Source organism: Cupressus sempervirens, chromosome 7, assembly GCF_028749045.1.
Source record: "Cupressus sempervirens isolate cs-2001-9-10 chromosome 7, ASM2874904v1, whole genome shotgun sequence".
In the NCBI taxonomy this organism is placed as follows: domain Eukaryota; kingdom Viridiplantae; phylum Streptophyta; class Pinopsida; order Cupressales; family Cupressaceae; genus Cupressus; species Cupressus sempervirens.
In genome coordinates this window covers 181,277,303-181,349,391 of record NC_143124.1, presented here as the reverse complement: position 1 = coordinate 181,349,391, position 72,089 = coordinate 181,277,303, and positions in this window count along the sequence as shown.

Below are 72,089 nucleotides of genomic sequence, written 5' to 3'. Positions count from 1 at the left end.
GCACTTTCTGACATCACTAATAGACTATCCTCTATCACTATTTGGCCATACATTTTCTTATTACATCTTAGATGAAAGATATAATACAAACATCATAAACTTCTTTCTAAGCACTATGTCTCTAAACTTCTCTTAGTAAATTAGGTACAACCTCCATACATCTTCAACTTACATGATGCATAATGAACCACATCATTAGGACATAGTACTAAACATGTCCATGAAAATGCATCACCAAAAAATCAAACCATTGTCCATACAAATATAATCTCTCTTTGTTAGTTTTCTAGTCTTCACAAACTTACTCCTATGTTGACATCAATGATAAACATAGTCATGAATGCAACATGTGAATACTCTCCAATGCTTAGGATATTCCCCCAATGTAGTATCATCAACATTCATGCTAATAATCTCCCCCTTTGGAATTGATGGGAACATAGATGAAAAATATCTTAGTTGAACATGAATACCAAAATCATACTATGTTGCTACTACTGTTGTTCTCATCTTCTCAATTCCTCTTCATCAATCAAATCTAAAATCCACTAGAACACTTCTTTGTTCTTCTTCTCTATAAAAAAATCACAATGATATATCTCCCCCATTCATGTATATATCTTCCCTATTCGTACTTAGGAGATATTTTTCATGCATATTCTCTCCCACATTGGCATTAATGACAAAGTCATCATTATGTCAATTTACTGCTCCAAGTCTTTAACTAGCTCAAGTTTCCAAAGACACTATTCAAGACCAAATATCAAGTGTCCTTAATGACTCAGCTCATCATAGATACTCCCTCATATGGAAAGCATCAACATTCAATCAAGTCTAACAATAGTGCTATGTACCACTAGACAGATATACTTACTACATCATCTATGAAGAAGTAGGCACGGGCATAACCCAAAGCATACCTCTCAAGTGCTCAAATGTATCTTTAGGTAAAGGCTTCATAAAGATATTTTCAATCTGATCTTTAGTACTCAAATGCACTCTAATTTGATCTCTTTTTCTACTGCTTTCTATCTCAACACATAATACTTAATAGATATATGCTTAGTTTTAGAATGCAATATAAGATCCTTAGACATATTTGTTGTACTTGCATTATCATAGTAATGATAATAGGTTCAACAAACTCAATCCTAAAATCCTTTAGCATTTTTTTCATCCACATAACTTGAGTACATCTATCTACTACTACAACATACTCTACTTCAATTGTACTCTAAGAAATACAATATTGTTTCTTGCTTAGACAAGAAACTCCTTCAAGAAAAAATGCTCTACCACTAGTGCTCTTTCTGTCATCCATATTACTTGCCTAATTTTGATTAGTATATGCACATAGAGTGAAATCACTTGATTTATCATAAAAAATTCCACAATAAGATGTTGCTTTCATATATCTGAATATCCTCTTTACTTATGCAAAATGATACTCTTTAGGATTATCTTGAAATCTAGCTAAAATTCCAATTTCATTCATTATATTTGGTCTTGTGTGTGTCAGATACTAAAAACCTCCAATCATGGATCTATACTTCTTCTTCTCAACTATAGGTGTTTCATCCTTGCTAGATAACTTGTGACAAGTTATCATAGGTGTGCCAATAGGCTTACAAATTTCTAATCCAAATCCCTTCAACAAATCTAATCCTCATTGTTCAACATCATTTTGTAAATCATTGTTAGTTTCAAAGAAAACTTTTCTATTCATTCTAACAATTCTAGAATTATCTTCTTCTTCATTAGAATTCTAATCTAACATCTTTTCCTTAGTTCCAAACTTTTCATCAATCTTTACATTTGTGTACTCAACTATTGTCTTAGTTCTATGATTAAAATATTTGTATGCTTTTCTTTTCAATGAATAGTCAAGAAACATACCTTCATCACTTCTTAGATCAAACTTACCAACATCATCATCTCTCTTAATATAACACTTGCTTCCAAATATTTTGAAATACTTAACTAATGGTGAATGACCAAAACATAGTTCATAACTAATGGTAAATGACCAAACCATAGTTCATAAGGTGTCTTGCTCATACCTTTTTTGAGCTATATTCTATCCATAGTGTACACTATTGTATTGACTACTTCTCTCCAAAATGTCTTGGAAATATCATTCTCAAACAACATTGCTCTAGATGGCTCTACTTCTGATCTATTTCTTCTTTCAACAATTCCATTTTGTTCGAACGTTCTAGGTGAAGATAATTGTCTCTTGATTCCATTATCTTCATGAAAAATGTTAAACTCTCTAGAGGTGAACTCTCCTCCTCTATCTGATCTCAACCATTTTATCTTAACACCAGATTCATTCTCAACTCTATTCTTAAATATCTTAAACTTCTCAAAAGCTTTAGACTTCTCTTTAAGAAATGCTTCCCACATCATTCTGGTCAAATCATCAAAAAACTCATAAAATACCTTTCACCATAGAATCCTCTTGTTCTAGAAGGGACCACTCAAATTGGTGCGAACAATCCCCAACTTCTCTATAATTGTCAACTTCTTGTTGGGAAAAGATACTTTCTTCTACTTAGCCAAAATAAAGTTTTTGCAAACAACATTAGTAAGCTTGATAATCTTAGTAAAATCTCTAACTATAAACATGCTACTAACCTTAACAATATTATCAAAGTTGATATGAAAAAATCTCCTATTTCATAACCAACTATTATCCATTTTAGCAACCAAACAAGTTATTTTAGTGGGATTCAATTGAAATAAAATACCTCTAGACCTAGTTCTAGTTCCAATCATCTTACCATCCTTATCCTTGATAGTGCAACTCTTTTTTGTGAATTTTAATTGATACCCTTTGTCCACCAACTATCCAAAACTCAATGAATCATGCTTCAATCCATCAAAAAAATAAACATAGTCAGTGTTAGTTCTTTCATCCAAAGTAATGGATCCAATTCCTATAATATGATAGGCTACATTGTTACCAACTCTAACAATACATCCTCTTGAAATCAACAAACTTATTAATATCACTAGTCATGTGATGTGAACAACCACTATCTATTATCCAATAAGATTTGTTTTCAACTTGGGAAACTAGAGCCTTTTCTTCTCTAATTTCTTTATCAAGATCATCTTCCTTAATAGGTACATATCCTAGCTCATAATCCATTTCACTCTGATATTTTTCATTAGATTCCTCATCTTCATTAGCATATAAAAAATTTCTATCTCTTCTAGGCTTGAAATTTCCTTTATACTTTTTCTCTCTTTTAGAACATTTAGATGCATAATGACCAAACTGATTACAAGTTCAACACTTAAAGTATTCTTATCATAATTTTCTCTTCTAACAAGAAGTTTTATACCTTCTTCAATCTTCTTGTCTTCATCAAATCTAGTTCTACTACTACCAAAAAAATCTCCACATGTGCTTTGCACTTCTAGACACACTTGGCCAAACATTTAAGACACTAAAAAATGTCTCAACACTTGTCAGTTCTCTTGATTACCTCAAGTCTACTTATGCTACTTTCAATCTTCCAAGCAATGTTTCCCTGGTAAACATTTTAGTGTAGGGTATTAGTAGCTTAATCATCTGAGAAACTTGCTTGAATGGTGTTGTCAAGATTTTCAAGATCTTCTAGACAACCTCATCTTCTTTCTTGTTTGAACCATGTGACTTGATTCCTATAACAATCTCTAATATCCTACCAATATAGTTTCTTACATATTCATCTTCGATCATTTTAGCATCTTGAAATACATATATCCAATTCTGCAATCTTACTCTCTTTTTATGTGTATCACCTTCAAAAATAGATTCTAATGCCTTCCAAAATTCATGAGTTGTTTGAAGTGATTTTACCTAACTATATTCATTCTTTGGAAGAGATGATAGGAAGGCTATGTTTCCCATAAAAATATTCTCTCTACTTCACTACATTCTTCAATTGTCTCTTCTTTCATAATCATCTTCTTACTCTTTGTTAAGATCCAGTGGCCCAGACCCATACACAATATACGAGTCTTCATTTTCTCCTTCCAACTATCATCGTTGGCCCCATCAAATCTAGGAATATCCTTTTTGAAAAGTTTCTCCATCAATGTCCCAAAGCTGCTAAGCTTATCCTTCAATGACTTGATGCTCTAATACCAATTGTTATAATATATAGTCCACCAATATAACTAAGAGGGGGGATAATTAGTTATCCAACTAATATCACAATTACCAACTTTGCTAGACTTGAACCATATGAGAAATATAATAAAAAACCATAACAAGATACTTATACACAATAACACCAGATATCTTAACCACGGAAACCTTGATTAGAGGGAGAACCCTAATGGGGATGGTATCCACAAGATGATGTACTAATATACATATTTTTTGTTAGAGGATGAACCCTATTAGGAGTCTATGAATAAATTAAGTACATATCAGTCCCTATTAGGAGACTTTGAATCCTTGTTACAAGTTGTCACAACCCTATAAGGAGTTATGGAAGATAGTTGGACCCACTAACCAAAGAACTTCAAGGTTAAGACCATTGAACCCACTGTCCAAATCCTTTTTGTATTATTCCTTGCAGAATAATAGAAATGAATAGTACTTTTTTCCATTGTTCTCTCAACCAAACCTCTGCTCCTGATCTTGTAACTAGATCACAAAACTCACATCCAATAATCCCTTGGATTGCTTACTCACACTCAGTAAGCACTCCGCTCCTTTGCACACTTTGCACTTCATACAATGATCACAACACCATATTGGATCTTAAAAACAAGGAAAACATCTTTCCTTTATACCATATCTTCAAAATAATTATTTGTTTCAGCCTTGAGGCTTTCCCAATTAATTATAATAAGATAATTAATTAATCACAATTACAATAACATTGTTGTCTCATAGTCTATACAAATCTTCACATGTGCAATACTAGAACCTCTGCACTTGTTGACATCACCAATGAACTATCCTCTGTCATTGTCTAATTACACATCTTTTTATTATATGTTAGATGAAAGATATAATACAAACATCAAAAACTTCTTTCAGAGCACTCTATCTCTAAACTTTTCTCAATAAATTAGGTACAACTTTCATATGTCTTCAACTTGTGTGTTGTGAAATGAACCATGTCCTTAGGATATAATACTGAACATGTCCATGACTACGCATCACTAGAAAATCAAACCATTTCACATACAACTATAATTTCTCTTTGTTACTTTTCCAATCTTCACAGACATATTACTATGTTGGCATCAATGACAAACATAGTCATGAATGCAACATGTCAATACTCTCATGCTTAGGATACTCCTCCATTGTAGTATCATCATTATTCATGCTAATAATGTCTCCCTTTGGCATTGATAGAAATATAGATGAAAGATATCTAAGTTTCATGAATATCAAAACGTTACTCTACTACTATTGTTGCTGCTCTCATCTTCTCAAATCCTCTTCATCAATCAAATCTAAAATCCTGTGGAACACTTCTATTTTTGTATTCTTCTTTGTGATTGACAATAGTTATTCACAATTACATATCTCCCCCATTCATTCATATATCTCCCCTATTCATACTTAGGAGATGTTTTCATGCATATTCTCTCCCCCATTGACATCAATGACAAAGCCCTCATTATGTCAATTTATTGTTCCAAATCTTTAACCAACTCAAGTTTACAAAGACATTATTCAAGATCAAATACCAAGTGTCCTCAATGACTTAGATGATCATAGATACCCCCCATATGGGAAGCATCGACATTCAGTCTAGTCTAACAATGGTGATTTGTACCACTAGACATATGCACTTACTACATATCTACTAAAAAGTAGGTAATGGCATAACCCTAAGCATACCTCTCAAGTACTCAAATGTATCTTTAGGTAAAAGCTTCATAAAGATATCTACAATATGATCTTTAGTACTTAAATAATCGTATCTGATCTCTTTTTCTACTACTTTCTCTCTCAACGCATGATATGTGCTTAGTCCTAGAATGCAATACAAGATTCTTTGACATACTTACTATACTTGTGTTATTACAATAAATGATAAGAAGTTCATAAAATTAAATCCTTCAGCATTTTCTTCATCCACATAACTTGATTACAATTATCTGTTGCTGCAACATACTCTTCCTCAGCTATACTCTGAGAAATACATTGTTTAGATTGCTTAGCCAAGTAACCTATTTTCCTCCAAGAAATAACACTCCACAACTGGTGCTCTTTTTATCATCCACACTGCATCAGTATATGTACATAGAGTGAAATCACTTGATCTATCATACCAAATTCCACAGTTAGATGTTCCTTTCAAAAATCTAAATATCCTCTTTACTATTGCAAAATGATACTCTTTACGATTAGTTTGAAATCTAGCTACAACCCAATTGCATTTTCTATATCTTGTCTAGTGTGAGTCAAATACTAGAAACCTCCAATCATGGATCTATACCTCTTCTACTTATTGTATGTGTCTTATCCTTGCTAGATAACTCATGACCAGTTCTCATAAGTGTACTAGTAGGCTTAAAACTTTCTAGTCTAAAACTTAGATTTTGAAATGAAACTCTTGATCAAAGGGACAACCCTTGTGGGGATGGTACCCACAAGATGATGTACAAATATAAATATATTTCTTGTTAGAGGATGGAACCTATTAGGAGTCTATGAATACATTTAGTACATATGAGTCCCTATTAAGAGACTTTGAATCCTTTTTAGGAGATTTCTACCCTATTAAGAGTTGTCTCAACCCTGTTAGGAGTTGTGGAAGACAACTGGACCCACTTCCCAAATAGCTTCAAGGTTAAGACCAATGAACCCATTGTCCAAATGATATTTGTATTATTCTTTGTAGAATAGTAGAAATGAATAGGACTTCCTTCCTTTGTCCTATCAACCAAACCTTTGCTCCTTCTAATCTTGTAACCAGATCACAAAACTCATATCCAATAATCCCTTGGATCACTTACATGCACTCAATAAGCACTTTGCTCCTTTTTACACTTCTCACTTCATACAATGATCACAACACCATATTGCATCTTACAAACAAGGAAAAAATCTTTCCTTTATACCATATCTTCAAAATAAGTCTTTGAGTCAGCTTTGAGGCTTTTCCAATTAATTATATTAAGATAATTAATTACAATTACAATAGCATTATTGGCTCACAGTCTATAAAAAAACTTCATACATGCAATAGCAAGGTTTGCACACTTGTTGATGTCACCAACAGACTATCCTTTGTTACTATCTCACTACGGATCTTCTTATTACATCTCAGATGAAAGATACGATACAAACATCAAAAATTACTTTCTAGGCACTCTATCTCTAAATTGCTCTCAATAAATTAGGTACAAATTTTGTACGTCTTTGACTTACATGCTGCATAATGAACCACATCATCAAGACACAATACTAAATATGTCCATGACCTTGCATTACCAAAAAAAAAAACCATAGTCCATACAACTATAATATCTCTTTGTTACTTTGCTAGTCTTAATAGAATTACTACTATATTGACATCAATGAAAAATCCATTCATGAATGCAACATAAAGACCTGATCAAGACCTCACTCTCAAATTAACCTATTCATAGAACACCATGATGTAGAAGATTGTGGCAACCTTGAGGGAATAACCAAATTTCTTGGAAAAGATACTTGTAAAAACCAAAATTTCAAATTTCTAAAATATAAAAGAAATTGAAAGAAAGATTAAATTCATAAAAAATAGCCTTTTGCTAAAGAGATTGGTAGGAATGGACTAGTGGGGTTATACACTTCCTTGCAGTATGTACACAATGCCATGAGCCAACCATTATGGGACATACATCTAGAGAGGGACCACCTCAAAGATGAGTGAAACTAGTTCTAGAGGGAGCGAGATGCTACCCAGGGATAGCTGTGTAGAGCAGAGATTGAGTTGGGGAGACTTTTGATGTAGGGGGCTCCCCTTAATACCATAAGCTCATAACAAAACAAAGAAACAATAGCAAATGCAAGAAAAAAAATATGGACTTCTTATTATCACCACAAATTTGGAATTATAGAATTCTCAATTACAATATGCTAACCAAAATTGGCGCCTTCATTATAGTAATTTGCAAGACAGTGCCACGAACTATCACCCAGAGCTATCCTCAACAATGTTCGGGCCTTTCTTAAATAGGTAGTTTTATGCCACCTAGTAAGGCTCTAGATGCTCAAACTTAATATCTAGGGCCAACAAACCCTAACAATAAACATAGAGTCAGCCAAATACATCTTTGACAAATTATTTTAGAAATTTTGGTAGCCAAACTTCTAAAGGCCATAACTCATGAACCGTTGCTCTGATTGGCTATTATAACCACTTTTTAGAAATGTGAGCTCTTGATCTACCTAATTAGAACCATGTTAGCACCCTTTTGTCGAGTTTTCAGACCTCATCCGAGCACTCTAAGGCCTCCAATGGTGAGCCTGAAGATTTTTCTACAAAATTTTCCATCAAAAATCTATAATAACTTCTCTAATACTCAAGCTAGAGCAATGAGATTTTTACGGTAGGCTTATATCTCTAAAATGAACCTTCCTATAGAAAATGAGAACAATTTGAGCTTGTTTGACAAACTTACTAAAAATAGAAAGTTCCCAAAAATAGTAACCACCTATCTACTAGTCCTTATTAAAATAGAAAATGCTGAAAATAAAATATTTTTGGGTGATGCAAGATTGCCCTTACACCCAGGATGCTCCTGCATTAACTTTGGCTAGAGTTGGGGCATTTGGAGTTGAGGTTGGGGGTGTGGAGTTAGAGAGGGATAGACTCTAGGGTAGGGTAGATGTGCTGCAAAAGGAGAGAGACATGATGGTGATGGAGGTGGTGACTCTAAGGGCACAAATGGTAGTGGGGGGAGGGTTGGAGGAGTCGAGGTGACAAAGGGGGGAGGTGGAGGATTTGTGGGAGAGGGCAAGTTTTTATAGGGGGAGATACCATGTAGCCATGCTAGTGGATCAGATTAACCAGTACAAGCATCTGACATGATTAGGTACAACTGGCACACACAGGCATGCCTAGGGTGATGGGGAGAGTAGGTTGAGCACTAGGGGATCTTGGAGGATTGGTTGGTCTTAGTGGAAAGGGTAGAGATATAGATCAGGATAGAGCCAAAGATGGGAGAGGGGGACAACTATGAGGAGGGATGAGGGGGAGAGCTTAGTGATAGGAGGAGTAGGAGAGAGGATGAGGTCACCACCATCACCACCAGTGGTGGAGGGTGCAAAGAGAGATCCCTATGAGTCCCATAGAGAGGAGGCTATGGATGAGGATATAGATGAGCAATGCTATGGTGCAAGTTTTTAATTTTTTGGATAGAGATGTATTTTTCTGATCGTGGACCCAAATATATTTCTATTGATATATCTACTATATGGATACTATATTGGACCATGATGAATAATCTTGTATTCTTTCAAGGGTGGGTGATGTATTCTTTATTCTTTGGAGAATATGATATATATATATATATATATATATATATATATATATATATACATACATACATATATATACATATATATACATACATATATATACATATATATACATACATATATATAGATACATATATATATACATACATATGTATATACATATATATATGTATCTATATATATATATGTATGTATATGTATATATGTATGTATATATATGTATATATATGTATGTATATATATATGTATGTATATATATATATATATATGTATATATATGTATATATATATATATGTATATATATATATATGTATATATATGTGTGTGTGTGTGTGTGTGTGTGTGTGTGTGTGTATATATATATATATGATGAGCATTCTTTGGGGTGAGATATGGGTGTAATGAGTATGATGCATGTGTGTTTGTATGGTATTGTGTGCTTTTATGAGATGCATTTTGATATATGTATGAGATGGACTAATATGTGTTATGCAAGATGAGATTCTTTATATGAGATGGATGATATGCATGATGTTACAAATGTTTATGATGTAGGATGTGATATTGGTCGTAAGATATATGAGATGCATGATGGTACTGACATGTTTGATGGAGGATGTAATGATTTTATGATATATATGAGATGCATGATGTTACTGATATGTTTTATTAAGGATGTGATGTTGTTAATTAGATATATGAGATGCATGATATTACCAATGTTTATGATGCATGATGTGATATTGGTTATGAGATATAAAATGAAAATAATGATAATGAAAGATAGATCCAAAAATAATGCAAAGGACACCTAAAATGTACTATAAATAACAAATACATTGGAAAATTTTTAAAAATGAATCAAAACATACTATGATGGTGCAAATGATAACTTGAGAAGAAATCTAAAACTATGATGATGCAAAAAGATAACTAAAATGAACCTGAGAAGACTATGATAATGCAAGTGAACCTAAAATGAATCTAAAAACTATGATGATGCAAATGATAACATAAAATGGATCTAAAAAGAACATGATACTGGAAATGAACCTAAAAGGACTATGATAAAGTAAAATGATAACAAAAATAAACCTAAAAGAACTATGATGATTCAAAGGAATAACTAAAATGAAATGAAAAATTTATGATGATGCAAAGGATAACTAAAAGGAATCTAAAAACTATGATGATGCAAGATGAGAACTCAACCTAAAGAGATGGTGATAATGAGGTAAGTGATAAATAGATGTGATTTGAACATAAGTATAATGATAGGGAAGAAATGGGGGAGTAGGGAGATGGGTGAAATGGACCTATAACATATCATTGACCAATCATAGCCTCGGGTGGTGGGATAAAATAATGTGCACAACTATGAATGTAGGTGATTTAAGAGATTTAGGGAGAATTGATAGTTGTAGGGATGTGAGATAAAGGAAAGGGTGATAGGTGTTAGATTGGATCCTTGTGTTGGGATGAAATGGGGGGGGGGGTGGTAGAAAATTAGGATTCATGGAACCTTCAGTGATAAGATTGGTAAGAGAGGTAAGAGAAATATGGTAAGGTGAGATGAGGGAGATGTTCTTTCATGAAAATGAAGATAGTGGGGAGAACTTTTGTTTGACACTTGAGGATGGGGTACTTTGTAAAGAACCGCCATGTAGTTTGAGAACTTAGTTTGATATAGGAATATTGGGCATATGCCAAGGTTACCAACAACATCAAGGCTTTCTTCACAAATACTACATAGGGATGACTCGAAACAAAACACAAGGATTACCCCAAGATTATAGATAAATCCCAGAGGAATAAGGGTGGAAATGATATTGGGTAATCCACAAAAAATGACATTTCCCAATTGCACTATGTGATCATAAATGATCATATGTTTGGAACATGAAAGGATCACATCCAACTAACTCACAAGAAGAAAATACTTGATTAAGACCTCGCTCTTGAATTACCCCATTCACAACACACCATGATATAGAAGATCATGGAGACCTTGAGGAGGGAATGAGCAAATTGATTGGAAAAGATACTTGTAAGAACCAAAGTTTTAAATTCTAAAAATATAAAAGAAATTGAAAGAAAGAACAAATCCATAAAAGTAACCTTTTTCCAAAGAGATAGGTAGAACTAGATATTGACGAACTAATATCATACATGAGGAAGGATGCATCTAGCAAGGATCTATTAGTAGTATTCAAGATTATGATGGATATTGGCAAACATAACTTTTGAGGACCACTCTTTGATGAAAATGAATTTCATTACAGGATTTGAAAAAGGATCTTCTAAAGAGAACCATGGTTGATGACCAGATACAAACTGACCTAAAAGATAACATGGGGTATGGACAAAGAGATTAGACTAGCAAGGATTTAATTTTTGATATACAACAAACTGACCAAGATATTTACAAGGACTATTTACAAAAAAGCTCAGAGGGATGGGACAGTTAGTATGATATATCATCAATTATATTTACCATAGAAAAAGCTCAGGATGAGGGGATAGTGTGATGTGATATGATATAGTACAATGTGAAAAATAAAGGATGAGGAGATAACATGAATCAATATATGGTATACTATTTTTACAATAAAAGGGGTATGATCTATGGATATAATACAGGGGATATGATAGCAATGATACGATACATGGATATGATATACATAGGTAGTGCCATGATATAATACATTGCCTTCATGTGACTTCCAAGCTTAGGGATGGGGATAGTGATAGTGATAGTGCGGTGGTGAGTGTGGTGAAATACCTTGGGAAAATGGCGAGATTGATGGGAAGATGCAAGGAGAGATAGTGGGTAGATGTAGATTAGTGATAGATAATTGGAAGGTTAAGTACACATGGCACCTATTTTCTAGGTTTTCACCAAGGTACCTATCCAAGGTGCTTCAATTGCCAAGTTTTCACCATTGGATGTTTATGTTTATTTACTATTTTCTTTTTCATTTTTGGATATTTTGATTTTTAAACAAGGTTTGAGACTTTCTAACCCAAGCCAACGTCAAACTCTCATCCCATCCTTCTTACGCCCCTATCCAAAGCATTAAAAGCTCTTTAAGGCCCTCTTACATCCCTCTTCCACACTCATTCTCCCTCATAACTCCATTTGACCCTTCATTTTAACCCTCTTCCCCCACCCAATCCCCTTGTGACACTTGTCAAAAGGATATGGATTTGAAGAAGCAAAATCCATGTGCTTCCCCTTCCTTGCATCCTAGCCCTCCCTCATACTTTTTCCATTGTTGCATCCTATCCATCTATCTCACTACCTCTTAGCCTATAAATTTGACCCTTTCCCTCTCACAAAATAACACATTTTTATGCTAATGTTATAATGCTATTTTGAGGGCCTAAACACTACCAAAATACTCTTATAATGGAAAAATGAATCCATAATTGCACTTCCATTCACCATCCATTTAAGGCTTGAGGTGCACTTGAACATACATCTCTATCACTTGGACAAATCCTCTTCAACTCGTAGCTACTTGGACAAGTGAGGTTTGCATTCCTTCTGTCACTTTTTTTCTTATTGAAGGTCTTCTCATAGGTGTTAAACTTGGTTGTTTTTTTGAATGCTTTGTTTAATTCTTGGTATTACATTGACAATAACAATCTTGGGTTCTACACCAAGTATCTTCCTTCAACTAGGTTATTACATATTTATAATTGTTCACTAATCAAAGGCCATGGACAAGGTCATACTTAGTGAAATTATTTGAAAATTTTACTTATAGTAGGTATGATTTCCAAATTTTTGTACCACTTGGTGAGATCAGACACATACCTAATCTAACTCTTTGCATGTACATAGTGTTGTAAAAAAATAGTTTACATAGGTTGGTCTTCCTCATCTATTGGTGTTTTCAGATGATTACTAGGTCCTCATCATGGATATTGTAGGTCCTCATTGTCATATTCTCAAATACATCCTAATTATTGAACTCCAAATGTTCATCTATAAGTTGGTCCATATAAGATAATAGAACTAGAATTCAAGTCAAAGTAAACAAACATAGATTTATAAGTAGGAGATAATTTCCACAACAAGTCAAATTATGATATTGCTATCAGGATTTAACTCTATGATTTTGAGTCAAACTCATTTACCCATGTTTCATGAGTCATGATTCAACATGAATCCATATCTCATGAGAATAAATGGAACACTTATCACTCAATGGATCTAGGTGATGCTTATAGGAGTGAAGCACTGGGACTTCCTGGGAGGTCACCCATCCTAGTACTAATTGAGCCTAAGCACACTTAACTATGGAGTTTCCTCCATGGTTAAAAAAAAAGCTTACAACCCCATTTGAAAAACCTTCACCAAGTGTTGTGCCTTATGAACCATTCATTAGAAAGCCCCTTAAGCTCATCAATTGATAAGTGGGAGATAATTTCTACAACAAGTCAAACTGTGATATTGCTATTAGGATTTAACTGTGTGATTTTGAGTCAAACTTAGTGGCCCATGTTTCATGCATCATGATTCAATAGGAATCCATATCTCATGAGAATAAATGGAACACTTAACACTCATTAGATCTAGGTGATGCTCATAGGGTGAAGTGCTAGGACCTCCTAGGAGGTCACCCATTGCAGTACTACACCATCTTGAGCATGCTTAATTATGAAGTTTCCTCCATGGTTAAACCCAAAGATGAAAACCCTGTTGGCAAAATCTTCACCAAGTGTTGTGCCTTATGAACCATTCATTAGAAAGCCACTTAATCTCATCAATTGATAACTAGGAGATAATTTCCACAAGTAGTCAAATTGTGATATTGCTATCAAGATTTAACTATGTTATTTTGAGTCAAAATCATTGACCCATGTTTCATGAGTCATGATTGAAAATGAATCCATCTCTCATGAGAATAAATGGAACACTTAGCACTCATTGGAAGAATGTTCTCAACTCTACAAACCAATATTTTTCCAAGAATATTATAAGTCACATTCAATATGATGATAGGTCTCTAGTTCTTGATAAAGGTTTTGCCCCCTCCTTTAGGGATCAATTTGATGAGACTGACATTAATGGCTTGCCCCAATGATCCATTCTCTATTTCAAAATCATATGATTCCTTCATCTCTATGTAGATCTAGCTAAGGGTAGCCTTGAAGACTTTAACTGGCGATCCATCTAGTTTGAGAGATTTCTCATTGTCCATTCTCTAAACAACAAATCTAATTTCCTCCTCTAAGATAGAAGAATCTAGGATGTGGGTATCTCCTTTTGATACCTTTGTTGGGATAATTGATCTAAGTTTATTTTTTCCTCCAAACTCCCCATCATCATCCTTTGATTAAAATAGTTGTTTGTAGAATGAAGAAAAAGAATTAATTATACCATTAGGGGATGTAATAGTAGCCCCATTCTTAGATAGAGACTCAATATTTTATTTAGTTTATTTTCTTTTAAGAACTTGAAAGAATAATTTTGACACATTATCCCCCAAATTCATCCAATTCCCTCTTGCTCTTAGTTGGGCACTTTGAATTTTTCTTAATTCTATTTTCCTAAGGTCATTCCAAGTCTTAGTAAGTGCAATAGTTGTAGCATAGTTACAAGGTTCATCTTGAGTAGAGTCTTCTTCCTTCAAAAGGGAGCAAGGAAGGAAGATTTCTTAAGCCTTGACATCTTTTTCCTTCTTTCTATCTACTATTTTGATCACTCTCTTCCATGACCATAAGTTTTGGTTCTATTTATTCATTGGATCTTTATGGTCAAAAATATAGTCTAGTTGTATGATTGAATAATCTTGACAATAGCTAGGCCATCCAAATATTATTCTATAACTATAATAAAATCCTCAAAACATATAACAAATATATAACTTTAAGAAAATTAAAATGAGTATTTATGAATGCCTTAGAAGGTTTGTAAGATAGATATTTATTTGAATTTTAAAACGATTTTATTTTTTTAATTTTTCTTTTTGAAAATGATGGAAGCTCACATATTTAAAAAGAGGCAACACAAAGTGATACCTCTTTTATTTAAACAAAAATTACACATTTTTTTTTAGCTTGGTTTTAAAATGTTAACTTATATTTTGTATTTGAAAAATAGGTTGGGTGAGTAATTAGGGAACACCATGTAGTCTATAGTTTATGCATATCTACGATTCTTAAATTATTCTTTTTTAGTATCTAAAATATTATTGGTAAGAATTAGCTAATACCATATAGTTTATAGCTTACAGAGATCTAATATTTTATTGATAACTAATAAAAAAGTATCAATATAATATATGTATATATTAAAAAAAAATCTGCAATGAAAGACAAAATGAAATAAAAAAATATTTGCATGTGTACAAAACTAAAGATCTCAACTTTGTTCTATATTTTTCTCAACAATGTGTAAACCTGATGAAAGTCCTAGAACACCATCATAAGTTTTCTTACCAATCAATTATATCCTAACACTAAAAACTTAAAGCCAAATCTAAGATGGTGCCATCAAAAATTTCATAAGGTTTAAATTATAGTATCAGTTAGCTCATGTGACATACAAATTAATCCCTCTATTAGACTAAGAATGGTTTTGACACTTGAGTGCCAACATAATTAACCACTTTCTACATTAAATCCAAGTACACTATGTATGCCGAGCCACAGGTTGTGCCAAGTTAGGAAAACCATTAGGTGTCGAGTGATCTTCAAGTGCCGAGTAGCCTTCAGGTGCCGAGTGAAGATCAAGCGTCGAGTAACTATAGGTACCAAGTATGATACAAGTGTTGAGCAATATTTAGGTGCTGAGTTATAAACAATGCTGAGCAATATAGGAATGATATAGGAGCCGAGTTACAGAAGGTGCCAAGCATTAGGAAGCAGTAAGTGCCGAGTAACTCAGAATTAGCATATGAGTTTGTAACTTCACAAAATTAGATGTAAACTATTTTCATGTCTGACATATGATGAATCTCGAAGGATTTAAGTGATAAGATCAAATCATTTATATTTCCTATGCATTCTACATGCAACCAATAAGAAAAATGGAGAAGGCATGCAACCAATGATAGAAGTATAAGGAATTAGCAGAAACAGAGATTCAATATGGATCGTAAATTGACATCTAACCCTGTGTCTTCAAATGTCTTTATAAGGAAGACTAAGTCTCATTGTATGGAGAGGGACGAAGGTGTGGAAGGTAAACTATTTTCAGAGTGAAGTATAAAAAGACTTAGAGGAAGAGATCGGCAGGAAAATATTCAGTTAATCAGAACAAAAGTAGGGGATACAAATGAATATCATATCTCAAAGGATCAAGATCAAAAGAAAGTAGATCAAGTGCTTGTATTCAGCAATCAAGGATTGTAAGATATCAGGTTTATTATATCTAATACTCTTTAGCCATTGTATTAGAAAGGAAATCCTATGATGATAGGTTAACTTAACAACTATTTTGTAGATCCTTTAAACAGGTGATTAAATCCTTTGATAGGGTAGGACTTCATGTAAAGTATTTGTAAATCCTCTAACTAGGTCACTATTGATACAGTGTAAAGCCTTTAATAGGGAAGACCATCAGAAGTGGTTAAACATTATTGCTACAGTAATTTTTGTGGGTATCATCCCCACCACAGTTTTACCTTCTTATTCTTGGAGGGTTTCTGGGTTACCAAAATCTCAAGTGTTATGTGGTGATGCATACTTGTTTCTCATGATTTCTTAATGTTTATATGCATGCATGTTCATTTCAAAGATATGTTATTAAGGATTTAAAATAGGTCAAAAGCTAGTACTTTTGATTCACACCCCCCGCCCCCTCTCAGAAGCATTCTTTCCAATAAGATATTACAACAATTGGTATTAGAGCTCAAGTTCTCTCAAGAAGGAGCCTAACAGCTTGGAGGAAAAAATCTAAAGATGAAAGTTTTCAAACTTGGAAAGATCATTGAGAACTAGGTGATAGATGTGCATCTCGCTCTACAAAAAGTGGAGGAAGCTAGACTGGAATTAAGAAAATCTTTGAAAATAAGAAAGGAGGCTATAGCTGAAAATGATATACACTACAAGGAGATTGATACCACACAAGTGTTTTCCAATGGAGACACTAAAGAATTTGATACAGCAATATCAGAACTGATGGAGAAAAACAAAGTTCAAGCAAAAGAGATAAGATCAATCAAGATGGAACATGAATGAAAGGCCATAATGTTATGTGAAATCATTGAACAAAAGAAAATAACAGTCGAGGATAGAGTCATGATGGAAGATGACAAAAGGAATCTTGCAAACAAACTGGAAGAAAAATGTACTGAATTAACAAGGATCTCAAAAATGCAAATGGATACACTTGCCCAAATAATGAACCTTCATCATGAACTTAATATGAAAGATATTGAGATCTCTACTTTGAGGATGCAGAATGAACAACTATAGAATGAATTGAACAAAGAAAAAGAAATGGTAGAGAATCTCAACAAGTCAAGCAAAGTCATAAAGTACTTTGAACATCTGTTGAAATCCAAAAGATCCACCCATGATACATCAGGACTTGGATGCAATAGCACTGAAGTTGGTGAATCATAAAAGAGTGTTGAGCAAAGAGGTGACAAAGGTAAGTATTCTAAACCCATTTGTCATTACTGTAATAAAAAGGGACATACTGCTAATATTTGCAGGAGTAGAAGATTCAATCAACAAAACACACCCAAGAACAAGAATTACTGTCACAAGTGCAACATGCAAGGACATATGACACAAGATTGCAGATCCAAAGTCCCAAGGACACAAAGATTCAATGGACATTGTCATAATTGCAAGAAATATGGACATAGGGTATTTGAATGCAGATCAAAGCGTATGTGGATAATCAACCAAGAAAAGAGAATGAAGGTCACTATCATTGGGATTATAACACCAGGTACAATTGTCACTATTGTCAAGAGTATGGACATATACCCTAGAATTGCATAAGAACACATTTCAAGGGTAACTATAAAAGATGGTTGAACTAGACTACTTGCTTCAGTTGCTTGAAAACTGGACATGTCAGCAAAAATTGTCCAAAAAAGGCCAAGGCACCCAAGACTAAAGTAAATGAGGGCAAAGAAAAGATTGATGTGGAACACATAAGAACAAACATGAAGAAGACATGGCAGAAAAAGGATGGATCAAGTACATCCTATGAAAGGGTCACTTCACCCATGAGGTCAAGTGATCATTTCTCATCTAACTAATCACAAGATAAGCCTATAGGGCTGATACATAAGGAAGTATGAAACATCATCCCTAAACCATGAAGAAGCATTGCAAAGTATAAATTTGCATGAGAAAAGATGCTAAGACTAAACTTGAAAGATGATGCCGAGTTGTCTTTGGATGCCAAGTGAAACTGCTTTGGATGTCGAGTTATTAACAAAATAAGTAGATGCCGAGTAAGCATAGCTACCGAGTGGATGTTTAGTTGAAAAAAATTTGGAAGCCAAGTGAAAGGTGCAGGTACTAAAATGAATTTAATGCAAAGTTTCTTATGTTGCTTAAAAGTAAAAATTGATTCATTTTTGAGACATTCAAACAAAGAGTGATTACCTTGAACACAACTGAGTGATTTTCAAGCTTTCAACCAGTGATTCAACATCTACACAAGTGACCTAAGCATTTATCCAGGTATTTTCCTCAGGTTTCAAGTTTTACAAAGTTCATTTTAATCATTAAACCCTAGTTCAGATATAAATGGCGTCTAGTTCTAAGACAACCCAAGGGATAGTGAGTCATGAGATTCAACTTATCAGCAATGACATTAAGCAACTTGAGTTTAGACCTATACCAGAAGTTGTATACAAAAATGATCCCACTGGTGCCCTATTCGCCATCCCTAAAAAAGTTGTTATGGTTCAGGATGTGCGAAAGTGCTATAATTGTAAAATAGGAGCCCATAGGAGATATGGAAATCTTTAATGCCTATGACAAACTCTATGAAAATGGTATCTTGAAAGATGAGTTTTCTGTTATAGAAAAGAAGGGTTTAACTAAAGCCCTAGTTTTTCCAATCGTATTAAAAAATGAGTGGATACGCATAATACTCAGTAGAATCCATGATGGATCATTCTGGTTAGAACAAGGACTAGTCAAAATTATTAAGAAAATGGTTCATAGGGTTATAGGTTTTCCAACCCTAGATCGGCCAAAGACATTAAGAAGTGAAAAGAAGGAGACAATTGAGAAAAACACAGGCGCAAAATGGAACAATAGAGGTATGACCATAGATACCATAACTGATCCCCTTCTAGAATTTCCTATAAGGATCATATCACATAAGTTTTACCAATCCAGTAGGTTAAATAGAGTACCCTACATAGTAGTGGATGTGGCATATAAGCTTGTAAAGAAAGACCACACCTATGACCTTACAGAGCTCTTGTTGCAACAGATCAATGAAAATATTGGAGCTATTAGAAATTTCAAGGGAGCATAGTGTAAATTTGGTTCATTATTGGTTTGCATGTTCTTCTATACAATGAAGGAATTCCTTTCATGTGGAAAAATTAACTGGAGTCAGAATAGAACCATTATTGATCAAATTAATGATTTCATTGCACAAATGGGAGATAGATTTGATGATCAAATGTCTATCTATTTTGAGGATTTCAAAAATGCAATGAAGAAAAGAATGAGAATACCAGTTTCACTAGTAGAAAAGCATGTAAATGACATATGTTTTCTTGTTGATATTGATTATACTTGCATTCAAGCAGTCCTTCCAAGAACAAGATGGCTTAGACCATTGGAATATGAGCTTGATGTTGACCAAGATTTTGCAACCATCATAGCATTACTTACAGAGGAAATGGACAAAGTTGCCAAGGCATTTGGAACATTTGACACTATCAAATCAAGAGTTGTTATAGAACTCAAGACAACCACTGTAGTCAAGAAGAAGGACAAGCTGGTAACACAGATAAAGAAGAAATTTGGTGTTGAAGAATCTAGTACAGTAGGAAAAGCAGAAGAGATTAGAGCAGGAGAAGAAGAAGGTGAGCCAGAGCAAGAGCCACTTGAAGAGAAAGATGAGAGTGCCGAGGAAGTAAAAACCAAGAAGGCACTCATCAAAGGTAGAGTCATCAAAAGAAAGACAAAGACACCTCCTACTTCTCAGCCTTCACCAAAGAAATTTGTAGTACAAATGCCCAAGATGCCAACGACCAGAGCTACAACAAGGGCCTCTATCCAAAAGGCCAAAGAGGAAGCCACAAAGAAGAAGAACATAAAGGCACAAGAAGAGCCAAAGAACTAGAAAAGATATGTGGTCCAACTTGATACTGATGTAGAAGATCAAACTGAAAGGGTAAGTCATCCTCCTAAATCTTCATGTTGGTGTTTTTCTAAGGACTAAAACTTCTAAGAAAAAAAATGCTTAATACCAAGATGATAAAACTCATACAATCCAAAGGTCAGCCAATTCTTGTTAACAATTGCATGTGTAAAGCATTTGGACCCAACTTCGACAAAACCAAAGGTGGTTTTCTACTCTTTCAGTACTGCAAAACCAGGGTGGGTATAACTAGGGATGATTCAAGATAGGGAAAACTGTATGAGGATTATTTTTAGTTTCATTCTAATTCTCGTTTCAAAATCCTCAAACACATACATAATTCTTATTAACTTGATAAACGCATCCAATATAACAGATATGGCAAAAATTTCTTCTATAGATCTATAGATGTTCTTAACAATAGTGGCTAATTGAAGCTAAAACATTCCATGCAGACAAGTGCTGGCCATCTTTGAAGATCTAAAGGAAACAAAAGTAAAATTGATTTAATTCTTCATTTTTTACAACCATTTGTGACATACTTCTCGTTCAGCTGAATCAATTTAATCAGTGCCTAATCCATTGGGATTTAGAGTCTCTAGCAAATTCTTAGATCTAACTTCTTGCCTTACAACAAATTCTATCAGCAATTCTTATCAGAATTTATCATTCAAAACCCTTTCCATTACTAAATAAACCTTATCACATTCATCAAAGCTTTTATTTAATCCATTGAATTAACAGTAGCGATAAACAGATATACAACCACACTAGATTGCATTCAATTGCACAAGCCTTTACTTATACAATATCAATACAACCAAGTAATTGGAAGGAGACAAGATTCAGAATGAACTGATATGGGGATAGTTCACAATTTGTATTCATTTTCTTTGAAAATGGTATATCATTTACAATAGACTCAGAATGACCTTCAGAAAGAAACACAACTCATTCTATATTCATGTATTCGTAAAGAATTGATAGAGAAAATACATCATAAACTTGCTTTCAAAAATTTGGACCAAAGACAGACTAAGCATATCACTTAGAAAATTAGAATTCAGACCATTCTTTAGCCTTGGAATCTCACTTAAATAGTGTCAGACGCAACAAGCTTTAGGCTAAAAGAAAGTAAAATGTGTCTTCTAAAAGATACTGACAAATATATGTCATAAAAGACAAAAGAAAATAACAGAAAGGCTATTACATCGAACATTCCTTGGTGGGTCCCTTTCTGTTATGTTTCTCAACTGTTGAGACAAGAAAATATGATCTAATTCTTCATTTATTGTTCATCCTCAGAGTAAGTGGCCATGAGATTAAAAAGTGACGTATCATCTTCAACTACCTGCAAACTTACTTTAATCTGGGGATTTTCAAGGTCTTCATTACTAACTATGAGGGTAACTTTTACTTTTGCATCTTCCTCCTCATCATCTTCTGACATTTGTCCTACAAACTGATTTTACCATTTATTATAAACAGCATCATCTGGACAATCAAAATTTAGAGCCTCTCTTTGTATAATCACTAAAGAATTTGCAAATTCCTCTAAATCATCAAACTCTTTTCTCATGGCATTATAAAATAATTGTATCTTTACTAACTCTTCATTTGTCCTTGCCTAGAACTAGTGGCCAGTTTCACTCATGATGTTCTTGATCCTTTCATAAAATATTTCATCCAACTCTTTTTTCCACTTTTCCTTTTCCTTTATTGTATCAACTGATTCTAAAGCACAAGGAAATAAAGTGAATTTTTCGGCAATATACTCGGAAAAACAAAGTGCTAACCTTTCTGCAAAGAATCCAGTTTATCATCAAAATCTTCTAGTTTATTTAACAAATCAAAAATTTTCTCTACTTGATGATAAGGCATTTGGACAAAAGATATACACATAATTGTGATATCATTATTCCTCTCCCTCCACTTCTATGCAAGGGGAGTCAATTTATCCTTATCTCTATTTAACTCATCCATGAGGGTTGCAATTCTTGTCAACTGATCAAAGAAGGTTGACCATTTTATTTTATCCCTTAAATACATCACACCCTGCTTCAATTTTCCTTCATATAGATTTTTTAATTCTACCTGCAACTCATGTAATTTGGTTTTTTCTTCTTCAAAGTCCTCTGTAGTATAGAATTGGGGCCTTTTAGGGGTGTCTGGTAATTCAACAATAGGGGTTGTTCTATCAAATGACTGTGGAGGGTATGCAATTCTAGGTGCACTGGGTTCTCCCACCTTTCTTTTCCCAAGTATTTTCTCCATTTGAGACACTTTGTTTTCCAGTGACTGTATCTATATACCTCTTTCCTCATATTCTTTTAAAACTTCTTCAAACCTAGTATTGAGTTGGGTAAACTTATCTTCTTCCTAGCCAGATACAACACCACCCAATTTCAGCAATTCTGAGGCCATTCTAGTCCTGTATACTGTCAATGTACCAGTATGCTCTGCAGTGGGAAACTCATGTAGCCTGGTATTTTCCCTCTTTTCCATAGACCATATAACAAGGGCTTTGTGGTCATCACTAAATTTGACTCCTCTATGAACTTGTATTATTTCCTCAACAGTTGTTAGTTGAACATCTTTCTACTTCCTTACTGAATCAAAAATAATTGCATTTTCTATATCCCATTCTGGCAAAAAGGAGGACTCTTGACTGTCTAACTATTTGCCTCCCAACTTCAGGAGTAAACTAGGCAAAGTCATTCAAAATTTTTGACTTCACCTCTCTCTTAATAACTGAGTCAGGTTTATCTAGTTGCTCAGCTTTGATCTTCTCACAGGCTTTCTCAAAATTTCCCATATTCAATCTCCACAAAAACTAAGCAAAATCCCTAGATCTTACAAAATTTTCATCATTAATAAATATTTTAGAAGCCTGTGCAACTATTGGGTCAATTTCCTTACCTTGATAATCAGCAATGGTTAGGTCCAAGGAAGGTGTAGGAGGTTCTTGTGGCTCTTCAACATCCAAGTCTATAGAAGTGACAATCACATCCCCTTCTCCACCCATTTATCTAAGCTATTCCCTTAGAGATGCTTCATCATCTATATGGATTGGGTATTAGGTTGGGGAGTATTGTTCGTTTTGAGAAGAAGAAGACCCCAGCTCTAATTTTTTCCTTTTTGGAGAGCGGGTTACAGATGGGCTTCTTGACCTTTGCTTCTGATGAGAGGGTGCTTGTTACACATTTCAAATCATAACATAACCTACCCTCTTTTGCAATGTATATTGGCCAAGAACTACCACATTTCTATTGCTTATTCTTCTTTGTACTTCTGTAGCCTTGTTTGGATGTGTCTCAACATACATAGCTTTCTTTTCATTCATGGTTTGAATTATTATGGCAAAATTATTCATTAATTCTTGTATTTTAGCTCCCCCGTATTTCTTATCTTTCAATGGGTCATACTAGGGGTCAAAAGCATTAATAAATTCCAGGGTCTTACTAAAAACTATCCATTTCTCTTTTCTCAATTCTTGTTCCTGTAGTGTGAAGATATTTTTGATTATATCTTCTAGATAATAAACCTGATGTACCATATAAGAAGCTCTTACCCTTTGTTTTAAAAGGTCATAGAATCCTTCAGGGTCAGTGAATCTGGCGTGAGACTCTTCCATGTTATATCTATCCAAAAAAAAATTCAGGTGCTTCCACCCTTTTTTGACAAAGACAAAATCATGCACTACAGTAAAAATTGGAACGAAAGTGCCCTTCTTAATCAATTCTGTCTCATCTATAGTGCCTATTTGCCATAAGAGCTTAGCAATCCCAATCTTCAAAGGCACATGAAAAGGAAACACATGTGGCTTTCCCATAAAACCATATACCCTTATCACAGTTGAAACATTATAAGGGATTATAACCCCCCAATTATGACTAACCAACAGCCCTTGTGCATTATCTCTAGGTCTAACCAATTCCAACAATGCTTGTGGAATTCTGGGGCTGTCCCCTCTCAAAAGCAATCTCAGCTTGCATGTGAAAAATTTGTCAAACCTTACATAACTAGCATCTATGGCCTCTGAAGTCATATCCACACTCCATAACTACACTGGATTCCTTTCACCATTCTTGGTTGTTTCCAACTCCATACTCTTGGAGAAGAAAGTGTATCCCTTGTATAAGCATACATGCATTAGCAATGAATACCAATAGAATGGTTTTTTTACTTTTCCCCTTACTATTCCAACCAAACCATTGTGAATCTCTTTTGATAGAAAAATGACATAATCCAGAATGGTACTCATTCCAAATTGATGGGTTTGAGCTATTATAAGGACAATAGAACCTCTAATTTGATCACCTTCATCTATCGCCAAAATCTTGCAAAGAGAAAAATACAGTGCTTGAGCTCTCAATTTGAAATGTCTTCTCAACAATGGCTCTAGGTACTGGCTGTAATCACAGGCAAATTACCAACCTTGGCAGCATGCTCCTATAGTGGCCCTGTTCTTAGGTAAATTCATTGTGCATCATATCTGGCTTGTAGATCATCCATATCAATGATTTCATGCACAGCGTGGTTAGGGTTAAGGTTCAAAACCTCACTGAATAGCTCAGGGACAACCATAAAAAGATTGATTCCAGAATGATTTTTTACCCATTCCGTATTAGGATCATATTTCTTTGCCAAGTCCATCAATAAATCACTATCAAAGAAAATAGTGGTGACTGTTAATTTACCAATATCAAACTCCCAAATATTGCTCATAGGAGTGTCCAGTTTTCACTCTGAAAACCATTTCTTAAATAACTCTAGACCTCCCATGGAAACCTGGGCATCTCTTACCCAATTAGCTTTGTCGTAAAAACCCTTTGGTACAACTATTCTGTGATGTTTCGAGATGAGTTCCCTCCCCTTAGTTATTTCATGCACTGATAAGGGGAATTGTTCAAGAAAATCATCATGCATAGAATGTTTCAAATAATTTTTTTGCTTAGTAAACTCTTTTTGGGAAGGCATTTTGAATGAACCATAGAAATTTAACAACAACAGATACTTTAAATTTACTTAGAAAACCACAGAGTACTTACCCACCAAAATTTGCACTTCTGCACTATGTGATAACTTCTGTAATTTTACTAGATTGTTAACCGAGAATTTTCTTACCCTAGCTCTAAAATTTTTGTATACCCTAATATTCTCTCTGTTTTTTAGTGGTTCATTAATGGTGAAATCATGGGTTCTTACCATGCAATAAAATCGCACACATAAGGTCTGAATCATATTTACTCTTAGTAACCATTACCCGCAATTTGCATCCAAGTTTGAAACCTATCCATAGATTTTCACCAGATTGGATGGTCTTGATTTAAAAGTAACAAGAATTACCACTTTTAAAACAATGCTACGTGTCACAATTCTACTTCCTCGCATTATTTAAAATGCTTTCATCTTAGAATTGTGGGGAAGTTTCGTTCGTCGATCAAGACAAGATCGATGATCTGACTAATCCACTTTCTAATAAAAAATAGTCAGCTGCACTAACCAATAAGAAATTGCCACATGAACTCATGCCGTCTAACCAAATTCTATGCCAGTAGATCCTATATCTTCTTCTAGGTGAGCAAGTAGTTGGCATCATTTAATACATGTATCATGCTAGCGCATTCTCACTTTCATTATTTAACAACCATTTTCAAATTGTGCTCTTGCACCAGTCGTTGATCTTTGAAAAATCAACGGTGATACTGATCTTACCTTGCAGAGCATTTAAATAGAATTTCTGATGTCACCACGAACACATGTCTACAGGATGCATTCCCTCTTTTTTTAAACATTGCTCAAATTCAAAATGCGGGGAAGCGCCTTTTGTTGATTAGGATAAAGATCAATGATCAGAAACAACTCTTTATTTTATGCTTACGTTATCCACTTGGGCCAATGACATGACTTCTTTTAACCTGCATGTTCTGACTATTATGTTTGTTTATGTCACCTCTCTAGCCCAGATCATAAATAGCTCCAGCTAAGCACATTTGGCAAAACCTATAGTGTGACTCCTACATTCTTCATGGTCTAGTCCCACTGTGACACGCATCGCAAAGGTGCATTCCCACCTTTCTTATCTAACTTGCAGCTTCATAATGCAGGATTGCACTAACCATAGATCTTCGAAAGATCTACAATTGATAAGACTTCATTTCCATCCAGTAGTCAAAACTCCTCCATGTGGCATATCTAGCAGTACATGTCATCAATCATTTATAGAGTGGCATAGTGCTTTGCAAATACCTGACCCCACCTTGCCACATGTCAAAAATCCACTTGCCCGCACTACTTATTTCTTGTGCAGTTTCAAATTGTGGGCATGCACTGGCCTTTGATCTCTGATAGATCAATGGTTACATAAACTTCACCATTTGAGTAGCATATTGGCTAATAGTGAGGAATGATGTTCCTCCACCTATTCCAACTCATTTGACACACACCACGAAGGACATCTCACCATTATTCTTTTAACAGTGGGCCCATCTCATCAGACTGTGCCACTTGTCCAACTTTTTCTTCCTCGCATTATTTATCTGTCGAGCATATTCTTCTTGTAGGAAAGCGCTAGCCCTTGATTGAGCTGAAATCAATGGCTGATGCTTCTTGGTGATAAACTGCATATCTCTATAGGTGAAACCACCAATGCCATCGTGGAAAAATTAGGACATGCGCAAAAGTACTGACAAACCTGCAGAAGTTCCTGACAATTTATGATTCACCAAAATTTAGGAATGTAAAGGCTACGTGTCACCAAGTCACATGCCCGATTTACTTAAATGCCTTGCATCTTGAAATTGTAGGTATGTGATACTTGTTAATCTGAACAAGATCAATGGTTAGAAAGACTTTGTGTCATCAGAGGTAATTGCTAACAGAATGACTAATCAATTTGTATGCTAAGCGCAGTCACGTAAGATTAAGCAAAAATATAATGACCTCATGCTTATGCAAGCCCTCCCTTGGGGAAAAATGTCATTGAAATTTTTTTTTCTAAAAATAATTTTGAGGGTATTCTAAAGCTAGGGCAATCTGATGACTTTGAAAAAACATAAGGAATAAATCCCTAATTTTCAAAATTTCAAGATTTAAATAATTTTCACAAGATATTCCTTTAACCTCTGCATAGTGAAAAATCAAGCCAATAGTGGCTCTGTCTGGGGATGACAAAATACTTGAGTCTATACAAGAATTTAGGATCTATGGGAGAGCAGACCACATACTTGGTGCAAAATGACAACTTCTTCAGAGAGCATAGAGAAACACGCAGAAAGAAAAAACTAGATTGCACAGGGATATTTACAAGGATTTACAGAATATACAGAATGTATAAAACACCAGGAAACCCTAACACTACTGTTCATGGAGAAAATAAGTATCTTTCAAGAAAAATACCTCTTCAAGAATTGTCCATGAACTGGTAGTTCAAGAATATTGTCCAATAAATCTTTGAGTATATAGGAATCCTCACCCCAAGTAGTTTCAATCAAATAAGGGCCTAACCAGATAGGATCAAATTTTCCATGTTTCCCCTTTTCTTCAATTTTGGCATTCCACATTAAGACTAGATCTCCATCTTCAAACTTTCTGCTTACCGTTCTTTTATCATAGAGTGTCTTAACTTGCAGTTGCAACTTTTGGTTCTTAAGAGATGCTTCTCTTCTGGTTTTTGTCAGTCCTACCAATTCATCCATCCTTTCTTGCATTTCATCTATAGTATCTTCATCATACAACTGAATGTAATTTTAGAGTCCTATCAAGTTGTTCTGAGGCATTCTGGCTTGAATTCCATATACCATGTCAAATGGAGCTACACCAATGGCCTTTTTCAAAGTTATGCTATCAGCCCATACTGCTAATTGTAACTTGGAATCCCATGCCTTTTTATTTATCATCCAAAGTTCTCTTAATAACCTTCAACAAGCTCTTATTTGTGGATTCAGCTTGTCCATTCCCTTGTGGATGATAAGGAGAAGATGATGACCTTGTTATTCCATATTTATCACAAAATTTAATAAATTCCTCAGACCTGAAGCACATAGCATTGTTTGTTACAATTTTCTAAGGACAACCAAATCTAGAGATAATATTATTTAGTAAGAAATTATTGACAACTCCACTTGTTTCATTTCTTGTGGGGATAGCCTCTACCCACTTTGTAGAGTAATCAGTAGCCACTAGAATCCAAGAGTAGCTAGTGCTAGACTTGGGGAAAATTTCTCCTATGAAATCCAGACCCCATTATTGAAAGGGTGCTTGAACCTCTACTGGCTTCAATGGAGTATTACCTGAGAACTTCAATTTTCCAGAAAATCTTTGACAAGGGTCACATTTTCTAACCATAATTTGAGCGTCCTTGAAAAGGAAAGGCCACCAAAATCTAGCCCTCATTACTTTATGTGCAATAGTTTTGGCCATATAGTGTCCCCCGCACACTCTAGCATGCATTTCCTTCAAGACTTCTTTTTCCTTTTCTTGATCAATACATTTCAACAATATTCCCTCAAAATTTCTCCACCATAGATTGCCTTGGACAATTATATACCTGATGGCTTGCAATTTAGTACATCTCTTTTCATTTTCAGGCAAGTGAGGGAGAGCTTCCATTTTTTGTAGGTAATATATAACATTGGTGTAACAATCACACTGATCCATGTCACATAAGTCAGTTTTGAGATCATCACTTACCAGATTTATCTGATTAGCCTCTAGATTAGCTTTAGCCATGAGTTTGGCCAAACCTTGACCTCTTACCAACTTAGTTATCTGTATGTCAATATTGAACTCTTGGATCCTATAGATCCATCTAAACCTTTTGCCTGATACTTCCTACTGAGAAAATATATCTTTCACTACAGCACTAGGTACAAAGGCAATGATAGTAGCACCTACTAGGTAGCATCTAAAAGCTTTTACAGCCTTTACTAAAGCATATGCCTGCTTTTCATTTATCTCATATTTTAATTCAGCCGGCTGCAATGACTTACTGAAAAAGGCAATGGGCTACTCATATCCTTCTTGATTTTTCTACAATAAAACTGCAACTACAGTATGAAAAGATGCAAAAGAAAAGATATGCATAGGCTTTGTGTAATCTGGAGTTCTCAGTACTGGAGCATTTTTTGTTGTAGTTTTAATATCCTGAAATGCTTGTGAAGGTTCACCATTCCAATCTATAGTGGCTCCCTTCTTGAGCATCTTTGAGATAGGTCTACTGATCTCAACAAAATTAGTAACAAATCTTCTAAGGAAATTGACTTGACCAAAGAAGGATTGAATTCCTTTTATATTTTTTGGCTTGGGGACTTTATCAATAGCTGCTACTCTTTCAGGGTCTATTTTCACCCCATCCTTAGACACTATATGTCCTAGTAATTTGCCTTCTATCACCCCAAATGTGCATTTCTTTGGGTTCAAGGATACTCCATATTCTAGAGCTTTGATAAAGATTTTCTCCAAGTTTTTACAATGCTCCTCAGCCTTCTTAGAATATTTTGTAAGGTCATCCTGGTATACAACCATAAATTTGTCAATATAATCATGAAATGCCACATCCATGGCTCTTTGGAAAGTAGATCCTACATTAATCAAGCCAAATGGCATCCTTACATATACATATGTTCCCCATGGGGTTGTGAAGGCTGTCTTGAATTGTTCACTTTCCTTTACTAGAACTTGATTATATCTAGCTAAACTGTCCATCATTGACATTAACTTAGAACTAGTCACTTGCTGCAACATGGCTTCCATATTAGGCAATCCATAATTGTCTTTTAAAGATGCAATGTTTAAGTTCCTGAAATCGACACACAATCTTATATCTCCATTCTTCTTTCTGACAGGGACCAAATTTGAAACCCAGGTGGAATGCCTAATTGGTTTAATTATTCCCCCATCCCTTAGTTTCATCAACTCTTCTAGCATTTTGGGAGCTAGGCTGGGGTTTACTGGTCTCTATTTCTATCTGAAAGGTTTTACATTATCTTTTAAGGGTATGAAATGCTAGAAAAAATATTCCCTATAAGCCTTAAGGTCATCATATGACCATGCAAAAACATGTCTATACTTTCTAAGCAGGTCAATCAATGTTTTTCTGATTTTAATAGGCAGATTTTGGCCAATATAAACCTTTTTGGGGGCTTCATTAGTGCCTAGGTTTATCTCTTCTAACTCCTAAGGTTTAAGATCCTTAACTCTAGGTTTTGCTCTGTCCTAGTTATCAAAAATGTTTTCCAAGACCACTAGCCCCTTAGGCACTTTATTGGTTTTCAATTGCATAATCTCTTGGCCAAAAATGGTTTCCTTACCATCTATGGTTTCAACCAATTCACTACAATCCATTTCCTGACCATGGTACTTATCTTCATTTAACAAAAAAATTGTAATGTCTTTGTCATCTTCAAAGACTTGCCAGTTTTCAATGTTATCAGGTATAGAAGGCCTATTTTGTACCTCAATCTGAGATATTCCTGCAAATGATATTTCCTTAGGCTTGATTGATACATTTGCTAACAAATCAGCCATCTTATTTTGAGTCCTATCTCTCCATGAGATACCAAATGCATCCAAGGATTCTATCTGATCCCAAACTACATTTCTATACTGCTTTAGTCTCCTATTCTTGGATGCATAAGTTTCTTTTATTTGGGAGATGACTAACTCAAAATCCCCTATAACATGTAACTTTTTAATCCCATGATGTGTGGCAACTTTCAATCCTAGCAACAATGCCTCATATTCTACATTATTATTTGTGCAGAAAAACTTCTGTGTGAATGAATATCTAAAGGTATTATTCTCAGGGGAGACAAAAACTACACCTGCCCCTGCACCCTCTTTAGAACTAGCCCCATCAAAGAACATTGTCCATAATTTTGGTGAGTTCGTACAACATTCAACTTCATGTTCAATTATAGTAGGTAAATTCTTAACTTCTTGAATAATCAATTCGGCTCTGAAAGCATTGACCCCAGTATCTAAGAAACAAGTGGCATCTTTTTCAATTTCTTCCCCTAAAATGTGATTAAACCTTGGTTCTCTATTTAGCCTGACAGCTTTATCCCCAATGTGGAAAGTAACATAGGTTAAGTCACACTGCAGGCTTCCCCCCATGGCAGCACTCCATTTTCTAGATAGTAGCATTCCATAGTGTGGAGGTATATCCACCACCAAGACAAACATGGTTAACTCTATGTCAGGATATGCAGCTAGTTTGAATGGTAAAGCATTTATGGTACCTATGACTAGGACTTCCCTAGCATCCATTCCCCTACATCTGCCCTGCTTGGTATCCACTTTCAATCCTAAGGCTTCCATTACTTTGAAAGGCATTATGGTGTTGAAAGCTCCTGAGTCTATCATACAGTTTTTTAGGGTCTTCCCTTTTATGATTAGACTAAGGAAAAAAGGATCAATATCTTCTATAAATTCCACTGAGGAATCATCTAAAAAAATTTGAGGAATCTAGGATATGATACCACTATCCTCTATTACTAATGGGGTTTTTTGGGACACATTTTGATCTACAATACTATTATTGTTTCCTATTCCACCCAACCATGATAAAACCTTATTCTTATGCTCTTCAATTCTAAGAAGTTCAGACAAGGGAACTTTTATAGTAATTTGGGATAACATAGATATCATATCAATAGGTTCAACAATAGTGGGTTTTACAAGAGTACCTGGAGTTGGAATCTTTTGAGCAGCAGGCACCACTATTTGCTTGATAGTATTAAGTTTTGATTTCTTTGGTTGCACAACTGGTTTTGTTGCTTCACTTATCTGAAATTGAACCTTCTTCTTTGGTTCCCATTTCTTACCCTTATTGTCCTTGATCTTAGGCACATCTATATTGACTTTCTTGTTTTGATCATTCATCTTATGAGTGATATATTTGATGAATACACTAGATGGCTTTCCTGCATCATTATTTACTATTCTACTTCTCAAATTGTAGTTACTATGGACTTGTGAAATCATTTCTGCTATAATTCTATCAATCTCCTCTTTGGAGGGCATTCTTAAGCTTGTGAGACCTACATCAGAAGATGCAATGCACACCTTATCTATATCATACCCTTCATCATCTGAAAGAACTTGCTGATGATGTAAATGATAAGAAATTCTCTGATTGATAATGTCATTTTTAGGCTCTTCTAAATTAGAATCTATCAAATCATCACACATACTTACCATATTGCAACGTATATCATCATGGCTTTTCTCTTCACTTTCTTCTTTAGGTTGCACACCTTGACCTGGGAAAATGACTGAGCAACAGTACAATAATCAGCAGAATGAGGTGATTGACATATAATGCACCATGGTACATTATCATTCATATTTACAGTGTTCCTTTGCAGGGGATCTGGAGTACTCTTATGCTTCACATTTTGGGTCTGATTTGGAACTGGCTTACCATCTTTCCACTGAGTGGTGTAAGGGTAATTTTGCATTCTAGGCTGCCTATTGAAATTGTTGTTATTCACAGGAGTTCTCTCAGCAATATTTGGCTTATTAAAATTAGTGGGATTCATCTTCTTAAGCAATTCCAAAACTTGGCTTATAGTGGGTTCTTCTGGCTTCTTTGCTATAGGGGTTTTATCAACCTCCCTTTTATTATTGTTCTTAGGATTGAAAAGATTTGGATCATCCCTCCTACCCAATTTTCCAGATGGTTTCCTATTATTATCTATATTTACTATAATTTTATAGGCATCCCTTAAAGTCTTTGGATCCTTAGCCCTCAATTGATAAGCCATTTTGCTATCAAAGCATTGAAATATGTTGTGAGACAGACATCTTCATTCAACCTCATAACTTGAAATAATCTGTACATACCTTTCTAGAATCTTACATTGAAATCAAATGTGGACTCATTTGGATTCTTCTTGATGTTGTTGAATTCATTTAACATGAATCCTGCATTAGTGTTGTCTCCATATTGCTCCTTGAATAATTTCTCCAAGTCATTCCACGAGGTAATACTGTCATCAGGCAACCTCCTAAACCAATCCCTTGCATCTTCAATTAGTGAATGCACAAACAACTTTAGTACCATATCTTCATGTTCAACTTCATAATCATTCAACATATCAATGAAAATTCTCAAATGTTCTTCACCAGTAACAACATTATTCCCAGAGAACTTAACCACTTTGTCTCTTAAATCAAATGAAATGAGATGTGGAGCACCATGAATACTAGCAAATGATATTTGTCTATACTTTTCTAGGTATACAATTTTCTTCAAGAAACCAAGAACATTTGAGGTACTAGCTATATTAGCTTAACTCAGAGGAGCAGCTTGGGATTGTTGAGGTGGGACAAATGGGACTTGGGTGCCAATAGTGGAAGATGAGGTAGGAGTAGATTGGGGTATTCCCTGAGTTGAGATTATTGGACCACTAGCTAGTGCAGGAATTGCAGTTGGGATAGACAAATTGGGCCATGAAGCCAATGCAGAATTAGATTTTATGAATTGAATTTTTCTCTTAGTTTCTATAGCTTGAGCTTCATTTTCAACCTTCTCAAGCTCTTTTGCAAGATCTTCCTTCTCTTTTCTAGCGTTCTCCATATCTAAATCTAATTTTTACATGGAGGGTTGTATGGGTTTTCTTGGTAGAGCTTGAGGTTCATTTATTTGGATTCCTATAGCTTTGACTTTCCCTTTATCTGGAGCTTTTGCGATGGGCTCTACAGGGTCCACTTGAACAGGTTTATAGGCCTTGACTTGAGCAATGACTAGTTATTGACTTTGATTCAGGCATTTTTCTTTTTCCTAAACTTTAGCTCTCAGATTGTCTACATCTCCAAATACATCAATATGGAGAGCTGTGGTATTTTCTTCTAACTTTTTATTCTGCTCCTTCAAAGTAGCCATTCTTCTTAGCAGAGCATCCCTTTCTATTATGGCATCCAAGGTGGCTTGCTCCTTTTCTTTTTCAAGATGAATGTATTTGGCTTCTTCCTCAGCAATCCATTTCTTCAAAACTACTATCTCATAATGCACTTCTTTAGGATGTGTAGAAGTAGCTTTTGAATCATCAGGATTGTCCAAATCTATAAGAATTGGTTCTACGTATGGGGCTACTCTGGGATTAAAAGGATTATCAAATGAACTCTTAAATCCTAGCCTATAGTTCATATTTGCTATAGGATTTGGCCTTGATGAAGCAATTCCTACTGTGGACACATCTTTGTCTTGAAATACTCTCTCATCTTGTAATGGGGTACTGAAAATGCCTCCTAAGAGTCTTGTAGTTTTGGATTCAGAACTAAGTGAAGAAGACTCTCTTCCTAATACTGGTTGATACTGAGAATTGACGGATGCATTGCCTCTAGGTTTCCAGGTGGGATTTGGATCTATCTTTTTCTTATTTTGGTTCTTCCTACCACCTAGGGGTAGATCAGTAGACATTGATACATCAAGATTGGCTCTCATGTAAGCTCTTGTGTTCTTTCTCTTGTCAGCCATATTCACCTTTTGTTAAAATAAGCACTAGCTTCAAAACCTTGACTAAGTCACCACCCTACTCTCGGGAAATTAAACAATGACACTTAATGCTGACTCAAACAAAACAACACACAAGTAGGAGAAAAATTATCTGGCACAGATAGATTAATCACTAATGCTGTAAGACTGCAACTCTTGCTTGTTAGATAAGACACTTGGATAAGCTAGATACGTCATTGTGTAGTTATAGTACTTGGGCTTTATCTTCTTTAAATTCTCAAGGTTTGTCACAAAAAAATTCCCTTAGAACCGTGGGAAAAACTTGGATAACATGACACCCATGTACTCATCATGACCAAAGAAATTGCAGTACTCTTCATAGATGCATTAGACAACTCCCCAGTAGAGTCACCATTTTGTTGGTGTTTTTCTAAGGACTAAAACTACTAAGAAACAAAATGCTTAATACCAAGATGATAATACTCATACAATCCAAAGGTCAGCCAATTCTTGTTAACAATTGCATGTGTAAAGCATTTGGACCCAACTTCGACAAAACCAAAGGTGATTTTCTACTCTTTTGGCTCGGCAAAACTAGGGTGGGTATACCCAAGGATGATTCAAGATTGGGAAAATTGTATGAGGATTATTTTTAGTTTCATTCTAATTCTTGTTTCAAAATCCTCAAACACATACATAATTCTTAATAACTTGATAAAAACATCCCATATAACAGATGTGGCCAAAATTTCTTCTATAGATTTGCAAATGTTCTTAACAATAGTTGCTAACTGAAGCTAAAACATTCCATGTAGACAAGTGCTGACCAGCTTTGAAGATCTAAAGGAAAAAAAAGTAAAATTGATTTAATTCTTCATTTTTGACAACCATTTCTGACATACTTCTCCTTCAGCTGAATCAATTTGATCAGTGCCTAATCCATTGGGGTTCAGAGTCTGTAGCAAATTCTTAGATCTAACTTGTTGCCTTACAACAAATTCTATCAGCAATTCTTATCAAAATTTATCATTCAAAACCCTTTCCATTACTAAAGAAACCTTATCACATTCATCAAAGCTTTTATTTAACCCATTGAATTAACAGCAGTGATAAATAGATATACAACCTAACTAGATTGCATTCAATTGCACAAGCCTTTACTTATACAATATCAAGACAACCAAGTAATTGGAAGGAGACAAACTTTAGAAAGAACTGATATGGGGACAGTTCACAATTTTTATTCATTTTCTTTGAAAATGGTATATCATTTACAATAGACTCAGAATGACGTTCAAAAAGAAACACAGCTCATTCTATATTCATGTATTCTTAGAGAATTGACAGAGAAAATACATCATAAACTTGCTTTCAAAAATTTGGACCAAAGACAGACTAAGCATATCACTTAGAAAATTAGAATTTGGACCATTCTTTAGCCTTGGAATCTCACTTAAATAGTGTGAGATGCAACAAGCTTCAGGCTAAAAGAAAGTGACATGTGTCTTCTAAAAGATACTGACAAATATCTATCATAAAAGACAAAAGCAAATAATAGAAATGCTATTACATCGAACATTCCTTGGTGGGTCCCTTCCTGTTATGCTTCTCAACTGTTGAGACAAGAAAGTATGATCTGATTCTTCATTTATTACTCATCCTCAGATGAAGTGGCCATGAGGTTAAAAAGTGATGTATCATCTTCAACTACCTGCGAACTTACTTTAATCTGGGGATTTTCCATGTCTTCATTACTAACTATGAGGGTAACTTTTACTTTTGCATCTTACTCCTCATCATCTTCTGACATTTGTTCTACAAACTGATTTTTCCATTTATTATAAGCATCATCATTTGGCCAATCAAAATTAGAGCCTCTCTTTGTATAATCACTAAAGAATTTGTAAATTCCTCTAAATCATCAAACTCTTTTCTCATGGCATTATAAAATAACTGTATCTTTACTAACTCTTTGTTTGTCCTTTCCCAGAACCAGTAGCCAGTTTCACTCATGATGTTCTTGATCCTTTCATAAAATATTTCATCCAACTCTTTTTTCCACTTTTCCTTTTCCTTTATTGTATCAACAGATTCTAAAGCACAAGGAAATAAAGTGAATTTTTCAGCAATATACTGGGAAAAACAAAGTGTTAACCTTTTCTGCAAAGAATCCATTTTATCATCAAAATCTTCTAGTTTATTTAACAAATCAAAAATTTTCTCTACTTGATGATAAGGCATTTGGATGGCAGATATACACATAATTGTGATATCATTATTCCTCTCCCTCCACTTCTGTGCAAGGCGAGTCAATTTATCCTTATTTCTATTCAACTCATCCATGAGGGTTGCAATTCTTGTCAACTGATCAAAGAAGGTTGACCATTGTATTTTATCCCTTAAATACATCACACCCTACTTTAATTTTCCTTCATATTGATTTTTTAATTCCACCTGCAACTCATGTAATTTGGTTTTTTCTTCTTCAAAGTCCTCTGCAGTATAGAATTGGGGCCTTTTGGGGGTGTCTGGTATTTCAACAATAGGGGTTGTTCTATCAAATGACTGTGGAGGGTCTATAATTCTAGGTGCATTGGGTTCTCCCACCTTTCTTTTCCCAAGTATCTTCTCCATTTGAGACACTTTGTTTCTTAGTGACTGTATCTGTATACCCCTTTCCTCACATGCTTTTAAAACTTCTTCAAACCTAGCATTGAGTTGGGTAAACTTATCTTGTTCCTGGCTAGATACAACACCACCCAATTTTAGCAATTCTGAGGCCATTCTGATTATTTTCTTACTACTTATTTCACTAGCCTTGTATACTATCAATGTACCGGTATGCTTTGTAGTGGGAAACTCATGTAGCCTGGCATTTTCCCTCTTTTTCATAGACCATATAACAAGGGTTTGGTGGTCATCACTAAATTTGACTCCTCTATGAGCCTATAATATTTCTTTAGTAGTTTTTAGTTGAACATCTTTCTGCTTCCTTACTGAATCAAAAACAATTGTATTTTCTATATCCCATTCTGGCAAAAGGAGGACTCTTGACTATCTAACTATTTGCCAACCAACTTAAGGAGTAAACTAGGAAAAGTCATTCAAAAATTTTGACTTCACCTCTCTCTTAATAACTAAGTTAGGTTTATCTGGTTGCTTTGATCTTCTCATAGGCTTTCTCAAAATTTCCCATATTTAATCTCCACAAAAACTGAGAAAAAGCCCTAGATCTTACAAAATTTTCATCATTAATAAATCTTGCAGAAGCTTGTGTAACTATTGGGTCAATTTCCTTACCTTGGTAATCAACAATGGTTAGGTCCAAGGAAGGTGTAGGAGGTTCTTGTGTCTCTCCAACATCCAAGTCTATAGAAGTGACAATCACATCCCCTTCTCCACCCATTTGTCTAAGTTGTTTCCTTAGAGATGCTTCATCATCTATATGGATTGGGGATTGGCTTGGGGAGTATTGTTCCTTTTGAGAAGAAGAAGACCCCTACTCTAATTTTTGCCTTTTTGGAGAGCAGGCTGCATATGGGCTTCTTGACCTTTTCTTTTGATGAGAGGGTTCTTGTTGCACATTTCAAATCATAACATAACCTGTCCTCTTCTGTAATGTATATTAGCCAGGAGCTACCACATTTCTACTGCTTATTCTTCTTTGTACTTCTGCAGCCTTGTCTGGATGTGTCTCAACATACATAGCTTTCTTTTCATTCATGGTTTGAATTATTATGGAAAAATTATTCATTAATCTTGTATTTTAGCTCCCGAGTATTTCTTATCTTTCAATGGGTCATACTGGGGGTCAAAAACATTAATAAATTCCAGGGTCTTACTGAAAACTATCCATTTCTCTTTTCTCAATTCTTGTTCTTGCAATGTGAAGATATTTCTAATTATATCTTCTGGATAGTAAACCTGATGTACCATATGAGAAGCTCTTACCCTTTGTTTTAAAAGGTCATAGAATCCTTTAGGGTCAATGAATCTGGCATGAGACTCTGCCATGCTATATCTATCCAAAAAAAAATTTAGGTGCTTCCTACCTTTTCTAACAAAGAAAAACTCATGTACTACAGTAACAATTGGAAGGGAAGTGCCCTTCTTAATCAATTCCCTCTCATCTATAGTGCCTATCTGCCATAAGAGCTCAGCAATCCCAATCTTCAAAGGCACATGAAAAGGAAACACATGTGGCTTTCCCATAAAACCATATATCCTATCACATTTGAAACATTATAAGGGATTATATCCCCCCAATTATGACTAACCAATAGCCCTTGTGCATGATCTCTAGGTCTAACCAATTCCAACAATGCTTGTGGAATTCTGGGGCTGTCCCCTCTCAAAAGCAATCTCAACTTGGATGAAAAAAAATTGTCAAACCTTACATAACTAGCATTTGTGGCCTCTGAAGTCATATCCACACTCCATAATTGCACTGGATTCCTTTCTCCATCCTTGGTTGTTTCCAACTCCATACCCTTGGAGAAGAAAGTGTATCCCTTGTATAAGCATACATGCATCAGCAATGAATACCAACAGAATGGTTTGTTTACTTTTCCCCTTGCTATTCCAACCAAACCATTGTGAATCTCTTTTGATAGAAAAGTGGCAAAATCCAGAATGGTACTCATTCCAAATTGAAGGGTTTGAGCCATTATAAGGACAATAGAACCTAGAATTTGATCACCTTCATCTATCCCCAAAATCTTGCAAAGAGAAAAATATAGTGCTTGAGCTCTCAGGTTGAAATGTCTTCTCAACAATGGCTCTGGGGTACTGGCTGTAATCATAGGAAAATTACCAACCTTGGCAGCATGCTCCTATAGTGGCCCTGTTCTTAGGTAAATTTTTTGTGCATCATATCTAGCTTGTAGATCATCCATATCATTGATTTCATGCACAACGTGGTTAGGGTTAAGGTTGAAAACCTCACTGAACAGCTCAGGGAAAACCCTAAAAAGATTGATTCCAGAATGATTTTTTACCTATCTCATAATAGGATCATATTTCTTTGCCAGGTCCATCAATAAATCACTATCAAAGAAAACAGTGGGGACTGTTAATTTACCAATATCAAACTCCCAAACATTGCTCATAAGAGTGTCCAATTTTTCCTCTAAAAACCATTTCTTAAATAACTCTAGACCACATTCCACGCTAGCAGATCCCATATCTTCTTCTAGGCGAGCAAGTACTTGGCATCATTTAATACACATGTCGTGCTGGTGCATTCCCGCTTTCATTATTTAACAAGCATTTTCAAAATGTAGTCTTGCACCAGTCATCGATCTTTGAAAGATCAATGGTGATACTAATCTTACCCTATAGGGCATCTAAACAAAAATTTTGATGTCACCATGGACACGTGTCTGCAAGGTGCATTCTCGCTTTGTTTAAACGTCGCTCAAATTCAAAATGTGAGGAAGCACCTTTCGTTGATCAAGATAAAGATCAACGATCAGAAACAACTCTTCATTTTATTCTTGCATTATCCACTTGGGCCAATGACATGACTGCTTTTAACCCGCATGTTCTAACTATTGTGTTTATTTCTGACACCTTTTTGGCCCAGATCATAAATAGCTCCAGTTAAGCACATTTGGCAGAACCTATAGCGTGACTCCTGCATTCTTCATGGTCTGGTCCCACTATGACACACGTTGCAAAGGTGCATTATCACTTTTCTTATCTAACTTGTAGCTTCATAATGCAGGATTGCACTAACCGTAGATCTTCAAAAGATCTACAGTTGATAAGACTTGATTTCCATCCAGCAGTCAAAACTCCTCCATGTGGCATATCTAGTAGTACATGTCATCAATCATTTATAAAGTGGCATATTGCTTTGCAAATACCTGACCCCACTTTGTCACATGTCAAAAATCCACTTGCCCGCACTACTTATTTCTTGTGCAGTTTCAAATTGCAAGCATGCACTGGCCTTTGATCTCTGATAGATCAATGGTTACATAAACTTCACCATTTGAGTAGCATATTGGTTGATAGTGACGAATGATGTTCCTCCACCTATTCCACCTCAACTGACACAAACCACAGAGGACATCTCACCATTATTCTTTTAATAGCAGGCCCATCTCATCAGACTGTGCCACTTGTCCAACATTTTCTTCCTCACATTATTGATCTATTGATCATATTCTTCTTGCGAGAAAGTGCTAGCCCTTGATTGAGATGAAATCAATGGCTGACGCTTCTTGGTGATAAACTGCATATCTTTGCAGGAAAATCCACCAATGGCATCATGAGAAAATTAGGACATACGCAATAGTACTGAAAAACCTATAGAAGTTCCTAACAATTTATGATTCACCATAATTTAGGAATGTAAAGGCTACGTGTCACCAAGTCACATGCTCGCTTTAATTAAAGGCCTTGCATCTTGAAATTGTAGGTATGCAATACTCGTTGATCTGAAGAAGATCAATGATTAGAAAGACTTTGCATCATCAAAGGTAATTGGTAACAGAATGATTAATCAATTTGTATGCTAAGCACAGTCACGTAAGATTAAGCAAAAATATAATGACCTCATGCTTATGCAAGCCCTCCCTTGGGGAAAAATGTCATTGAAAACATTTTTTCTGAAAACAATTTTGAGGGTATTCTAAAGCTAGGGCAATCTGATGACTTTGAAAAAACACAAGAAATAAAACCCTAATTTTCAAAATTTCAAGATTTAAATGATTTTTCACAAGATATTCCTTTAACCTCTACATAGTGAAAAATCAAGCCAACACTTCAGTTGATATATTATGTGAGAAGATTAGGAATGGAGATTTAAGTGAAATGAAAAAGATTGATTTCAATAAGTTCAGTAAAGAGGAACAAAATAGCATAGAAGAATCAGTCTATGCATTAATGGCATAGTTCAAGTATACACCTCTTGAACTAGATGGACAATTACCAAAGGAATTGTTTAAAACTATAAAAGACAAATGGCATTTCTGTCTAATGATGGAGAAAGAGATGAGGGAATCGACCCTAGCAAACATACTGCCTAATTTAACAAAAGAACAGGTAACTCAAGCAGTCAAAAGGCATAGTAAAAGGTTTACACCTAAATATAGGGCATTCTCCATCCTACAAAACAAAATTGAAGAAGTTGTACAGAGAACTACAAGATTTTGGAAAAACTTGTACAAGACAATTGAAGATGTCTATGAAGAGCTATACAAAGAGGAAGCTGCTACTAAACTTGAAGAAAGAAGGAAGAGGAGAGAAGAGAAGACATAAGAAGAGAAAAAGGTTGAAGAAGAGGAAAACAAGAAAGAAAGAGAGGAGGAAGGAAAAGATATAGACAAAGGTACTAATGAATAGCAAAGTGTGCAAGACACACAACTTTCACCTCGTAGCCCGCCTCACTCTACTACCACACCTACAGAGATCATAAAGATTAAGGCTGTTGTTGATACCACATGTCAAAATATCAATCCATTAACTATAGAGGATCTTACTTAGACCCTTGACCAAACAACTCTACAAGCACAATTGTGTACAAGTCCTATATTGGTCAGTATAGATAATCTTCAAAAGTTAGTAGACAAACTCAAAGAAGCCAAGGTGTCACCACAAGAACCACCTCAAATCATTCAAACTACTAGGCTTACATTTCTACTACCTCCATCACCACCAAGAATAGCCACTCAAGCTCATTAGGAGCCAAGTGCAACAATAGAGGTAGTCATAAGGATAACAGTTCATACAATGAGTACATCTCTAATAGTAGTGACACAAGAAGAAGCCAAGCAAGAAGAAGAGGACAAAGAAGAAACACAAGATAAAGAGGAGTTTGCAATACAAACCTTTGTTGAATTACCAAAAATAGGAACTCCCACCAAACCCAATCATAATATGAGTACTGAAACAATAACCTTACATTTCAGTACACCAAGTTCAAGTTCTACAAGGTTAGCCAAGACCATTCATTATGGTATTCCTGAGCTTGATGAAGAAATTAAAATACCCTATTATGATTCAAGCACACTAAATGAGGAAAAGATGAATGAAATACAGAGTGCATTGGATAAGAGAAGGAGGCAAGAGGCAATGAGGAAAGACTACAAATACAAGCAGGCAATGAATGAGATAAAAGATATATTCATGGATGCTTTTAGTCTTCAACCTCCAGATGCAATCAGGCCAATACTTGAACAACTATCTGATATAGTTGACCAAGTGAATAATGAAGACCATGGTACTAATGTCAAACTAATGGAATGGTCAGAAAAGAAGTTTGTAGGCAAAGTCAACTAGAAAATAGATAATAACATAATTTTGGGACAAGTTGACCTAGCTAAGAAATTAGAAAATGTAAAGAATGTATTAGGGAACATATTTTCCCTTTATAGCAAATTGTGTGATTTTTCCAGGTTCACACAAGAAATAAATCCAAAAATTTTGAACCTTGAGAGTAAATAAAAACTCTCTAGCATGAAACTACCCTCAGATCCTGCACAGAGTGAAAAGCAATTTTCTTAAACGCTTCACACTCAGAGGGAATTAGCTACATTATTAGCAGAAGAGGCCACTATCAAAGAAAATCTGATGCAAATCCAAGCCTCCATCACTCCTCACTTGGAAGTATTACACAAGAAGCAAATGTGTGTAGAAATAGTTCTGAAGAAGGATCCAAACATTTCTACACATGAAGGACTTGTTGATCTAGCAGTAGAGCTTGCAATCCAACAAAAGTCATTGGATATTTCCTTAAATAACTGGGATGCAACTCTCCAAATACTCTTTGAGGTAAATAAGACATTTCTGGCCAAGACTAGCATTAGTATTTAGGACCCTTTGACATCCGTATCAAAAAGGGGGAGATAATATTGTGAATATTGTGAAGATATATTAAAGAGAATGGCACAAGACATTAGAATTCATGACATGACAAAGCATGATCAACTTAGGGGGAGTTCTAATAATTTTTGAGGTATATATTGTAAGTTAAAACATTTTGATCAAAGTTTTTTAAACCTCTATATATATACCAAGCAAATTAGTGAACATACTCATAAGATCAGATAAATAATGCTTAGTTAAGTATTTTTGACACTCATGTCAAAGGGGGAGATTGTTAGACTAAGAATGGTTTTGACACTTGAGTGCCAACACAATTAACCACTTTCTACATTAAAGCCAAGTACACTATGTATGTCGAGCCATAGGTTGTGCCGAGTTAGGAAAACCATCAAGTGCCAAGCAGCCTTTAGGTGCTAAGTGAAGATCAAGTGCCGAGTGACTACAGGTGCCAAGTATGATACAAGTGCCAAGAAATATTTAAGTGTCGAGTCATAAACAATACCGAGAAAGATAGGAATGATACAAGAGTGAAGTTATAGAAGGTGCCAAGCATTAGGAAGTAGTAAGTGCCGAGTAAGTCAAAATTAGCATATGAGTTGGTAACTTCACAAACTCAGATGTAAACCATTTTCATGGCTAACATATGACAAATCTCGAAGGATTTAAGTGATAAGATCAAATCATTTATATTTCCTATGAAACCTACATGCATCCAATAAGAAAAATGGAAAAGGCATGCAACCAATGATAGAAGTATAAGGAATGAGTGGAAATAGAGATTCAATATAGATCATAGATCCGCATCTAACCCTAAGTCTTCGAATGTCTTTATAAGGAAGACTAAGTCTCATTGTATAGAGAGGGATGAAGGTGTGGAAGGTAAACTATTTTCAGAGTGAAGTATAAAAATACTTAGAGGAAGAGATCAACAAGAAAATATTTAGTTAATCAGAACAAAAGTAGGGGATAAAAACGATTAACAGATCTTAGAGGATCAAGATTAGAAGAAAGCAGATCAAGTGCTTGTATTCAAAAATCAAGGATTGTAAGCTATCAGGTTTATTATATCTAATACTCTTTAGCCATTGTATTAGAAAGGAAATCCTATGATGATAAGTTAGCTTAATAGCTATTTTGTAGATGCTTTAAACAAGTGATTAAATCCTTTGACAAGGTAGCACTTCATGTAAAGTGTTTGTAAATCCTCTAACCAGGTCACTATTGATATAGTGTAAAGCCTTTAATAGGGCAGACCATCAAAAGTGGTTAAACATTATTGCTGCAATAATTTTTGTGGGTATCATCCCCACCGTAGTTTTACCTTCTTATTCCTAGAGGGTTTATGGGTTACCAAAATCTCAAGTGTTATGTGGTGATGCATATTTGTTTCTCATGATTGCTTAATGTTTATATGCATGCATGTTCATTTCAAATATATGTTATTAAGGATTTAAAATAGGTCAAAAGCTAGTACTTCTAATTTACACCCCCCCCCCCCCCTCTCAGAAGCATTCTTTCCAATAAGATATTAAAACACCCTCAAGTTATCAATCTCAAAATTAAGAGAGTACACAAGGTCAAGTGTCTATAATCATGCTTGAAAAATTCCATCCCATTTAAGTAATACCAAAAATTTTAATTGGAATCCAAACTAAATTAATCTCAGATTGGTTTTGACAAGTGAGTGTTTATACACTTAAGTCATTTACTTAGTTCATGTCGAACAAGTAATGTATGTTGAGCACAACACATAAGTTAGAGCATGTCAAGTAAACAATGAGTGTTGAGTCACTCATATGTCAATTCAATCAAGTGTTGAGAAGACATTATGTGCAAAGTGATTTAGGAGCTGAGCAAGTAGTGTATGTTGAGTCATTTAGATGCTAAGTAATAGTATTGAAGTCTACAAGTTGGGAAAAGTTATTGAGAACCAAGAGATTGAAATAAAACTCATTCTACATCAATTGAATGAAGAAAGAAAAGATATAAATAAATTATTGATAAGAAGGAAATAAATCGCTATTGAGGAGAATGACACAAAATACCAAGAGATGGACACTACTAAACTATTTGCAAATGGATACTCCAATGAATTTGATACAGTAGTTGCAGATCTAATGGAAAATAATAGAACCCTAGCTGAAGAGATCATAAATCTTAAGATAGAACAAGAATCACTAGCCATATTACTATGTGAGGTGACTAAACAAGAAAAGAAAGCTATAGAAGTCAAAGTCATTATTGAAGATGAAAAAAAAGTTTTGACCAAAAGACTAGGAGAAAGATGATCAAAGGTAACTAGGATTACTAACATGAAATTGGAAAGTTTGGGTCAAATGATGTTTACAAATCATGAACTAGATGCCAAGGATATTGAGATCACAACACTAAAGTTGCAGAATGAAAAACTGAGCAATGATCTGAAAAGGGAAAAGGAGTTTGTTGAAAGTTTCGATAAACCAAGCGAAGCTATTAAGTACTTTGAACAATTGATGAGATCCCCTAGATCTAACAATGATACATCTAGACTAGGATACATAAGTACTGAAGAAGGAGAATCATCCAAAAGTGCTAAAGAAAGAAATAACAATGGTAAGAACTCAAAACCTACTTGTCATAATTATGGTAAGAAAGGACATACTACTAATGTATGTAGGAGAAAGACTATAAATCAGAATATTAAGTAGAAGATCATGGATCACTCCATAAGTGCAACAAACAAGGTCACCAAACACATTAATGTAGGACCAATATCATGCACACTCAAAGATTTGAAGGATATTGTTGTAATTGTTAGAAGTATGGACATAGAGCTTTTGAGTGTACACCCAAACCTAAGTGGTCATCAAACAAGAAAAAAAAGGCAAAGAACAATGGAAACTCATATAATTGGGATTATAATATAAGGTATAGTTGTCACTACTATCAAGAGTATGGACATGTTCCTGAGAACTATATTAAAGCACACTTCAAAGGGGATTATAAAAGGTAGTTAAGTCAAACTACATATTTTAGCTATTTGAAGAATGGTCACATAGACCAATATTGTCCAACAAGGTCAAAGGCACCAAGTTCTAAGTTCAACAAAAGAAAAGGCAAGATAGATATTGAAAATGTCAGAAATGAGATGAACAAGACATGGAAGAGAAAGGAGGATTGTTGCAAATCAAGTAGAGATGGGATCACTTCACCGAATGGGTCAGGTAATCACACCTCATCAAACTAAGAAATCAACAAGTATGTGGGATTGATATTTAAAAGATATACCATATATTAGTTCCAAGGATTTAGTTTTGAAAAGATTACATATGCATGAATAAAGATGCAAAGTGTTATTAGAAATCAAGGAAAAATCTTTAAGTTTTGTCAAATTTTCATGTTATTTTTTGAACATGAAAAGGTTTCTTATGGTTCTTGAGTAAAATTTTAATGGATTTCAAGTGAACAAAATTGGTTAGTTAAGGCCAAGCTCGTAATTTTTGTCAACCAAAAGGAAAGACATGTGGATACCAAGTGAGCCAGAAATCAATTGATGTTGAGCTTATAGTTGTGTAAGCACTTAGCATTAATTGTAGTATTTTAAGGGTTATTTTATCAAATTCTACTCATTTAATTTGAGAAAGAACATGAAGAGCTAAAGGCAATCTAGAGAATTTCATTTGAAGCATTTGCAAGAGATTTGAATGATTGTTTGACACCATTTCATCAGGATTTATAAGGTATTTCTCATGTTCCAAGCTACATAATTTCAAATTTTACAAACCCTAGATATATTTAATTGCATCTATTTCTTCTAAAGTGAAAGGAATAGAGGGAAAAGAGGTTTTAAACATTTAGTTAATTAGCAATGAGATCGAACAACCTATTTTCAAGGCTATTCTAGATATAGCATACAAACAAGATCCCTTAGGTGCATTGTCTATGATACCACCGTGAGTGTTAATTACTCAAGTTGTTAGAAATTGTTACAATTACAAGATTGGAAGCATAGGAGACATGTAAATCAGAGAAGAATATGGAAGACTATGTGAAAATAGAGAGTTGAAGGAATAGTACAAGATTATAGAGAAGAAAGGGTTAACTCGTGTCCTAGATTTCCCTAATGTTTTTAAAATTGAGTGGATTAAGATTGTCTTAAGAAAAATTCATGATAGCTCAGTATGGTTAGAGAATGGGCCAATTAAAATCAAAAATATTTTTTTTCATAGGGTATCCAACCCTAGATTAGCCAAAGACTATGAGAAGTGAGTCAATGGAAGTCATTGAAAAGAACATAAGGGCTATATGGAACAAAAGGGTAATGACCATTGACACTATCATAGATCTCTATATAGCTTTTGCAGTGAGGGAAACAACACACAAGTTTTATCAATCAAATAGATTAAATAGTGTACCTTGCAATGCAATGGATATGGATTGCAAAATTGTGAAGAAAGATCATACTTATGATCTTGTCAAGATGTAGTTACAATAATTGATTGAAATTTTGGGAGCTATAAGGAAAACCAAGAGTGCCTAGTGTAAATTTAGATCTATTCTAGTATGTATTTTCTTCTATGTGAACAATATATTTCCTACATTTGGTAATGTTACATGGAAGAAAAATAGATTAGTTGCAGTTTAACTAGGAGAGTTCATTAAACAATTAGGTAATAACTTTGAGTCAGTGATGACTAGTTATTTTGAAGATTTTAAACAATCTATGAAGAAAATATTAAGGATACCGTTCTCACTAGTGGAGAAACATTATGATGATGTTTTCTTCCTAGTTGATACTGATCACACATTTGTACAAGAAGTAATTCCTAAGGTGAGATGGCTAAGGCCATTAGGTTATGAGATCAATATTGATGAGGCCTCTGTAGCAATCATAGCATTACTTATAGAAAAAGTGGACAAAGAAGCCAAAGCATTTGGTAACTATGAATTGGCCAAATCAAAGATCACTATGGAGTTGAAGACTTCTTCTATAATTAGGAAGAAGAAAAAATTGGTGAAGAAATTGAAAGAAAAATTTGGTGAAGGAGATGAGGAAGAAGAAGAAGAGGAAGATGATGATGAAGAAGAGAATACACAAGTTCAAGCACCATTAGCACTACCGCAAGGTTAGGGAGAGGATCAACAAGAGGAGGAAATAGAAACTACAGAAGGTGTTGAGGAAGCACCTATTCCTATTGAAAAGAAGAAAAGAAAAACCAAGATACAATCAATCACAAGAGCAAAGAAGGTTGCAAATCCAAGAAACCTAAAACAACAACACCTACCACAAGGACTTGTACAAGAGTCACTGCACAAAAGACTAAAGAGGTAGCCAAGCCTAAAGAGGAGAAAGGTGAAGCACGTAAAAGGCCAAGAAGAAAGTATGTTGCTCAAGATGAATCTGATGAGGAGAAGACTGAATTTGATGACAACAACCAATTCCAAGTGGTGAGTCACAATCCATCCTTAGACCTGGATAACTTATGTGAGAATGTGAGAAACAATATTTATTTATCAAGTTTCTCTCACATTGAATTTGATAATCCTAGAAAATTTGAAAAAAATCAAGTAGAGGAGGAAATATATGCTATGATGGCTACATCTAAGAAGGCTCCTCTAGAAATTTCCAACTTCATAGGTCTAAGAGCTTATATGAAAGAGTTGAGCAAAAATGACACTATTGTTTAGACATAGAGAAGAAAATTTGGGAGACGTCCCTTGATCAAGTTATGCCAGAACTCAGTAAGGCCGAAATGTCAAAAGCCATTAAGAAATGTTTTGTCAAATTTGTGCCAAAGTATAGGGAATTTAGCATATTACATAACAACATAGAAGATTTTGTCCAAAAGTCCAAAAACATGTGGAAGATTACCTATTGATTGGCCACAACCAAAGATGTTGACCAAGAACCTATTGAGGTAGGAGATGATGATGAAGATGGTAAAGATCAAGGCACAGTTAAGGGAGGCACCAATATGAATGTTGATAATTAGGCAACGATTGAGGAAGAAAAAAAACATGAATAGAGTGTACAAGATACACTAATGTTGAGTACCAACCCTCCACAGGTGACAAGTATAATCATTGAAACTATCAAAGTAAACGATGTCTTAGATCCTACTGATTTGAACATCAATCCCCTAATGGAGGAAGATATGAAAAGGATACTTATCCAATCTACTTTTCAAGAAAAATTATTTGACAACCCTATACTGGTAAGTGTGGATGAAATTTAGAATCCAAAGTCTATGACTACAAGGGAGGAAGTGAAAACACAAGAACTACCTACAATCACTCCTCAAGTCACAAGTGTACAACCTTCACAACCCTTAGTTGTATAGAAAAGGAAGGAGACAAGAGGATACATTGTCACTACACTGAATGGAAGGTACTCCAATCTCAAAAAATGTATAGGAACTTGAAAAAGACAAGATTGAAACTATTGGAGGAGACAAGGTAGAAACATCAATAAATAATGGGACACAAAGCCAAACAAGTTAGGTAGATATACCTGCACCTCCAACACAAGACCAAGGTGCAACTAAAATAAAAGAGGTAGAAAAGTACAATCTTGAAGAGATGAGTTTTACACCCAAGTTGAAGGAGCTAGTAGCAATTTAAGCACTAGTGACATTACCAGAATCTAGAACTCCTCCCAATCAAACTCTTTAGAGGTTGAGCGTAGATGCAACACCTTTTCAATTTTCTATGTTGAATCCTAGCTCATCTAAGGTAGAAGAGGTAATAACTTATGGAGATGTTAGCCTAGATGAAGAAATTGTATTTCCCAAGTTTGATTATGCAACAATAACAATTGAGCAAATGGGTATACTTCAAGAAGCCCTAGTAAGGAAGAAACATCAAGAACTACTCAGAAGGGAGCATTGGCAGAAGCAAGCTTTGATTGAGATCAAAGAGATTTTCTTAGATGCATTTAGTTTACCTACTCTAGATGAAAAAAATCCAATCATTGAACAATTAACCAATATAGTCGAAAGAGTAAGTGACGTAGACCTAGCTATTAAAGTCAAATTATTATAATGGTTTGAGAAGAAGTTTCAAAACAAAGTGAATGAGAAGATATCTAGTGATATTGTACTCACACAGGTTGCATTGGAAACTAAGATAGATAGTGTGAAGAAGGTACTAGAGAAAATTTTCTCTTTATACACCAAATTGTGTAAGCCTACACTCTTCACACAAGAGATAAGGAATCACATCCTGAGTTTGGAGAGTCAAATGCAGTCATCCGGTGCAAAATTTCCCATGTCTCCAACTCAAAGTGAGAAACAATTTAGGACCCTTTTGCAATCCCAAAGTCAGTTAGCAACATTAAAAGTAGATGAAGCCAACATCAGAAATAAACTAATCAACATTTAGTCTACATTGACTTCTCACATGGAGATTTTACACAAGGGGCTAGGCTATGTAGAAACACTTATGAAAAAGACCTTAGTACACCTTGTTGCTGAGCTAGCCATCCAAATTAAGTCTTTGGAGGTAGCTTGTGATAATTGGGATGTAACTCTTAAAATAATACTTGAGGTATATAAATCTTTCTTAGACAAATACATTATTAGTGTATGACCACTTGCAATCAGTGTCAAAAAGTGGGAGTAAGAGAAATGGGGGAGTAAAGAGTATAGAAAAAATGGGGAAATAAGAGCAAGTGGGAGAGCAAGAAAGAAGAGAAAGAGTATCAGTTGATGTAAATCTACTCAGTAGGAGAAAGATTTTGATATAGAGTACAAAATACAATAGATCAAACAAATTAGAGGAATTTATGAGATTTTGATGTATAAGTCATGTTGCAAAATCTTGATTTTTTTTGAAATTTTTTATAGAAGCCAAATAATCATTTATGTTATGCTCATAAGAATGAGAGTATTAATGTATGACCAAGTGTTTTTGACACTCATCTCAAAGGGGGATATTGTTAATCTTAGATTGGTTTTGACAAGTGAATGTCTATACACTTAAGCCACTTACTTAGTTCATGTCAAACAAGTAATGTATGCTGAGCACAACACATGTTAGAGAATGCTGAGTAAATAGTGAGTATAGAATCACTCATATGTTGTGTCACTCAAGTTCTAAGAAGATAGTATGTGCCAATTGATTCAGGAGTCGAGCAAGGAATGCGTGCTGAGTCATTTAGATACTGAGTAACATAGTTTTGTCATAGTTGCTTGTATTGGCACAAACTACTACATAAACCATTTTTGGGCTGACTTAAGGATTGAATTATGATTTTTTTTATAAGGAAAAATCTTAAGTGGGAATCCCTATGTATTACATGCACCCAATCAAATAAAGGGAAGGTTTGAGTAGAAATATGGATGAATCACAGTTGTTGACTCAAACCTAACCCTAAGTCACCTAGGTCTTCTTAAGGAGGAAAAAACCTAAACTTCTTATGAGTATAGAGGAAATGAATGAATAATCAAGGAGAGTTTTGCATGCACAAATCAAGACATTCATGGTGATCAAGATATTATTATCTAAATTGCATTGAAGAATCAGTTAAAGGAGAACAAAGGAAGGAAGTAGTAAATAGTAGAGAGACATCTAATCAAGAAGGATCAAGTATACATTAGTATAGAGGTGATTTGACATCAAGAAATGGACTTCTTATCACAAGATCATTGCCGAGACATTCTAAAAGGTGAATTAGTTAAATCTCTTAACAGAGCAGTCCTAACAGGCTATATTGAAATCATCTAACAAGGTGCTTACTTAATTATGAGTTAAAGTCCTTTGATTAGATAGAATTCTAATAGGATGTTGAAATCCTTTAACAAGGTAAGACCTAACAATCTTTGTAAGCTCTTAATAGGGTATACCTTTCATAGGGTAGATCATGTTTCATAATCAAACATTGTAACCTTTATTGGATACACTTTATTACTCTAGTGAAGATTTGTGGGTGTCATCCCCACCCCATTTTTATAATCTCATTGGAAAGTTTCTAGGTAATCATATCTTGTGTCATATATGTGTGATGTTTACATACATTAGATGCATATGCTTTACATAGTATTTTAGTTTACTTATTGAATATGTGAGATGGATGTGTGGTGAATATTCTTATGGGTTAAAGTTTAAAGGACTAATTCACCCCCCTCTCAGAGTTTACCTTTCCTATTGTAACTCCAACAAACTATTCATATAAAGATAAGACGTGTTCAATGCTAAATACCAAAATTGTCAAAACTATTTATTTTGGCATTTAAAGCTCTCTCTTTCTACTTGATAGAAGCTTGTGTATCTATACATGATGGAAAAAATGAAATCATAAAAGAAAAAGAATATAGTACACTCTATTATTCAAGTTATTTGTGTGGAGATTTGAACATACCTTTGGATTTCCATTGGTTATGATACTCACTTTAATTCCCTTGAGTTTTATTCTTTTCACAATCTACACCTATTGGGATTTTTAGTAAGAACTTATATTTTTCTTGAGGCATCTCTCCATATTTGTATCATTTTGGCATGTAGATTATGCTTAAGAATTATAAATTTACACCAACACTACATTGGAAAAATTTAAAAGTAAAAAAAATGAAAGGCAATGCTAACATCTCATTCAAAGGTTGAACAAAAGTAAAAAGTATTGAATGTTCTTCCCCCAAAATTACATCTGTCCAAAAAATAATTTCCTCTATAATGAAGATTAAAGTGGCTTTGACTATCTAAAATCATAGATGTTACTTTACACCAATTTGTATGGCTCAAGTGTTTATAGCTCTCATTGCATAAATAATTAAGTTTTTATGTCTAATTTTTGTAATCATCTTTTCTACCAATGCTAATTCAATAGTTATCTAGAAAACAAATAACATCTCTTGTTGTCACTATTATTTCTGGATCAGATTGTGTGTGATTTTTTAATATCAAATATTTGGTCCATCATGAGGTTGTTAGAGATTATCTATCCACTTGAACTCTCGAACATCTCAACGATGAGATACACAATGTGATCTAAAACATTAATGTTAAAATATCTCACATAATTGAACTTAGAAAAAATGAAAAGAATCTCATCAATTATAGGAATCTAATAACTTTTTAAATTCCTTATCTAGAACTAAGAAAATGATGTAAATAATTCCACAACTTTTTGATTTCCTAGTGGTGTTTTAACTCCAACAAAGATACTTTAAGCTCAAAATATCCATTTAGTGGAGATCTTAGAAATGCAATTCATGTAAACTTGATCATATCTTGTTCTCAAATTTGAAATAAAATAGTTTCTTGATAAAATTTTCAATCCTAAAATTTGTTTGTTAGAAGGATTAGAACGAAAACCTGCGATTAGAAGTTCAACCTATACAATCTTTATCTATAATATTTTTTAAAAAGAGAAAAGTTTATATGTAGATTCCTTAAACTATACCATTTTTTGGTTTTTAGAATTGATTTAAGAAAATTCACCGAGGTTGAATGTCATTGAACAAGGCTTGTTCTAAAATGTAAAACAAACAAATGCCAAATCTTCAACTTAAGAAAGTTCATTTGGTCCATTTTTAATTGTAAAGATATATGAGGCCCAATTTTCCAATCCATTGAGAAATCAATATTTCTTCAACTTATACATGCACAGTTACTCAAATGAACAATTTCTATGGAAAATGGAAAAAAATCCTCTAACTTGTCCATAATAGAAAATTCAAGTCAAAGAAGAAGAGCATTTTCATATAGTTAAAAGATGGAGAAGTAGTGAATTTTTCTATAATAAAGTCAAAATGCTTGATGACAATACCTATTCTATTTCTGGGTCCCATTGGAATGAAGCCATTCTAGTACCATCAAAGTAGTATTGTATCTTCTATGTAAAATTTACAAATGTTCAAAAATGTGTATAACCTTTAAAAAACACCCTTAAAAGTCACATGTATTCATGTTTAGAATTATTTCAAAAAATTTAATGCACATCTAGCCACCTAGGGGCAAGCTCAATGTGAGAAAATCCCTGAGTTTCAAGAGCGCTACACACATTTGAGCCCTCCATTTAGTTACATCAATTTGAAATTTTAACAAAACAAGTTTAGAGGGAAATCATGATCTACTCTATTAAGGTCATGTTGTATAGAACCAATTATTAGAAATGGAGAAAAGCTAGATGTAAATCCTTTTTTCTTTTCTAAAAGTTTATGTAAATGTAGGAAAGACATTAAATTAACCATGTTCCTAACACCACAAGCTAGGTATTACTGAGAACAATGGTTCCAATTTATCGAAGACGAAATACATAATTTTCTCATGCCAATAAAATGTAGGAAACAACTAACATTAAAAGAAAAAAAATTGGAACTATGAAATTGAAGCACACAATGTGCTCTATTAAGTTTTAGTTTAGCTATTGAGCTTATATAAATAACTAATTTAGGTGAAATATAAAAAGTAAACTAGATATTATATTCTTCTATACCTAGTAATTGGGGTCCCAAGGCTCATTAATTAAGAAGAGGTGATGTAAGGACATCAATCAATGTGGTTGAGCTCAACGCCTAATTACCCACATGAACACATCACCAAAAAAACCCTAATAGGGAAAATTCTAAAAATTCTATAGATTGTATTCTTGTAGTCATGATTGAAATGGAAATTGGTATGATGAGAAGGAAGCTCTAGTATTAAATAAATCAAATTAAAAACCCAACCCATAGATACGTTATGCGAGCTCCCTAGTAGTTGCACGATTCCAAAAAGATTGGAAGTAAAGAAGAGAAAATGAAAGGGTGTTATGGATGTTACCATATTGAATGTTATTAGCAATGTATAAAATCCTACAACCATCAAGAAAATTGTCAAACTCAAAGGGTATGACCTAAACTAAGTAAAGCACAAAAAAATGCATCAATTAAAAAGAATGACACAAAAAAATGGAGAGTGATCAGAATAAAAAAAGTAATATGAAGAAGATCTTATTCATGGCATCTAGCTAATGTGAGAGTTGTTGCTAGCGATACATGCAAACACACATCAAGGAGAAGAAGTCTTGAAAATGAGCTAGAAATTGTGCCTATTTTCCTATACGAAAATGGAAAAATCCATTAGAAAGCATTAAAATGGCCAATTAAAAAATAGTAATAAATTACAGAAAATTTCATTCAATAGGAAATATCAGAGTGAATAGAGAATAAGTGCAAATCTATTGAGCTTACATAATTTTTAAAAAATAAATTAATTTCAAATAATAATAAAAAACATTAACCCCCCATTAAAAAATAGGGACTAATAAATTTCACATAAGTAGCTTAGGATCTACCCTCTTCAACTAATCTTTTTCTAATATACATTGGAATTCAAATAGTTTTATATTTGTAGGCAATACCTATATTTTCATTTAACCTAACTAATTAGAAAACCTCATTGATCTAATTTTTTCGTATGACCTACTCAAATTCTTACATACATATTTTTTATGTAAATCATATAGGCCTCCCCAATAGAAGTGAAGAACCCTAGGAAGATTTAATAGAGTACTATTGGGGAAAAAGAACATTACATTAACATTAAATATAGCACATTGAGGAGCTGACAAAACTATGAGATTTTGGGGTTGTATTGTGAAAGATATGGCTCACCATTTTCTCGGTAGTTGTTGAAAAACTAATTAATTTATATTGGTGATCATACACAATGTATTTTATATTTGAATCAAGGATTGATTAATTTCCTGTGATTCTCACAAGCATATTTTCCATCTAGACGCAGGAAAGATTCATTTTTTGTACATACATGTTACCATTAGATCCCCTAACTAGATACTATATATGTTCCTATACATTTCTAACAACTTCCTATTTATTCACTTCAACTATTTAAAAAATATATATTATTCATTTTCTTCTCTTAAAATTATTAAAATTAAATTCAGTATTGAATGAATTTTTGGATGCTTTAGTAATTGTAGTTTCTAAATCAGATTATATTGAAGCTTTTTAGGGACCCACATTTATAATCATGTCCTGAAATAGGAAAATTGATGATGGATAATATCTATAAATCAAAATGATCATAGATAATGACTATAAGAAAATATAAGTATAATATAAAAGTTTGATATCATTAATTTTGAATGTTCATTTTATTTTACACATCATAATTTTCTTAATGATAAGATTTTCTGGACAGTTCATAGCACACATATGAAAGAAGAATATTTCAGTGAGGCAAACAAATTGAAGCCTTCGAGGTTTGAAGAGGGAAAAAGTGATATAACTCCTTACAACTTCTTACCCTTCATTGTAGAGTTGCGAGTTTGTTCTAGATGGGAATTTTCAAAGATAATGATGTTGTTTGTTCATCATTTTCTTAAATCTTTTAGTGGATTTTCTGCCATTCACCCAACTAAAAAAGTAATGATAGATCCTTTTTCTCTCTCACTACTAATAGTTTTCAGTCTAAACTTTTGCCTAGAACTTGACCTACTTGAAGTGGGTGAACATTATGTATTAGCATGTGATTGATGGTCTACAATAGACATAAATTCCTAGTCTATCATCATGACTATATCATGTAAGGTGTCATAAGATGATCAACTCATATTAGACCTCACACCAAGTGATACAACAAAGAAAGTAGACAATGAAGGAAAAGTGTCCAGATCACATTTATTACAAGTAAAAAAATTAAAGAAAGAAACAACAAATAAAATAAGTATCTATTACACTACAAAAGAGAATTTAAAAAGAAAAATACAAGATAATTAGATATCAAAAGGGAAAAATCAACAAATGATAAACAATAACAAAGAGAAAATAATAAATATAGTGGTCAGTCAACTTTTTCTTTAAAAAAAAAAAAGAAGAGAAAATAATGATAAAATAATTAGTAAACATGAAATCAAATCAAATCACTCACACACACGCATGTGTGTGGGGTAAATGCATAGAGATGGGAGATCAAAAAGGTGGTATAAGTTGCCATTTTTACTTTGAAATTAGAAAAATCTAAACTTCGTTAAGAAATTGAAGATAATTGGATGTAACGTTTAAAAGAAAAAGTTATACCTCTCTGAATCTAGTTTCTAAATTATGAGCTTTTATGTTAAATGGTGGAATTTAAGTCCCTCAAAAGGGAGGGTTCACAAAGTGGTTCTATTTCTTGAGTAAATTTATAACATGTGGTCAAATTTTTTCTCTCTAAAATCTTAATTTTTTTAATTACTCTAGCGAAGAGTTAGCTAACATTGTCTAGTTTGTCCCAGTTTTGTTTTGTAATGTTTCCTTTATATTTGATTTATTATGGAATTTTAAAGTAGATTCATCTCAAAAATGTGAAATTTATTTGTGGCACCCCTAAAAATCATTTAAGAGTAGTAAAAAATAAATAAATGAATTTAAAATGTGTAGAATGGAGTCTAGTTTCTAGAAAAGTAACTTATGCCAAGAAATGATGAAAGAGTGAAAATCTATCCCTAGAATACTACAAGTTGGTTTTCAACAAAAAAAAATGGACATACATTGAAAATAAACTAGTGGTGATAGGATTAACATAATCCAAATTCAAAAACAATTATACATGGTTAGATAGCTAACAAGGAGATGTAATGGATGTCACAAAACCAAATCTACATCTTTTTTGTCTATATTGTTAGAAAGTAAAGTCCACCAAGATAATTGAGAGGGGCAGGGATTTGGGGGGGAGGGGGGGCAGGGGGTGTAGGATTTGAGCAAAATTGCATAACAAATCCACGAAGCCCAAGAAAAATTACATGCAAAAAACCTATCATGGAGAAGAAAAAGATAAGAAGAGGCAAGGGTTTGATCTAAAAAACTCAGATGAAGAAGAAAAATATTATTCAACAGATTCAATAATTTACAAAGAGATCAATCCTTATAAAGGAGATCAAAACTCGAAAAAGGTAACCTAAAGCCTAAAAAGGCTAGGTTTACACATTATAATTAATAAAATATTAATTATATGTACCTACAAGATAGCTCAAGGAAACTAGAGTAATAGGCAACTTAATTAATTAAATCAAAGTGATTTAATTAATAAGTGAAAACAACTAATTACTCTAACACCCCCCCTTAAGCGAAGCTTAGGAGGTAAGCTAACCTAGCACAGCTATGAAAGCAAAAAAGTGGGTCCCGGTAACAAGGCCTGATCAAGTACCCAATACAAGGAAATCTCTATAAACTGGAGAAATAGAGAATACTACATGGGAAAAACCCTACTCCAAAAAGAGATAGCAAAGAATGTTCCATGAAGAGAACCACTAAAGCATGAAAAGCTGTAAAACTCTGTCAAAAGGTGCTTATATGTAGAACCTCCATAGAAATAGAAGGCATGAATCGAGTGTGTCTATATGGTAGATGATCCATCTCACCGAAATGCATAGGTAGCCAGCCACTACAATCTTCTAGTATGTAGGATTAGGTACTAAATATATAGCTCACACTAATGAACCATCAAACCAAGGAAGTATAGAACAAAAATATAACCCCTGCTTAATGCAGATGGGGTGAGGTGACACGCAACTGAAAAGATGGGCCAAAAATCATCTACAACACAGGAACCAAACACATCAAGAGTGAGGTACAAACACCTATAAAGGCATGTGTCATTGACACATCATGGGGCTAATGTCATGGAAGGGACACTAAATTGACAAAGGAAGAGGGCCTAAATGGAAATCAACTATCCCCCCATGGGACTTTATAAAATAGTGCAAGTACAACAAATCGCAATGATGAAAATGATCCTGAAATGCAAGAAGTGGCACTTTATCTCAGTGTTTTTGCATAAAGATGCTTACAATGAATATCAACAATGATTAGAAAAAGCATAAGGATGATACAATAGAAGGTACAACCTAAAACAAAGCATCTTAAGCCACAAAATCAATCCCTAGACCTGAAATAGCTAGGATATCCACTAGCATGCAAAAATGTAGAAGGCTAAATAAAATGTGCCTGGAGAAAAATTTGGAACAACAACCAGCATCACTAAAAAGAGCACAGAAAGAGCTTTCTAGTGATATAAAGAAGTCCAAAATTAGAGATCAAATGCTCAAGATACACCTCTCGGAGTGCAAAATAGAACATCTGGCTTTGACTACAAAAACAGGCAACCAAACTGCATCAAAACTCAAAAAAGCCTACACAAATATCCATATGCTCAAGTTATGGAGAAAAAACCACCAGGCCCTCTGAAATGCAAGGAAAAATATTTTTTTTAATAAAAAAATAATTTAAAGACCAAAAAAAGTGCCACCTGCGCACCACCGGCAGAGTGGCGGCTGGGGTGGCAAGAGGGCGGAGGGCCACCATGGGGCAGAGTGGCGGGGGGGCCATGGCAAGCACCACTATGGACCACTAGTAGATCACCAGCGGTAATCGCTCGTGGTGGCTACCAGCAATGACCGTAGCGGTGACTGTTAGTGGTTCCGTTGCGGTTTTCTAATCATCACGAGTTAAAAAAGGCATTTTTTCAATTTTTTTACAATTTTTGATCATTTTTGCCTCAAACTACGTGCCAAGGGCCATACAGCCTTGTACGACAAAAAAAAATTGCCTCCCAGATCAACATTGTCCAAATTGGACAAATTTTATATCAAAATGAGGGTTTTGATGCCTTTTGAATCCACCTGTGATGTCCGTTTGGCCTCAAACTACTCCAAAAATTGGTGACCCCCTATTTTCTTAGGAAAACTTGAAAAAACACCAGATCTAATCTACCAAACCCTTGTTCTCCCTTTTTCTTGAAACACTGACAAAGCTATAGGAGATCTAGCTCTGATACCATGTAGGATTTGAGAAAAAGTGCATAACAAATCCACAAAGCCCAAGAAAACCTACATGCAGAAAACTTGTCACAGAGAAGAAAAAGACAAGAAGAGGCAAGGGTTTGATCTGAAAAAATCAGACGAAGAAGAAAAATATTATTCAACGGATTCAATAATTTACAAAGAGATCAATCCTTATAAAGGAGATCGAAACTCGAAAAGGGTAACCTAAAGCCTAAAAAAGCTAGGTTTACACATTATAATTAATAAAATATTAATTATATGTACCTACAAGATAGCTTAAGAAAACTAGAGTAATAGGCAACTTAATTAATTAAATCAAAGTGATTTAATCAATAAGTGAAAACAACTAATTACTCTAACACCCCCCCTTAAGTGAAGCTTAGGAGGTAAGCTAACTTAGCACAGCTATGAAAGAAGAAAAGTGGGTCCCGGTAACAAGTCCTAATCAAGTACCCAATACAAGGAAATCTCTATAAATTGAAGAAATAGAGAATACTGCATGGGAAAAACCCTACTCCAAAAAGAGATAGCAAAGAATGTTCCATGAAGAGAACCACTAAAGCATGAAAAGCTGCAAAACTCTGTCAAAAGGTGCTTATATGTAGAACCTTTATAGAAATAGAAGGCATGAACCGAGTGTGTCTATATGGTAGATGATCCATCTCACAGAAATGCATAGGTAGCCAGCCACTGCAATCTCCTAGTATGTAGGATCATGTACTAAATATATAGCTCACACTAATGAACCATCAAACCAAGGAAGCATAGAACAACAATATAACCCCTACTTAATGCAGATATGGTGAGGTGACACACAACTGAGAAGATGGGCCAAAAATCTCCTACAATACAGGAACCAAACACATCAAGAGTGAGGTACAAACACCTATAAAGGCATGTGTCATTGACACATCATGGGGCTAATGTCATGGAAGGGACACTCACTTGACAAAGGAAGAGGGCCTAAATGGAAATCAACTATCGCCCCATGGGATTTTATAAAATAGTTCAAGTACAACAAATCACAATGATTAAAAGGATCCTGAAATGCAAGAAGTGGCACTTTATCTCAGTGTGTTTGCATAAAGATGCTTACAATGAATATCAACAATGATCAGAAAAAGCATAAGGATGATACAATAGAAGGTACAGCCTAAAACAAAGCATCTTAAGCCACAAAATCGATCTCTAGACCTAAAATAGCCAGGATATCCACCAGCATGTAAAAATGTAGAAGGTTGAATAAAATGTGCTTGGAGAAAAGTTTGGAACAACAACTAGCATCACTAAAAAGAGCACAGAAAGATCTTTCTAGCGATATAAAGAAGTCCAAAATCAGAGATCAGATGCTCAAGATACACCTCTCAGAGTGCAAAATAGAACATCTAGCTTTGACTACCAAAATAGGCAACCAAACTACATCAAAATTCAAAAAAGCCTACACAAATATCCATATGCTCAAGTTATGGAGAAAAAACCACCAGGCCCTCTGAAATGTAAGAATTTTTTTTTTTTTTTAATAAAAAATAATTTAAAAAACAAAAAAAGTGTCACCCCCACACCATCGACGGAGTGGCGGTTGGGGTGTCGAGAGGGCAGAGGGCCGCCATGGGGTAGAGTGGTGGTGGGGCCGCGGCAGGCACCATTGTAGACCACTGGTAGATCACCGATGGTAACCACTCATGGTGGCTACCAGCAGTGACCGTAGCGATGACCGCTAGTGGTTTCGTCGTGGTTTGCTAATCATCACGGGTTAAAAACTGCATTTTTTCAATTTTTTTACGATTTTTGGTAATTTTTTCCTCAAACTATGTGCCAGGGGTCATACAGCCTTGTACAGGAAAAAAAAATTGCCTCCCAAATCAACATTGTCCAAATTGAACAAATTTTATATCAAAACAAGGGTTTTGATGCCTTCTGAATCCATCCATGGTGTCTGTTTGGCCTCAAACTACTCCAAAAATTGGTGACCCTTCTATTTTCTCAGGAAAACTTGAAAAAACACCAGATCTAATCTACCAAACCCTTGTTCTCCCTTTTTCTTGAAACATTGAACAAGCTATAGCAGATCTAGCTCTGATACCATGTAGGATTTGAGAAAAAGTGCATAACAAATCCACGAAGCCCAAGAAAACCTGCATGTAGAAAACTTGTCACAGAGAAGAAAAAGACAAGAAGAGGCAAGGGTTTGATCTGAAAAACTCAGTTGAAGAAGAAAAATATTATTCAGCAGATTCAATAATTTACAAAGAGATCAATCCTTATAAAGGAGATCGAAACTCGAAAAGGGTAACCTAAAGCCTAAAAAAGCTAGGGTTGCACATTATAATTAATAAAATATTAATTATATGTACCTACAAGATAGCTTAAGAAAACTAGAGTAATAGGCAACTTAATTAATTAAATTAAAGTGATTTAATTAATAAGTGAAAATAACTAATTACTCTAACAAGGGGGGTTGGGTGAATCAGTTATGTAATTAAAACAACTCTCAATGTCTTTATTAATTCAAAAATATGTAAACAATAGATGCGACAACCATAGAAAGATAACCATGCACAATAACACCAGATTTGTTAACTAGGGGAACCCTTGATCAGAGAAAAAACCCTGATGGGGATGGTACCCACAAAATGATGTGTTGATATAAAAGTTCATTATAAGAGGATAGACCTTATTAAGAGTCAATGAAATACAATATGTACATATGAACCCTTGCTAGGAGACTTTGAATCCTTGTTAGGAGTTGAAAGGAAGAACATTGAATCCATTGTCCAAATAACCTTTGTATTATTCTTTCTAAATAAAAAATAAAAGAACATCAGTTCAACCAACTTGTCTTTCCAAATATAGCTCTTTTGTAGCTCATTGTGCCTCAACTACAACAAAATCTCCTTAGATCTTCACAACTTTGTATACTTAAGCTCATGCAATAGATATTGCAAAGATATGACTGCATACCATACTCTATCCCAAGGAAATGACCTTTGCTTTATACCAAGTCCTAAAGAAACTTATTGAGTCAATCTTGAGGCTTTATTAATTTACAATAATATAGGGGTATGCACCAAGATGGTGTATAAAAATATGGGTATAAGTGGACACCTTTTTTTAAAATTAGGTAAATCTGATCTTGGATGAGATATTTGATGGTCATCCACTCAAAATGACAAGATGTGTAAAAAAATATAAATTGTAGTACTTTGAATCTACCATCTAAACTACTAGAGTTTTTACAAAATGGATAAGATTAGGTGGGAAAAACCTTATATACGTAAAAAAATAGGTCTTGATTTTTTTAGAAAACATAAGATGGCTATTTTTGTGTACAATGCAAAAGACCTAGTTATATTTAGTATTTTGCAAATCCCTTTGGTAGGATGATAGGGAAGAGTGATATCTAGAAGTTGTGTATATTTGTGTAATTTTTTTATAAGTATTTTATTTTTTGAATTATTGAAGTCACTGGATATAGAAATTTTGGTGCTTGTTCATGTGCAAGGCATAACTTGCATCAAAATAATAAAAAATAAATTATTATTTTAAGTGTATAGAATGAAGTGTAGAACAATAATATGTAATTTATTTTGTATTTAGTTAAGTATATTAAAAGTTAATAAAAAATATTAGACATATGTTTGTGAGGACTGTGAAGATAGTGGTTAAACTTATTAACTTCCACATTAGTGCTTTCAACAATAGTTCTTAATCTCTGACTAAAACATCTACATGTGTTTTCTTTTCAATTAATATCCAAGGAAATTACCTTGATAAAACATACTTATATCATCCTCTCTTTTTCTATGGAATTTTCTTCCAAATATTCTAAAGTATTTTACAATAGGTATGTGTCCAAACCAAAGTTCATATATAGGGGTATGCACCAAGATGGTGTACAAAAATAGGGGTATAAGTGGACACCTTTTTTAAAAAATTAGGTAAATCTGATCGTGGATGAGATATTTGGGGGTCATCCACTCAAAATTACAAGATGTATAAAAAATATAAATTGTAGTACTTTGAATCTACCATATAAACTACTAGAGTTTTTACAAAATGGATAAAATTAGGTGGGAAAAACCCTATACACATGAAAAATAGGTCTTGATTTTTTTAGAAAACATAACATGGCTATTTTTGTGTGCAATGCAAAAGATCTAGTTATATTTAGTATTTTGTAAATCCCTTTTGCAGGATGATAGGGAAGAGTGGTATCTGGAAGTTGTGTATATTTGTGTAATTTTTTGATGAGTATTTTTTAATGAATTATTTAAGTCACCGCATATAGAAATTTTGGTGCTTGTTCATGTGCAAGGCATAACTTGCATCAAAATAATAATAAATTTTTTATTATTTTAAGTGTATAGAATGAAGTGTAGAACAATAATATGTAATTTATTTTGTATTTAGTTAAGTATATTAAAAGTTAATAAAAAATATTAGATATATGTTTGTGAGGACTGTGAAGATAGTAGTTAATCTAATTAACTTTCACATTAGTGCTTTTAATAATAGTTCATAATCTTTGATTAAAACATCTACATGAGTTTTTATTTTCAATTAATATCCAAGGAAAATACCTTGATAAAACATACCTATATCATCCTCTCTTTTTCTATGGCATTTCCTTCTAGATATTCTAAAGTATTTTATAGTAGGTATGTGTCAAAACCAAAGTTCATAGGGTGTCTTATCAATACCTTGTCTGATTTGTAATCTATTCGTGGGGTATACTACAACATTTACTATTTTTATCAATGGATATGTGATGCATAACCTTCAAGAATCATAGCTCTAGTTGCCTCACTAATTGATATGTTCCTCCTCTCTTTTGTTCCATTCTATTGTGGTATTTTAGGAGCTAAAATTTATCTTTTAATCACATCATCTTCACAAAAGATATTGAACTAATATGATGTGAATTATCCTCCTTTCTCTAATCTCAAACATTTGATCTCTAATCTCCATTCACTTTCTAAACTACTCTTGAATAATTTGAATTTCTAGAACTATTTATATTTTACTCTAATAAATGTTACCCACATCATCCTTGTAAATTAATCAATGAAAATAATAAAGTACTTTTCACCATAAAATGGTCTTGTTCTTTTAGAACCATATAAATCTATGTGGACAATCTCCAATTTCCCTAATGTAGTAAAAACCTTCATTGGAAAATATTTCTTCTTTTGTTTAGCCATCACACATTCCTTGAAAATAATGGTAGAGAGTTTCACAATCTTGTGTAGATTTGTTATTACATTTGTAGTATTGATCTTCACAATGTTATTAAATTTTATGTAAAAAAATCTCTTATACCATAGCCAATTGTCATATAGTATAGCAACCAAACATGTCATCTTAGTAGGATTTAATTGGAAAACATTACATTTCATCCTTCTACCTATTCCAATCAGTTTATCATCTTTGTCTTTGATTATACATATATTCTCAGTAAATTGCAACTAATATCCCTTATCAACAAGTTGTATTATTGAGTTATCTGATCACATGAGAAGTTGTGAAGATTGCGAGTTGACCATGTATTATAATTATGAAAAGCTAAAATGAATTGTATTATCTTATTGAAGTCCTATTATAATTAATTGAGAAAGCATCAAGGTTGACTCAATGAATTGTTTTGAGGACTTGGTATAAAGGAAAGTTATTCTCCTTGTGATGGAATGTCTGAAGTGTGTAAAAGAAGTAATTGATATGAAAATTTGGTATATGTGATAAGAAATCAAAGGGATCATTGTGATGTGAGGTTGGGGATCTAGTATTGAGATCTGAAAGGTATTTGGTGTAGTAGTGGAATGGTTAGAGGAAAGAACAAGAGTTCTAGTTATTGAGATTAGTTACAATTCGATTATTCTAAAAGGAATAATACAAAGGCCAACTTTGGATAGTGATTTATGTGGTATTTTTGCTTAAGCTGATTGGAAAATGGGCCCTTCTACCTTCTACAACTCCTAATAGGGCTGGAATCTCCTAACATGGATTCAAAGTCTTCTAACAGGGATTGATATGTATTGAATGTTTCATTAGCTCCTAATAGAATCTATGCTCTTATAAGGAATATTTATATTAGTACATCATTTTTTGGGTACCATCCCCACCAGGGTTTTCCCTTTGATCAACTATTTCCTTAGTTAACATATATGGTGCTATTATGTATGTGTATCTTCTTATGGTTGTTATTTATATTGATCACATTTTTAAGGTTTAATAAGGTTGATAAAAGTTGTATTGATCAAATAACTGATTCCCCCCACCTCTATGTTATCTTGTGAACTTTACTTTCTAACAATCGATATCATAGTATTAGGTCTTTGAAGGAAAAGCTTAAGGAGATAAATGGTGGGTCATTTCAAAAAAGAAAGTCCTAAGTTTTATGGAGTTAATTTTGATATTTAGAAGATGGAGTTCCTCAAGGAGTTATCAGAATTATGTACAAAATAGAACATTGAGTTTCTTGATCTAGAATCCTTTTGTTCCATATAAAATAAAAATCCTTCATTATCAAGGAGTGCAATCACAACTAGAGAGTATGCTAGCAGTAGTAGATCAAGATCTAAAGAATATTGAAGAAGGAATTTCCTTACCTAGGGAGAGAAAACTAGATGGTAAGAAAATATTTAAATGTTGCACTTGTAATGAATTTGGTCATTTTTATTTGAAGTGTACTAAGAGAGTAAAGAGGTACATAAATAATTTGACATCTAGAAATCTTAGAGAATGATTGTATGTGAATGATGATGATGAATATGAAGAAAAAAGTGAGAGTGATGATGAGTTATGCTTTGTAGTTGTAAAAGAAGAAAATCATAAAATATAAATTAGAGAAGAGAAAGCCCTTGTGTCATAGGTTGAGAAGGAATTTGATTAGATCATAGATAGTAGTTTCTCACATCATATGACTAGTGATATGAATAATTTTTTGAAGTTCAATAGCCATGATGGAGGAATTGTCAGAGTTAGTAACAATGTGGCTTATCATATCAAGGGAATAGGATCTATTACTCTTGATGGGAAAACTAAAATACATGATGTTTATTTTGTTGATGGATTAAAAAATAACCTTTTGAGTCTTGGAAAGATTAATTAAGGGATATCAATTACAATTCAATGAGAAGAAATTCATTATCAAACACCAGAATTGTAAGATGATTGGCACTAGTATAAGATCTACGATTAATGTTTTTCAATGAACTCTATAGAAATGACATGTTTGGTTGCTAAAGTTGATAATAGTTGGTTGTGGCACAGAAGGTTTTTTCATATAAATTTTGATAATATTGTAAAATAAAGTAGTAAATTCCTTGTTAGGGATTTACCAAAAATTGGGAAGCCTACTAATATTGTGTGCAATGAATATGTTATGGACAAGCAGAAGAAAATTTCTTTTCCTAACACGAAGTTTTATACAACAAAAAAATTGGAGATTTTTCATACAGATCTAACTGATCCCATCAAGAAAAGAGGATTCTATGGTGAAAGGTACTTCATTATTATTGTTCATGAATTTACTAGGATTATGTGGGTAGCATTCATTAGAGAAAAGTTTGAAGCATTTGAGAAGTTTAAGTTATTTAAGAATATAGTTGAGAATGAGTATAGATTGAAGATTAAATGTTTAAGAGCTAATAGAGTGGGGAATTTACCTCAAATGATTTTAACATTGTTTTATGAATTTAATGGTATTAAGAGGAAATTATCATCCGTTAAGAATACTGAGCATAATGGTATTTTTGAGGGAAGAAATAGATCTGTACTAGAAGCAACAAGAGCTATGATGTTTGATAATGATGTATCCAAGACATTTTAGAGAGAAGTAATTAATATAGTAGTGTATGTAGTTGTGTAGTTGTAGGTAAAAGAACAAATTGGTGTCACCCTTTTATAAAAGAAAAGGCTAACAAAAGTATAACTATTCAACTTAAATGATATAAAAGTAGTATTATAATTTAGAAATTGAAGATGAAGTAAACTAATGAAATCTATAAAAATTCATGAAGTTTATGATTATTATTTTTAATGATTATTTGGAATAATAAATGATTTATTTTCTTAATTTTTGAGGATGATTTTTTAGATGCTGAAAATTAGGACTCTATTTCCCAGCACAAAACTATATGAAAATAAACCTTCTTCCCTTTGATCTCAAATTATGTTATAGATGAAATCTATAACTAGATTAATAAATGATTTATTTTCCTAATTTTTGAGGATGATTTTTTAGATGCTGAAAATTAGGACTCTAGTTCCCACCACAAAACTATATGAAAATAAACCTTCTTCCCTTTGATCTCAAATTATATTATAGATGAAATATATAACTAGATTAATAGTTCAAGTTTCAAGTCACTTGAAATTGATAGTTTTCATCTCCCACCACATTTTTCAATACAAATTTATTCTAACCAAAAGAGAAACTATACATTTTTAAAGAGGACTCCCTCTTCTAGAACATCATATGCTTTTTAATTTCTTTTGATAAGATTTACTCTTTTTTCTTTCTCATAAGCAACATCTTCTCGAGTGTTAATATACGTACTTATAGTATTTTTTAATTATAATATATTATATCTAAGTAAAACACTATAAACTCTATATGAGAATATTCTTAGCTTTGAGCTCTATAAATGGTGTTTATATGTTATTAAAAAAGTATGATTAAAAAGGGTAAGAGTTATTGAAATGACAGTTTTCTAAAATAATTTTATTTCTTTAGTGATTGGACACAAACTAGTATAAAATATGCATTTAATAGACATTTCCAATTGAAAGAGTGTGAGAACATATATAACTTAGCTAGAATTAATTTATCTAGATCATATGTTTGAAGAAAATTGATTTTTAGATAGAAATACTCAATTTTAGTTATTTTAATAAGGCATCCTAAAATGTGACACAACTTTGTAACTTTACAAATACTTGATGAACAAAGTGCATATTAGAAAAGGTATGAACAAGACATCTTATGAATTATGGTTTGGACATGCACCATCAGTAAAGTATTTCATAATTTTTAAAAGTAAATGTTATATCAAGAGAGATGATGGCATTGGTAAGTTTGATGCTAGAAGAAATGAATACATGTTCCTTGGTTATTCACTGAAGAAAAAAGATTATAGATGTTTTGATCAAAGAACTAAGACTATTTTTTAGAGCACAAAATGTAAAAAATGGATGAAAAGCTTGGAGTTCAAGAGAGAATACATGACTATAATTCAAATGATGAAGAAGCTACTCCTAAGCCTATCCAAGAAAATGTTGAGATATTTTTTGAGACTAATAATTATTTGCAAAATGGCATTCAAATTGTGTAATAGAGAGAGGAACCAAGATCTAAACCTAGACCAGAAGTAATAGTGTAAACAATGACACCAACACCAAACAAGAATTTGACAAAGAATCACCTTGCTAATTAGATTATTGGAAGAAAAAATAGAAGAGTTATGACAATAAATAGAGAACATGAATAATTATGTTAGATTTCTCAAGTTGAACCAAAGAGTGTAGACGAAGCATTTAGGGATGATCATTGGATTCAAGAAATGAAGGAAGAACTAGATTAGATTGTGAAGAATAAGACATGGAAATTGGACCCTAGGCCGAAGGATAAAAATGTTATAGGAACTAAGTGGGTTTTTAGAAACAAAATGAATGAACATGGTGAGGTTGTGAGAAAAAATAAAAATATTGGTATGCAAAGGATATTTATATAAATAAGGTATAGACTATGAAAAGACATTTACACCTATTTCAAAAATTAAAGAAATGAGGATGTTCTTGGCTTGTGCAATAAACAAGAAGTTCAAAGTGTATCAAATGGATGTGAAGTTACCATTTTTGAATGGAGAAGTTGAAGAGGAAGTCTACATTGAGAAATCTAAAAGGATTTCCTTTGATAGAAGGAGATATGGTATGCAAGTTGAAAAAAGCATTGTATGGACTTAAGAAAACACCTAGAACCTGGTATGTGAGGTTGGATATAAGTATTTGGAAAATAGGGATTTACTGAAGGTACTATAGATATTGTATGCTAAAAGAAGTGACCTGTAGGGAGAATGAATCAACAAGAAAACATTAGTTCAAACCAAAGTATGCATTAAGTATTTGCTTGCTTGAGTTTTGAAACTCAAAGCAGCCAATCAAGCCAAATCCTCAAGCAACCTCTACAGCTCAACAAGGCACCCATGAGAGGCTTTGTTGGTGTGTTAAGATTGAAATTTTTTTTGGTGTGCTCTCCCAAACACAACAATGTATTGAATCTCTTGATGATGGATATGCAAGTATGAGGAATAAAACTATGAACCTATGCTATATGAATATGAAGAGCACCTCAAACAATGCCTATGGAGAAAGCCATGCTTGAAGGCATTCAAAGATGAAGGTATGAAATGCAACAACAAAATCTAAACTATGATGCAAGCTAAACTAAGATGCAAATGAAATGGAGATGAGAAATGCAAGCCATAAATCTACTCTAACAATGCAAATAAACTCTAAATCAGCTACCAAAGGTTAGTATGCAACCTACAAATCACTATGCAAACTCTAAACTCAAACTACTATGAAAGCTCAAATCTCAAACCAACATGATAACAATGCAACAATGAGAGATGAAAATTCTTGAGACAAGGCCTCTATTTATAGGCTTCAGGGAGGGCTTGGTGGGGTGGCATCCATGTAGGTGCCACATAAGGTGACAAGCAAGCCATGCAAGTGGTCACATATTCAAAGTTTGCTCACACATGTGTGAGCAAACTTGAGAGAAAGAGTGGGAGACAAGAGTGCAAGAGGAGTGTGGAAGCATGCATTCTCACACATGTGTGAGCACACACTTAGGCTAATGAGGGAGATTAGGAAAGTGATTAAGGGTAATTAAGTGAGATTAAATGAGGAAGTAGGCTTAAGAGGATGAAAATGATGGGTGTAGGCTAGGTTTTAGGCTAGGCTTAAGATTAAATTAAATAGGATTTAATTTAATCATAATTTTAGAGGAATTAATGAGATGTGGGGATTTAAATAAATAAGATTTATTTAAAAAGGGGATTATGGAGAATCGTGTGTTAAATAAATTTAACACATTAAAACTAGAAGTATTTAAATTAAATTTAAATACTTTAGGAAAAATGAACCTACTTAATTAAATAGATAGAAGAATATGTCAAATATAATTAATTTATAGATAATTAATTATAATTTCACAAGCAATATTAAATAAATTAATATAGTGTTTAG